This window comes from Electrophorus electricus, chromosome 1 (genome assembly GCF_041902795.1).
Source record: "Electrophorus electricus isolate QZ-2024a chromosome 1, ASM4190279v1, whole genome shotgun sequence".
In the NCBI taxonomy this organism is placed as follows: domain Eukaryota; kingdom Metazoa; phylum Chordata; class Actinopteri; order Gymnotiformes; family Gymnotidae; genus Electrophorus; species Electrophorus electricus.
In genome coordinates, this window is record NC_137497.1 from 40,960,595 (window position 1) to 41,032,683 (window position 72,089).

General features: G+C 38.1%; 2 protein-coding genes and 3 long non-coding RNA genes across 10 annotated transcripts; all 5 read right to left on the reverse strand.

Moving 5' to 3' along the window:
- Positions 1 to 15,684: 15,684 nt before the first annotated feature.
- Positions 15,685 to 26,306, reverse strand: LOC145659688 (myelin-associated glycoprotein-like). Its single transcript, XM_081722634.1, has 7 exons — positions 26,264 to 26,306; positions 20,128 to 20,466; positions 19,690 to 19,980; positions 18,147 to 18,422; positions 17,966 to 18,059; positions 17,067 to 17,126; positions 15,685 to 16,176 (listed from the first exon to the last, which is right to left on the reverse strand). The coding sequence occupies exons 1-7, from the start codon at positions 26,304 to 26,306 to the stop codon at positions 15,999 to 16,001; spliced, it is 1,281 nt and encodes a 426-aa protein (XP_081578760.1). The 3' UTR covers positions 15,685 to 15,998.
- A 197-nt stretch (positions 26,307 to 26,503) lies between these two features.
- On the reverse strand, positions 26,504 to 28,730 carry LOC145646480 (uncharacterized). Of its 2 annotated transcripts, XR_014116198.1 has the most exons (4): positions 28,638 to 28,730; positions 28,346 to 28,402; positions 27,456 to 27,598; positions 26,504 to 27,049 (listed from the first exon to the last, which is right to left on the reverse strand). It is a non-coding gene; the product is annotated as an uncharacterized LOC145646480 (long non-coding RNA). The 2 variants fall into 2 exon arrangements; XR_014116193.1 differs by lacking the exon at positions 28,638 to 28,730 and having other exon boundaries at positions 28,346 to 28,515.
- Positions 28,731 to 40,296: 11,566 nt separating this feature from the next.
- On the reverse strand, positions 40,297 to 43,608 carry LOC145646634 (uncharacterized). The gene is made up of 3 exons (XR_014116216.1): positions 42,207 to 43,608; positions 41,175 to 41,316; positions 40,297 to 40,673 (listed from the first exon to the last, which is right to left on the reverse strand). It is a non-coding gene; the product is annotated as an uncharacterized LOC145646634 (long non-coding RNA).
- Positions 43,609 to 55,434: 11,826 nt separating this feature from the next.
- On the reverse strand, positions 55,435 to 61,305 carry LOC145659083 (sialic acid-binding Ig-like lectin 12). 2 transcript variants are annotated; one of them, XM_081720030.1, is made up of 7 exons: positions 60,385 to 61,305; positions 59,947 to 60,237; positions 58,404 to 58,679; positions 58,223 to 58,316; positions 57,325 to 57,384; positions 56,301 to 56,442; positions 55,435 to 55,800 (listed from the first exon to the last, which is right to left on the reverse strand). In XM_081720030.1, the coding sequence occupies exons 1-7, from the start codon at positions 60,500 to 60,502 to the stop codon at positions 55,768 to 55,770; spliced, it is 1,014 nt and encodes a 337-aa protein (XP_081576156.1). In that variant the 5' UTR covers positions 60,503 to 61,305; the 3' UTR covers positions 55,435 to 55,767. The 2 variants fall into 2 exon arrangements, with proteins under 2 accessions (XP_081576156.1, XP_081576152.1); XM_081720026.1 differs by having other exon boundaries at positions 58,223 to 58,679.
- Positions 61,306 to 61,866: 561 nt separating this feature from the next.
- Positions 61,867 to 69,017, reverse strand: LOC145646736 (uncharacterized). Of its 4 annotated transcripts, XR_014116246.1 has the most exons (5): positions 68,877 to 69,017; positions 68,585 to 68,641; positions 67,693 to 67,837; positions 65,412 to 67,286; positions 64,694 to 65,253 (listed from the first exon to the last, which is right to left on the reverse strand). It is a non-coding gene; the product is annotated as an uncharacterized LOC145646736 (long non-coding RNA). The 4 variants fall into 4 exon arrangements; XR_014116233.1 differs by lacking the exons at positions 64,694 to 65,253; positions 68,877 to 69,017 and adding an exon at positions 61,867 to 61,913 and having other exon boundaries at positions 68,585 to 68,754; XR_014116227.1 differs by lacking the exon at positions 68,877 to 69,017 and having other exon boundaries at positions 68,585 to 68,754.
- Between the last annotated feature and the right edge of the window lie 3,072 nt (positions 69,018 to 72,089).

Here is a 72,089-nt window from a genome sequence, read left to right on the forward strand (position 1 = left end):
AAGGGCACATTGGAAAGGATCATTCGCTTATTTCGTTAGCAGTAGTTCTTTACCACAACTGTGGGATGTGGAAAGCCACGCTCACACGATAACTTGAGCTGCTGCTTTTCTAACAATATGGGAATTTAAAGAAACTTGTTAAAGAGAGGTGTTCATGAGACTCTGTGTGAATGGAAGTAAACAGGGTAAGTGCAATTATTATTATTATTATTATTTACATTTATATAGCACCTTTCTCATACTCAATTACTTTGCCTATTTTAGATTACATTAGCTAACTAACAGACTTTCGAAGCTTGGTGCCATACTAGGCTAAAACTACTGCATGTAGTTGTATTACGGAGATTTATAGAGTATCTTATGAATTTGAATTCAACAAAGATCGCTTTTACAGCAATAACAATAACTGAATGTTTGCGCTTAGATAGCTAGCTATTGTCATTAATAGCTAATTTTCTAATGAATTTCTAATGTTCATTATTTATCTAGTTAGCTGCATTTCCCATAATTAACCAGCATCTTTCCAAACACCCAAACACTTGTGTGGTTAACACTTCGTCAGTTTATTTCAGGGTTATGTTTTTTGTTTTTGTTTTTTTGTCAATGTATGGAGTTAGCACTAGACATTCACTGAAGTCAGCCATGCAAAAGAGAAGGAAATGATAATGCATGCATTTCAAGGCTGTTACATCTCAGTCTAGGCAGGAGTGTCCGAGCGACTGGTGCGTGATATGACAAACAAAACGGACAAAGTGAATACGGTGCACAGCAAATGTATTACAAAGTGTTGGAATAACATACAACTATACAGGGAACTAGTGTTACAACATCAGGAGGGACCAAGGCCAACAAAACAAACAAACAGAGCAGGCTAAAACTGTATATACAAGGCAGCCAACTATTAGAGGCATAACATTAACTCTAAAATCAGGGACAGAATACAAGGTCATATACAGATTTCTCAGTTAGTTGAAAGCAAACAAGCCCAACCCCACACAAGTCTCTTACCAGACATAACCCCCCACCCCCCATCTCTATCTGGTGAGCCGGGAAGTTGGCGATTGTTAATAGACAAGATTACATTTAGTAATAGTTTTTACTTTTAGAATTAGTTTTCAGAATAATGGCCAATATAAAGGTTTTTACCAGTTGGAATTCCCAGTTCTGTCTACTGGGTCAGGTTGTTCATTGCTCTCTGGAGTATCTTCTTCCATCTCTAGCTAAAATATAAATGGTTGAATTTCACTATTGATGATATTCAGTCCACCACATTGTCACTGCAGATTCATAATCTTCATCGAATTAAAAAAAATGTCTTCGGAATCTGAAGAACCAGCACTGGAAAATTCGCAGTCCAAGTCAGTCATAATGGTGTTTGTGCGCGGCTTTTTTCACTGATGTCCACCAATGACTTCACTCGGAAACGTTCTGGAATTTCCAGTGCAACATAGGGTTTTTCCGTCAAAATTTACTTGAATTTGTCATTTTTAAAGTGAACATATTTTCATTTTAATTCACATATGCATTTTTGCAGTAGCTAAGATAATGTGAAATCTTCAGGGAGGTCCATTTGGTACTTAGACTTTAAACAAGATCATACCCCTGGCAAAGAGAGAGCAGAAGGTGAGCATAACAGTTCCCCCTTACAAAGATGGGTGCCTGTTGGAGCCACACCAAACAATGCAATGAGAGATGATGGCTCTACTGCCTTATTAAATATCCTAGAAAAGGTCTCGAATATGGTTTGCCAGAATGTACTGAAATGATAATTGGGTACATTTACATTTTACAAACATCAGCTACAGCAATAGTTACCTGTGAAGGGGAAAAAAATTTATTTTGTCAGTGAGTTTTGTGATCTTCACACATGGTTTTATAACTTCAATTAAATGTCATATTTTGATAGAGGGAGGAATATTAGATTGTCAGTATTAGAGTCCCAAACTGTATTACAGTCCAGAACAGTTCATTAGTTGTGAACAGAAATCATGAAAAATAAAAGCTGATTCATCTTTGTTAGGGCCGTAAATACTGGTAAAAAAAGAAAAGTTTGGATAGTGATTGTGATTGTCGGGTTATGGATTACAATAGAACAATTCATGTTGTAATACTGATTTGGCAATATTGTAAGTGCTTATGGTCATGCCAGTAAAGCTAACTGAACTGAACTAAGGGGTCATCTTTACTAACTGCAAACTTGTAACCCCCCACCCCACCTTTAAATAATAGTTGTATAATAATAATAGTTGTCCTTTAAATATTCTGCAAATAGATAGGTCTTCAGTCTGCGTTTGAAGACTGCAAGGGATTCTGCTGTCCAGACAGCAAGCGGGAGTTCATTCCACCATCTTGGAGCCAGGACAGAAAATAGTCTCAATGCTTGTCGTCCATGAGACCTGAAGCAAGGTATTTCAAGCCTAGCCGTACTTGAGGTTCGAAGTACTCGAGGTACGGATCGGGCTTTGACCATTGACCTTGTGTATGAGGGGGCTGGTCCATTTTTGGCTTTGTAGGCAAACATCAAGGTTTTGAATCTGATACGTGCAGCTACAGGGAGCCAATGAAGGGAGCGCAGCAGTGGAGTAACATGTGTGAACTTTGGAAGATCGAAGACCAGATATTGGCTTTAAGCTTACTTAGGTGAGTGAATATTTTTGTTCTTATCAAGGTGAATGTAACATGTAGTCAATAAAATTGTTTAAAACCAAGTGCAATTGACAGTTTGGAAACCTTGTTATACCATTGTCAAAGACACATTTGATGCTTTTTGTTGTTCTGTTGTTTAGTATCAGTCAAGTTGGTTTGAACAAAGCCAATGGAGGAAATCTTATGACTGAGTAAAGACAGATTTCAGTGAGAACATTTGGCATCAGTCCCTACTTTGCTACAGTAAAGATAAACTGAAATGTATATGAGATCAGCCAGAGTTAGAGCTCAAAACTCAGACTCCAAAATAAAAAAAAGAATCATTTCTGAAGTTAATAGGAAATACAGGTTCCATAGATAGAAATCCAAATGCACAAAGATGGATCAGAGTTAAGATATTATACTGTTGTGGAATGGGAATTGTCAGTTTTCCTGCCACCTATTGCACTGTAGCAGTAGGACGCTGTATGGCCCTCTGGTGGCCGAAGGCATTTCAGCAGACGCTTTAAGAAAGCACTGCTCTACTATGGCACCAGTCAGATGGAACTCAGTATACTGAAGAGGTGATATGCAGTAGGATCGCCTAGTCACTAGGCCTAGAAGGTGCAATAAATCATGATCACTGATCATGACAGTGTGGAAGAACAGAGCACCTCAGACCTAACATAGTAGAGTATAAGTATGAACAGTGACTGGCACAAGAGGGGATTATTAGGACTCACGCTGTATAAAAATGGGCCTCATTGTGACTTATTTAGGACAAGCAGAATTTGCAGATTGGATTGTTGACAAGTTTAGGGTGACTTCCCTTCATTTAAAGGAATGACGGTACCAAGAGGCTTATTGTTACAATGCTAAGGCATTTATTCCTACATCTTATTTTGACAGACCTTGTGACAGATTGCAAGGTGGATCACAGAAAGACACAGATGGACAACTTCAGCTGTTTTTTTCTTCTTTTTGCACTGCGCTGAATATATATTTTATTTATTTTACATTTTGATTTATGTAGAAATATAAATATGCACAAAATCAAGAATTTTTTTTTATTTGAGAGAATGTTAACTTTATGTTTGCAGATTGCAGAATGTGCAGATACTCAGCTCTGACATGGAATATTAAAATCCCAGACATCAGTGAATGCAGAATATTTTGGTGTGAAGCATACTGAAGCTTAGCAATGGACATGCAAGGCCATCAAGTGTAACATTCATTCAGGTAGATACTTGCCATCTCATCCATGACTTACACCATCAGTATATCAACACAAAACCTGCATCATTACGAATACATTCAACTTTCCTTTTTTCCCCCCCCATTTGTTGTTGTTGTTTTTTTTGCTCTGAGGTGCCCAGAAATAGCCCACATTAATAAATAAACTGAACAGCTGTTATGAAATATTCACAAGACTCTTTAGGTATGATTGGTGATCACTGTAAACTATTATTTCTAGGTTCTAATCTCACTCCTCCATTTTGGACTGGCATCCTACCAGTACTAATATGTAAAATAGGTCTGTTCTTAATACACACTAGATAGACTTTATGAAGATTCAGACCATGAAAGGCCTAATAATTAGAAGATGAGTTTAGAAATCAGTTGGAGCGAAGACAGCATGGCCCATGGTCCAGCACTGGGACTGAGAAACAACTACATTAATAACTGTAGAGGCATTACTTTGTCTTTAGGGGGCAGTGTGCTGTTGCTACCTCGGGAGCCTGTGAAGTCACCATGGCGGTACTCCAAATATGCCCACCCGATACATCATTTGCATAGATGTTGTCATCCTTGTGCCATTCATAGGTCTTCTGCTGGACCTTGGTCTGGGTTCCATTTGACTCTATGTTCTGTCTAAACAAACAAAGCAGTTCCTTAGATGTGTCTTTAAAAACAAATCCATGACAGAACACATACTATAAAGCTCATTTAAATATACACAGATGAAAAATGTTAAAACATAATGCATCTGGATGAAGCACTTACTTGTATTTTTAATTTGAAAAACAATCCTAGATTAAATGAAAATGTTAATCATTCTGTAGTTGAGTGGTGGCTCATTATCATTTAAAGGAACAGGCACTCAAACAAATAGTTATGAACAGGGTTGTTTGGACAGACAGAGAAGCATGTTGTGCTGGATGATCCTGGTAGTATTTGGTCCAAAAAATATCAGACATTTCACTAAAACCCCAGGGAACTGTTTTCCTTATTGTAAAGGGCCCCCCTTCAACTGTCTGTACAGCATATGTGAAGAAATGTCATGATTTGGCAATATTGTAAAGGGGAAACACTGACGTAGCACACTCACACCTTCAAAATGGCTAATAGGAAAGCTGAGCATTTGATGACCATCGATGACCATTGATGATAATTGATGTCAAAATTACAGAAAACTATGAACACTAAAAAAAAAGCTTAGTTTTCCTTGTATGGGGTGATTCCCCTAGGTGGACAACACCCACCCCAGACCACCCATACACAGGACGCTAAACCTCTGGACATTTGCATTCAAATAAGCAGTGTGTTTCTGAACTCAACAGATATCCAAATTATTCAAGGAATAAAATATAGCCATAAAGTCTGTGTTCACGCTTTGTTTATTTCATGATAATAAAACATTTTTTTGCCTGACTGAAGTGCATGTTTTTTCCTTCCCCATTGTTCAAACGCATGTGCATCAGAATGTTTAATTTTCATTCTACAATCATTAAAATGATTGGTGAGGAACTTTTGGACTCACCTACACTGGCTTGTGTTCTCAGAACTTCTTGTATTTTTAGCTCCTCTCGAGTGTTCATGTCTGAAGTGAAAGCAGATTGAAGAGTCCTGTAAATATGTGAGAAAAAACTAATGCATAAGAGAACTTTTAAGCTTAATGAAAAAGGTCTGTTCCTCCCTTTTTAAATCTACTACTCTATTGAAGGTGCTGCTGGGTTTTAAGTTTAGCTCAGTACTAAGATACCAGATAAACGTAATTGTATGTAAGGTCAGTTCGAACCCAGCAAGGTGATGACATCGACAGCCTACTGGGAGAGCAATCATGCTCTAATGGTGGGCCCGTGTGCAGAACAGTTAGAACAGGTAAAGAAGAAAAGTAAAGTAAACAACCAAAGGGGGGAGTCGAACCCCAGCCGTTGTGTTGCGAGGTGAACGTGCACCTGCTAGACTGCGGCGGCCAAAAAACCACCTGCACGTATAATCGCTCTTCAAAGGAATGGAAGATGACAAATCTAGAAGGAAAGAAAAACTAAACACCATGCCGAGCGTGGGAAAAGGGAGAACCAAGGATGCCACGGGAAAGAGGGCAGCCCCGATACCAGAAAACAGGGAGAAACGGTAATGGCTAAGGGGAGCCTTAGGAGAGAGACAGATTTGAGGGGGAAAACTAGAGAGGGGAGGGAACATGTAAAAGCAGGTACACCCTCACAGCACAGAAGTGAGGTACAGCACAAGGGCTCACAGACCTCAATACCCAAAGTTACCAGCTAGGCACTTTGCTCAGAACTTTGGTGACTGAGTCACTGGGCTTATATAGGCCTAGCACAGCTGTTGGGCATTAAGCCTGATTAGTGGTGTACCTGACTCGTGGCCAGAGGGGGCCTCAGCATGGCACCGCCCCTTACATTGTGACTGAATAAACAAATCATGCAAAACTACCTCTTTTTCATTCTTCTGTGGACACCTAGCACAACAATTCCAAGGACAATTAAAACTATGGCCGCCAGAATGAAATAGTAAAATCCAACAGTGGCTGGAAAGAATGGAGGAAATGACTTAAGAACAAGCAGTAATGTCCTTCTGCGGTTTCCCCTACATACAAGTGAGAAGTATCCAGTACCTTGTGCCAGCTGTGGAAAGCCAGACATCTGGTAAGTGTCATTGCCCAAGTAGTTTGCTGCCTCACAAGTTACAAAGTGGCCCGGTGGCCCTGCCATCACTGACACTGTCGTCCTTCCCGCATAGTTATTTGTCATGTTGAAGTGAGGAAGGAGAGCACTTCTTCCATCAACAGTCCAGGAGATGCTGGCGTTTGGCTCCGCCTCCACCCAGCACATGCAGTGCAGAGATCCTTCCCTCTCCCAGCAGGCTGAGTCTGGCAGGATGGTGGGAGGGACTGAGACACGGAGACAAAGTCATCAGCAACACAATCACAAAATCTTACTGCTGTGGCACCCAACCCAATATCCCACGTTTAAAGGGGCAAGAGGCAGTGAAGGTTTGCATGACACACTGGTGTTATTACAACCACAGTCTGGCTCTAGAAGGACAAAGAATCATGGGGCCACAGCAAAATACTTGCAAGAGACTTTCATGTTTCCCTTGTCATCTCAAAGCAAAAAGTCCCTCACATATAGATTCTGTTTCTGGGGCATTAATTTTCAGATCTGTTTAGACGTGCATTGAGTGCATACAGCCAGTGGTTAAGGTACTTGACTTATAATTGGAAGGTTGCTGGTTCAAGCCCCATGACTGCCAAGTTGCCACTGTTGGGTCCCTGAGCAAAACCCTTAACCCTCAATTGCTCAGGTTGTACTCAGTCAGCTAAATGCCATAAATGTAAATGTCTATAGCAGCACGATTAAGTAACAAACTCTGTTACTATAAGACTGTATGAATATATTGTAACACCCAGTCCACTAACAAAGAGTTAAAGGGGCAGGAAGTACTGAAGCTTCTGGTATGACACAATAGTGACAGTACAGTCACAGAGAGTCTCTGGAGAGAGGTTAACAAAGACCACGGTCAACAAACAGTTCACTTGACCAAGAGTGACTCTTTTATGAATGCTTGATGGATTATGGACATGCACATCTTATCTCTCGAAGATATAAATCAACCCTCCCATGATTAAAACATGTGCAGTAATTCTAACACAGTATATGAGAGTAGATTGAGCAGGTCCATGTGTCCAATCATCTCTTACCATGAGTCATTCCAAAGTACGTAAAATAGTGTAATAATTCCCTGAGGCTGAGGTGTCAGACTACAATTCAGAACAGACACACATCAATTTAGGGATTTCTTCCCCATAACATACCTGATGTACAAAATAAAGGAATTGATATTGAGATTTTATTGAATCTATTGTGTTAAATAATCTAAAGAATATATCAGTGTAATAATGTGGCCTGTAAGAACTGTTGTTTGACAGCGTTTGCTCAACAGGTGTCAACTGTGATAGCAGCAAAGCATGTTGAAAAAGTAAATGCACCAGCTACTCACAATGGACATTCAGAGACAGTTGGTCTGATTCACCCAGTCCGATGGAGTTATGGGCAATGCAGGAGATTTTCATATCTCGTCTGACATCTTGAAGCAATAAACTTCTTGTCTTGTGGTTAATGTTGCTATTCATTTGGATGATGCGCCACTCATAGCTGGCCACTGGAGGGTTGCTGTCACTACTACATGTTAATGAGATGTTACTACCCTCAACCACAGGCGTTGTTCCACTGGTATGTATGTTCACATTTGTTGGGGCATCTGCAGAAATGAATTTAATATAAACTATATATATTCATAAAGCCTTATTTCATATAGTCCACAAACTAGATTATGCAAGGATACAATACAGAGTTTATCTCAATTAGAGTTTAGCAGTTCATTTGATGGTTTGAAATGCTCTGGCATTCTTTGTTGCATTTTTAATGTGGTTTTATTTTTAACGATGAATTAAATTTATTCTCATCAATCCCCCTACCACCCAACCTGATATTTAATTTACATTTTTCAAAACGTTTAGATAATGTAAAATGAGGAAAACATTAGCGTAGTCTTTACTCACATAAGATGTTAAGTGCATCACCAGTCGCAGTGTTTCCATCTGACATTCTCCTGCATGTGAGCCTTTTACCATGGTCTCGACGGCTGGCATTGAACTGAGCGTGTGCCACAGAAACCCACAAGCCACCCGAGTCCTGTGTAGTGGTCACCTCATTAGAAACAGAAGACAGGCCCAGCCATTCCAGCAGAGGTGGAAACACTGGACAGGATTGCCGGACTGTGCATTTGGCTGAGAAAAGCGTTCCCTCCACTTGTCTGCTTTTTACAGAAATGCGAGTCTCTCAAGGTGCCACTGTATGAAAAATACAAATGTTAAAATCAGTGGTCAATATGATTACCTGGGCCAAAGTCATAATTATTTTCATAATTATTTATTAAATTTACTTAATAAACTTGTCTGCGTGTAGGTTTTGAACATTGTTTCTCCTTGTGTACTCACAGACTTTTATCTCTGTGTAATCTCCATATATGTTGTGAGGATTGATCCATACATACACACTTATTCCTCCATCCTCTTGGCGAACATTGTCAATCTTTAGGCTACAGTTTCCCTGCATAGTATTTCCCAGGAGTGATGGGCTTTCTCTAAACTGATTTATTATATCTTTGGTGTCTTTAGAATATACTGGAGGGTATCCATAGCGCTGATACTTGTACCAAGTCGCATATGTGTGAGATGTGGTACTGCACGGCACAACCACACAGGTTCCTTTGATGGCTGTAACGGATTTTGGCACCCGCACCTTTGAGCATCGACATGAGCAGCTCAGGAGTGAAGCTGGGAGACAGGACAGAGTGTAGAGTTTATTCAGCTTCACTAGATCAGTGCAGATCTTTTGTGATGGATGGTCTTTGGCTTTCAGCTTTACAGAGGTTGGTTTCAAAGTGGATAAAGCTTAAATTCATGGTGACTTCACCTAGAGCACAGAGAATCAGTGCCACAGAATAAGAAGATAATGACCAACAAACACAAGACGAGAGGACAAGGTTTAAATAGGAACACTAACGAAGGACAAACGAGGAACAGCTGGAGCTAAAGGGGAGGAGACAGGACACCATAGTAACAGACGATAGTAGGAAAACAAGGAAGTGCTTTAGGTAGCCAGGGAAACGGGGTACACTCCGGCATGCAAGCATGACCATCACATTGACATAGTGTTCTGCAAATATTATGGGAACCTTTTGAGTTTTCTTCTAAAAACACCAGAAAAACTCCGCAAATACAGTAACATGTGTCAATGGAATGGCACTATTCAAAGATTCAACAAAAGTTGTTGTTTATTTTTATTGTCACAACACTTAGTTTTGAACTGCTCAGTTACACCAAAGTGTTAATGAATGTAAAGGACTGCATGTTCTGATAAATAAATGAATTAATAAATAATAAAGCCTTCCTTTATAAACTGTCATCCTTCACATATTTATTCAAACCTTACTGGAATATTACTGGAGCTTTACTACAAGAATATTCTACTGTAATTTGGCCCCATCTGCCACTCTCAAACCAATCATTAGGAAAAACATCTATTACTGTAGGTATTCCAGGACTATTTTGAAAAGAATAGTCATAATTGGACCACCCTGAGTAAGTTTTCCACCTGTCTCCCATGGGACGCTCATCATCACGTTCACAGACAGGTAAAATCATGGTCTGTTGATCTTTACCTGTTAGAAAGAGTTTAAGCACTCTGTCCATTACTGCGCACTGTAACCTAGAAAAGAGATGGAAAACAAACATGGTGGAAGTGCACTTGCTGCTGGTGATTTTCTCCCAAAGCCATTTTCAACCCAATTCAGTTTGCATCTCAGTGACATGGTGTGCTTGCTTTCATTCTGTAATGAAGCAACCACTAAAACAGTACTAAGCAATCTGAATTGAATAATCTGGCAGTTTATTTATTTTTTGGCAATTATGAGTTGACATGTAAATGACATACTAAAAATGTCTAAGGCCAGAACTATTTTATTTATGAAGCATCACACAAGTTAGACATTTTATCCTCTTATATTGACTTGTGCTTTTGAAAGCATTTATATACAGTGTATGCAAAAAGCTTTCAGACCCTTCCAAGTTATTCATTTTTTCTTGTTCCAGATTCATCTTCAAATGGATTTAACTCACTTTCATCTCTTCAATCTACACATTTCTGCAGTGCCCAAGAGCTTAGTAGGCTCAATCATACTCACATGTAACAAGCAATATTCTTCGGCGATTTGACAACCCAGCAATAAATGAGTTATTTGGGATAAATTGCCATCATCAGACAAATAATGAATTATCAATATAAATGAGATCTAGGGTTCCTTACAGAAGGACAACTATCAGTGCAGCACTCCACTAATTAGGACTTTTATGGCAGTGACCAGGCAGAAGCCACTCCTCACTAAAAAGCACATAAGAGGCTGCTTGGAGTTTATAAAAACGCAAAGATGAGTTAGGCCGGAGGGGAAGTCGGATGCAGAAAATATAGAGTGATCCTAGGTGAAAACCTTTTGCAAAATGCTCAAGATCTCAGGCTGGGGCGAAGGTTTATATTTTGGAAAAGACATCAACTGAAAACATTCCACCCAGAAAACCCAGGAGTGGCTTCAGGAAAGCTGTGAAATCCCTGGAGCGGCCCAGTCAGTGTCCAAACATCAACCCTATAGAGCGTCTCTGGAGAGCTGAAAATGGCTGTACACCAACAATTCTTGTTCTTTCTATGGAAGTGACAGTGACACAATCTAGTATAGATGTTGTGATCAATAAGCATAAGCATTTTTTATTTAGTAAAAATGTCATAGTGTATGTATAGAGTTCCAATTTTAAATAGTTATATATTTAAAAGACTTAACTGATGTTCTTAATAAAATTACATCAAAAATCAAATGATCCCTTATTGATCTGTGGTTTAAAGCTGTAAAATTATCTCTCAGTATTAAAGAGTTCATAAATGATTTCGAGTACTAAAATTGAAAAGGCATCAATATACTTCCACCAGTCCGTATGTCTAATCCTACATTAACACAATGCAGGTCCACTATACTAAATTTCTTGGTATATTCATTGATGAGAAACTATGCTAGGAAGGACATTTACTTAACCTATATTGTGTATTCATTTATACATACTTCTCATACTGTAATATTATATAGGCCAGTGCTTTCTACAGTAATATAAACTGTTTACATATTCTTCAGAAATGCTTTGTTAAAATTATCGATTAGCTAATTATATAAACTTTCACCAACTTTTTCAAAACCTCTGGCTGTAAATGTTTATGAACTTAACCCAATATTTCAGTTTATTTTCTCCTATTAACAGTCTTCTGGACTCCATTTCAAACAGGTTTCAGTACAGCTTGTGAAATCAGTTTATGTCTGGTTTATATATGTAATGTTTTAAAATTACTTCATTTTTAGATATATTGATAGATTCATTTTTATTATATTTTTGTTAATTCCATGGCTTTGCACAACTGCATAACTTCTGTAAAGCATTTAAGCTGCATTTTAGTGTATGAAATGAATTATTATTATTATTATTATTATTATTATAATTATTATTATTATGGTTTCTTACCTTCCTCTGCTGTAGACACCACACTCACTGGCAAGTAAAGAACTGTCCTTTAATCATTTTCTTTATATAAAAACACAACCAAAGATATTTTTGACATGCTGATTTGAACACACTCTCTCATAGTTCGGACTTCCTGTTTCCTTGAATTGAACTCTATTAGCATCTGTTATCTTCACACTTTACCACTGACACTTGATTGCCATAGTGTTGCCACTTTCTGTCATGCTGCAGTTATATGCACAGTGCATATAGCAAGTAGTTCTTAATACAAACTTCAAGACAATGGCAGTGTTACACAGGAAATAGATCAGTTCTCCTCTTTGCATTTAAACGTACTGGTGTTTGTGGTTTTGCAGGCATATATATTCACACCACTAAATTTATCACTGCCCTTTTATCTGGGCATTGCGATGTATAAAGCCCCCTCGGCTGAAACACCTCTGAAATAATTTTTTCCACAAAAATATCAAAATGTCACCAACTTTCCTTTCAACACATTATTTACAAGCAATTATGCTTGGTGACTTAGTGATCTAGAAATATTTATCATTAAGAAAACTCATTAAGAAAAAATGTTTTTGATCTCATATACTAATTTTGATCTTAGATTATATCATGAGATGATGATATAGAATTCCTGGGACTGAAATATATATATAACTACCTCACTCCAGTAAAGTTTGACTACTGCACATATCCAGAACACATGGAAATATTTCATTTTAAACATTCTGTGATGTGTTCTGTGAACAACATCATACTGTTTGTTTCATCATCTGTATGTTTGCATTATGTGCCAGAAAATATTAGTGAAAGTCTGAGTCCACCGAGGAATATCTATGTTCTTTGAAATGTCTAAATCCTATTCCTTGTGTGGAGTAGGTGTGGTATCATTGAGGGGGTAAATGCTTTTATGGATTTTGAAAGCAGATCCTTTTTTGGGCTGAGGGCGCTAATGGCTTGCGTTAAAGGTGGTGATAGTAAAGGGTTTTGTTTTATGCTAATCTTAGACTTAATGGCATCAGGTGAGGCGCAATGATCGGATCAGGTACAGTAGGGTCAGGTTCACGAACAGACTCAGAAACAGCCAAATCATCAGAAGGATTACACGCGAAAGTGTCTGAACATCACCTAACGTGCATGTCTGAGCACGGGTCAGCACTCAAGTCAGGCTCCGAGTCAACAGGGTTTTCCACCACTTCGGGTACAGGGAACGCGATACCACAAGCTATGCCGTTCCCAAGTATAAAGGAAACGCCATTCACTGGCAATTCAGGACGAACAGCAACTTTCTCTTCTGAAAATAGCAACACACTGATCAAAACAAAGGATACGATGGGGCTGGAGCACGACTGGATACTGTAACGCTTGGAGTTAGTGCTAAAAGGTCTCGAATATGGTTTGCCAGAATGTACTGAAATGATAATTGGGTACATTTACATTTTACAAACATCAGCTACAGCAATAGTTACCTGTGAAGGGGAAAAAAATTTATTTTGTCAGTGAGTTTTGTGATCTTCACACATGGTTTTATAACTTCAATTAAATGTCATATTTTGATAGAGGGAGGAATATTAGATTGTCAGTATTAGAGTCCCAAACTGTATTACAATCCAGAACAGTTCATTAGTTGTGAACAGAAATCATGAAAAATAAAAGCTGATTCATCTTTGTTAGGGCCGTAAATACTGGTAAAAAAAGAAAAGTTTGGATTGTGATTGTGATTGTCGGGTTATGGATTACAATAGAACAATTCATGTTGTAATACTGATTTGGCAATATTGTAAGTGCTTATGGTCATGCCAGTAAAGCTAACTGAACTGAACTAAGGGGTCATCTTTACTAACTGCAAACTTGTAACCCCCCACCCCACCTTTAAATAATAGTTGTATAATAATAATAGTTGTCCTTTAAATATTCTGCAAATAGATGGGTCTTCAGTCTGCGTTTGAAGACTGCAAGGGATTCTGCTGTCCAGACAGCAAGCGGGAGTTCATTCCACCATCTTGGAGCCAGGACAGAAAATAGTCTCAATGCTTGTCGTCCATGAGACCTGAAGCAAGGTATTTCAAGCCTAGCCGTACTTGAGGTTCGAAGTACTCGAGGTTCGGATCGGGCTTTGACCATTGACCTTGTGTATGAGGGGGCTGGCCCATTTTTGGCTTTGTAGGCAAACATCAAGGTTTTGAATCTGATACGTGCAGCTACAGGGAGCCAATGAAGGGAGCGCAGCAGTGGAGTAACATGTGTGAACTTTGGAAGATTGAAGACCAGATATTGGCTTTAAGCTTACTTAGGTGAGTGAATATTTTTGTTCTTATCAAGGTGAATGTAACATGTAGTCAATAAAATTGTTTAAAACCAAGTGCAATTGACAGTTTGGAAACCTTGTTATACCATTGTCAAAGACACATTTGATGTTTTTTGTTGTTCTGTTGTTTAGCATCAGTCAAGTTGGTTTGAACAAAGCCAATGGAGGAAATCTTATGACTGAGTAAAGACAGATTTCAGTGAGAACATTTGGCATCAGTCCCTACTTTGCTACAGTAAAGATAAACTGAAATGTATATGAGATCAGCCAGAGTTAGAGCTCAAAACTCAGACTCCAAAATAAAAAAAAGAATCATTTCTGAAGTTAATAGGAAATACAGGTTCCATAGATAGAAATCCAAATGCACAAAGATGGATCAGAGTTAAGATATTATACTGTTGTGGAATGGGAATTGTCAGTTTTCCTGCCACCTATTGCACTGTAGCAGTAGGACGCTGTATGGCCCTCTGGTGGCCGAAGGCATTTCAGCAGACGCTTTAAGAAAGCACTGCTCTACTATGGCACCAGTCAGATGGAACTCAGTATACTGAAGAGGTGATATGCAGTAGGATCGCCTAGTCACTAGGCCTAGAAGGTGCAATAAATCATGATCACTGATCATGACAGTGTGGAAGAACAGAGCATCTCAGACCTAACATAGTAGAGTATAAGTATGAACAGTGACTGGCACAAGAGGGGATTATTAGGGCTCACGCTGTATAAAAATGGGCCTCATTGTGACTTATTTAGGACAAGCAGAATTTGCAGATTGGATTGTTGACAAGTTTAGGGTGACTTCCCTTCATTTAAAGGAATGACGGTACCAAGAGGCTTATTGTTACAATGCTAAGGCATTTATTCCTACATCTTATTTTGACAGACCTTGTGACAGATTGCAAGGTGGATCACAGAAAGACACAGATGGACAACTTCAGTTGTTTTTTTCTTCTTTTTGCGCTGCGCTGAATATATATTTTATTTATTTTACATTTTGATTTATGTAGAAATATAAATATGCACAAAATCAAGATTTTTTTTTTATTTGAGAGAATGTTAACTTTATGTTTGCAGATTGCAGAATGTGCAGATACTCAGCTCTGACATGGAATATTAAAATCCCAGACATCAGTGAATGCAGAATATTTTGGTGTGAAGCATACTGAAGCTTAGCAATGGACATGCGAGGCCATCAAGAGTATCATTCATTCAGGTAGATACTTGCCATCTCATCCTACCAAAAAAAAACAAAAAACAAAAAAAAAACACCATGACTTACACCATCAGTATATCAACACAAAACCTGCATCATTACGAATACATTCAATTTTCCTTTTTTCCCCCATTTGTTGTTTTTTTTTTTTGCTCTGAGGTGCCCAGAAATAGCCCACATTAATAAATAAACTGAACAGCTGTTATGAAATATTCACAAGACTCTTTAGGTATGATTGGTGATCACTGTAAACTATTATTTCTAGGTTCTAATCTCACTCCTCCATTTTGGACTGGCATCCTACCAGTACTAATATGTAAAATAGGTCTGTTCTTAATACACACTAGATAGACTTTATGAAGATTCAGACTATGAAAGGCCTAATAATTAGAAGAAGAGTTTAGAAATCAGTTGGAGCGAAAAGAGCATGGCCCATGGTCCAGCACTGGGACTGAGAAACAACTACATTACTAACTGTAGAGGCATTACTTTGTCTTTAGGGGGCAGTGTGCTGTTGCTACCTCGGGAGCCTGTGAAGTCACCATGGCGGTACTCCAAATATGCCCACCCGATACATCATTTGCATAGATGTTGTCATCCTTGTGCCATTCATAGGTCTTCTGCCGGACCTTGGTCTGGGTTCCATTTGACTCTATGTTCTGTCTAAACAAACAAAGCAGTTCCTTAGAAGTGTCTTTAAAAACAAATCCATGACAGAACACACACTATAAAGCTCATTTAAATATACACAGATGAAAAATGTTAAAACATAATGCATCTGGATGAAGCACTTACTTGTATTTTTAATTTGAAAAACAATCCTAGATTAAATGAAAATGTTAATCATTCTGTAGTTGAGTGGTGGCTCATTATCATTTAAAGGAACAGGCACTCAAACAAATAGTTATGAACAGGGTTGTTTGGACAGACAGAGAAGCATGTTGTGCTGGATGATCCTGGTAGTATTTGGTCCAAAAAATATCAGACATTTCACTAAGACCCCAGGGAACTGTTTTCCTTATTGTAAAGGGCCCCCCTTCAACTGTCTGTACAGCATATGTGAAGAAATGTCATGATTTGGCAATATTGTAAAGGGGAAACACTGACGTAGCACACTCACACCTTCAAAATGGCTAATAGGAAAGCTGAGCATTTGATGACCATCGATGACCATTGATGATAATTGATGTCAAAATTACAGAAAACTATGAACACTAAAAAAAAAAAGCTTAGTTTTCCTTGTATGGGGTGATTCCCCTAGGTGGACAACACCCATCCCAGACCACCCATACACATGACCCTAAACCTCTGGACATTTGCATTCAAATAAGTAGTGTGTTTCTGAACTCAACAGATATCCAAATTATTCAAGGAATAAAATATAGCCATAAAGTCTGTGTTCACGCTTTGTTTATTTCATGATAATAAAACATTTTTTGCCTGACTGAAGTGCATGTTTTTTCCTTCCCCATTGTTCAAACGCATGTGCATCAGAATGTTTAATTTTCATTCTACAATCATTAAAATGATTGGTGAGGAACTTTTGGACTCACCTACACTGGCTTGTGTTCTCGGAACCTCTTGTATTTTTAGCTCCTCTCGAGTGTTCATGTCTGAAATGAAAGCAGATTGAAGAGTCCTGTAAATATGTGAGAGAAAACTGTAATGCATAAGAGAACTTTTAAGCTTAATGAAAAAGGTCTGTTCCTCCCTTTTTAAATCTACTACTCTATTGAAGGTGCTGCTGGGTATTAAGTTTAGCTCAGTGCTAAGATACCAGATAAACGTAATTGTATGTAAGGTCGGTTCGAACCCAGCAAGTAGGCAGCCTACTGGGAGAGCAATCATGCTCTAATGGTAGGCCCATGTGGAAAAGTAAAGTAAACAACCAAAGGGGGGAGTCGAACCCCGGCTGTTGTGTTGCGAGGTGAACGCACACCTGCTAGACTGCGGTGGCCAAAAAACCACCTGCACGTATAATCGCTCTTCAAAGGAATGGAAGATGACAAATCTAGAAGGAAAACAAAACTAAACACTATGCCGAGCGTGGAAAAAGGGAGAACCAAGGATGCCACGGGAAGGAGGGCAGAATCGATACCAGAAAACAGGGAGGAACGGTAATGGCGAAGGGGAGTCTTAGGAGAGAGACAGATTTGAGGGGGAAAACTGGAGAGGAGAGGGAACATGTAAAAGCAGGTACACCCTCACAGCACAGAAGTGAGGTATAGCACAAGGGCTCACAGACCTCAATACCCAAAGTTACCAGCTAGGCACTTTGCTCAGAACTTTGGTGACTGAGTCACTGGGCTTATATAGGCCTAGCCCAGCTGTTGGGCATTATGCCTGATTAGTGGTGTACCTGACTCGAGACCTCCCTCTGGTGGCCAGAGGGGGCCTCGGCATGGCACCGACCCTTACATTGTGGCTGAATAAATAAATCATGTAAAACTACCTCTTTTTCATTCTTCTGTGGACACCTACCACAACTATTCCAAGGACAATTAAAACTATGGCCGCCAGAATGAAATAGGTCAATCCATCAGTGCCTGGAAAGAATGGAGGAAATGACTTAAGAACAAGCAGCAATGTCCTTCTGCGGTTTCCCCTACACACAAGTGAGAAGTATCCAGTACCTTGTGCCAGCTGTGGAAAGCCAGACATCTGGTAAGTGTCATTGCCCAAGTAGTTTGCTGCCTCACAAGTTACAAAGTGGCCCGTTGGCCCTGTCATCACTGACACTGTCGTCATTCCCGTATAGTTATTTGTCATGTTGAAGTGAGGAAGGAGAGCACTTCTTCCATCAACAGTCCAGGAGATGCTGGCGTTTGGCTCCGCCTCCACCCAACACATGCAGTGTAGAGATCCTTCCCTCTCCCAGCAGGCTGAGTCTGGCAGGATGGTGGGAGGGACTGAGACACGGAGACAAAGTCATCAGCAACACAATCACAAAATCTTACTGCTGTGGCACCCAACCCAATATCCCACGTTTAAAGGGGCAAGAGGCAGTGAAGGTTTGCATGACACACTGGTGTTATTACAGCCACAGTCTGGCTCTAGAAGGACAAAGAATCATGGGGCCACAGCAAAATACTTGCAAGAGACTTTCATGTTTCCTTTGTCATCTCAAAGTGAGAAAAAGAAAAACCAACAAACAGGTTTTGTTTCTGGCACATTCATTTTCAGATCTGTTTAGAAGTGCATTGAGTGCATAAGTCACATTTGACTGTGGTCTGTCTGATCATGTCTCTAGAGAGAATTTAACAAAGGCCAAGGTAACCAATCATTAAGGCAGCACAGTAGATCACTTGACCAAGAGTGACTCTCTTTTGAATGCTTGATGGATTATGGACATGCACATCTTATCTCTCGAAGACGTAAATCAACCCTCCCAGGATTAAATCATGTGCAGTAATTCTAACACAGTATATGAGAGTAGATTGAGCAGGTCCATGTGTCCAATCATCTCTCACTGTGAGTCACTCCAAAGTACATAAAATACAGTAATAATTCCCTAAGACTGAGGTGTCAGACTCCAATTTATAATAGACATACAATACAATAACAGTATAAATGATACCACAATAAAATAAGAATACAATAACAGTATCAATTAAATTATGCTATCCTAGCTATACATCTTCATTTAGTTTTAATGACACTCCAAACTACAGTTGGGTTAACTTGAATAAGATCTATTCTACAAAGTACACCTTAATTCATATTTACTGGAGTTACTGATACAGAGAAACTGGGGTCCCACAATGAAAAGAAGATACAGAGCTACATGGGCCTGGAATTCTGGAGCAGGATGAAGGCCACTCGTAGTTGGCCACTAGGGGATTGCTGTCACTACTGCATGTTAATGAGATGTTACCACCCTCAACCACAGGCCTTGTTCAACTGATATTTATGGTTGCATGTGCTGGGGCATCTGCAGAAATGAATTTAATATAAACTATATATTCATAAATAGTCTACCAACTAGATTATGTAACTGTATACAACACAGAGTTCATCACAATTGCTTTGAAATTCTCTTGTATTCTTGTATGGACTAATACAATGAACTAATCTCATGATTCCCCCCTGCAACCCAACCTGATATTTAATTTACATTTTTAAAATATGTTTGATGGTATAACATGAGGAAAGCACAATTGTATAGTAAACACTCACATAAGATGTGAATTGCATCACTAATTGCAGTGTTTCCATCTGACATTCTCCTGCATGTGAGCCTTTTACCATGGTCTCGACGGCTGGCATTGAACTGAGCGTGTGCCACAGAAACCCACAAGCCACCCGAGTCCTGTGTAGTGGTCACCTCATTAGAAACAGAAGACAGGCCCAGCCATTCCAGCAGAGGTGGAGACACTGGACAGGAGTGCCGGACTGTGCATTTGGCTGAGAAAAGCGTTCCTTCCACTTGTGTGCTTTCTACAGAAATGCGAGTCTCTGAAGGTGCCACTGTATGAAAAATACAAATGTTAAAATCAGTGGTCAATATGATTACCTGGGCCAAAGTCATAATTCTTTTCATAATTATTTATTAAATTTACTTAATAAACTTGTCTGCGTGTAGGTTTTGAACATTGTTTCTCCTTGTGTACTCACAGACTTTTATCTCTGTGTAATCTCCATATATGTTGTGAGGATTGATCCATACATACACACTTATTCCTCCATCCTCTTGGCGAACATTGTCAATCTTTAGGCTACAGTTTCCCTGCATAGCATTTCCCAGGAGTGATGTCCTTCCTCTAAACTGATTTATTATATCTTTGGTGTCTTTAGAATACACTGGAGGGTATCCATAGTGCTGATACTTGTACCAAGTCGCATATGTGTGAGATGTGGTACTGCACGGCACCACCACACAGGTTCCTTTGATGGCTGTAACAAATTTTGGCACCCGCACCTTCGAGCATCGACATGAGCAGCTCAGGAGTGAAGCTGGGAGACAGGACAGAGTGTAGAGTTTATTCAGTTTCACTAGATCAGTGCAGATCTTTTGTGATGGATGGACTTTGGCTTTCAGCTTTACAGAGGTTGGTTTCAAAGTGGATGTAAAATGAGTTTAGCTGATCCTTTTATGCAAAGCTACTCACAATTATTACTGAATACAACTTGAGCAATTGAAGGTTAAGGGCCTTGCTCAGGGGCCCAACTATTACATTTTGGCAGCACTGGGTAACCTTCTGAATACTTGTCAAGTATCTTAGCCACCAAGCTAAACCCTGTATGTGTAACATTATAGCAGGGACAAGGTGAGAGGCAGAATGCACGAGCTTTTTACTAAACTGAAACAAAACTAAGAATTAAGCTACAGCTACAACTAACTGACCACAGGGGAAACCAAACACAGGGCTTAAATAACCAAAACAATCGAGCACTAACCAGACACAGGTAACCATATGAACAGGGAGAACCAAAACAAAGACTGGAATTGAGGAACAGACGAGGGGCAGAGAAAACGAAACCAAGAAAAGGAACAAACAGGAAACAAAGGAAAACAGACACGGCAGGGAAACCACAGTAGCAGGGACGTCAGGAGGGTGGCCAATCGTGACAGTGACATGCTCCCATGAAATTGCACTATTCAAAGATTAAACAAAGGTTTTTGATAAAGCCAAAAAGCAGCTTAAAAATTGTTTTAAAAAAACGATAGTTTGATCTGCTCTATCAGTTGCACCAATGAGATAATGGAAGTGCAAACCTGCATGTTCTGCTTTTTAGAATGTGCCCTATAAATAATGACATTCAAATGAATTAATAAATAATAAAGCCTTCCTTTATAAGTTGTCATCCTTCACATATTTATTCAAACCTTACTGGAATATTACTGGAGCTTTTCTACAGGAATGCTGCAGTGTATTTTTGCCCCATCTGCAAGTATCAAACCAATCATTTGGCAAAACATGTATTACTGTAGGTATCCCAGGACAATTATAAAAGAATACTTATAACTGGACCACTGTTGAATATATCAAGAACCTACAGTGAACATCCTAAGTTTTCTACCCTGTGGGGCGTAACATGAGACATTCATCATCACTTTCACAATCAGGTAAAATCATGGTCTGTTGATCTTTACCTGTTAGAAAGAGTTTAAGCACTCTGTCCATTACTGCACACTTCAACCTAGAAAACAGATGGAAAAACATAGAGGAAGTTGAAACAAACTGAGTTCAGTTGCAGCTGGTGAGTTTCTTTCTAAGCCATTCCCAACCCAATTCAGTTTGCATCTCAGTGACATGGAGTGCTTGCGTTTATTTTTAAGTATATTCTATAGGACACTGTAATGCAGGTGAAAACCAAACTTCTTCCAAGTTGGTACAGAAGTAACCACTAAAGCAGTACTAAGCAATCTAAGTTGAATTATCTCTATCTACAGAACAAGTAGGAAGATGGCAGTTTATTTATTGTTCCTAATTGTGAGTTGACATGTAAATCACATAATAATGTTAAAAATTAGCATTATTTTACTTAGGAAGTATCAAAGTTAAACATTTTATTCTGTTTAGGTAGACTTGTGACTTTTAAAGCCTTTACATAAAGTGCATACAGAAGCTTTTCAGACCCTTTCAAGTTAGTGACTTTTTCTTATGTACCAGACACATCTTAAAATGGATTCAGCAATTTTTGTCTCATCAATGTGCACACAATGCTCCACAATGACAAAGCAATAAAAAAGGTTTTGGAATGTTTCATAAATAAATAAAAAATTTAAAAAATATTGCAATTACTTAATTTGCAGACTTGTTGTTCAAACAGTTGCAGATGAGCATTGTTGTATCCTACTTCTTACAGTGATCCTTGAAATACTGCTACAAATTCAGTGGTGTCTACCTGTGTCTATATGACTGCCTACACCTCTTGGCAGAGTCTACACCTGTGCGTATACCTGTAGGTAACTATATAAGATCTCTCAGTTGATGGTGCATGTTAGATTGAAAACCAAGATAGAGTAAAATGTGCATAGACCTGCAACACAGGACTGCATCAAATCACGGATCTGCAATGCAGCAATGAAAGTGCCTCCATCTTGCTCAAATGGAAAACATTTGGAACCATCAACATTCTTTGTAGATTTGGCAACCCAGCCACAAATGAGTAATTAGGGATGAAGGGCTTTTATCATACAATTAACCAAGCACCCAACGGTCAGTATAAATGAGATCTAGAGTTCCTTTGTGGAGATGGCATAACCTTACAGAAGGTTAACTCTTAGTGCACCACTCCACTAATTAGGACTTTTATGGGAGACTGACAAGCTAGAAGGCATTCCTTACTAAAAAGAACATTAGTATATGATTGGAGATTAAAAAAGGGATCTAAACAACTCTCAGATCAGTAAAAGTAAGATCCTCTGGTTTGATTAAACAAAGATTGAACTATTTTTCCACAATTCCCTGTGATATGTATGGAGGAAACCAGATAGAGTATCATCTCATTAACACCTTCTCTACAGTCCAACACGGTGATGGCAGCATCCTGCTGTGGGGTGTTTTTCTGCAACAGCGACTGGAACACGAGTCAAGACAGAAGGAAAAAATAGATGCAGAAAATATAGAGCATCTTAGGTGAAAACTTTTTGCAAAATGCCTGAGACCTCAGGCTGAGGTGAAGGTTTAGATTTTGAAAAAGACTGGAGATATTCCACCCAGCAAACCGAGGAGTGGCTTCAGGAAAGCTATAGAGGTGAGAGACCTGTTTTTTGTTAAAAATCACATACCTTTTCTAAAGTGCCATAATACAATAGAGATGCTAGCTAACAAAGCAGAGCTAGTGATCAATGAGCTAAAGATTTTTTAAATTTGGTAAAAATGTTGTATTTTGTTGTATTTGCAGACTTCCAATTTCAAACAGTTAAACATTAAATATATTAACTGATATTCCTAATAAGATTACACAGGAAAAATCTAATTATTCCTTATTGATAACTCATTTAAACCTGAGAGATTACGCTTCACAAGAGTTAATGCAAGCAGAATAAATGAAAAAGCCATTTGTACACTCCCCCCAGTCCATATGTCTAATCATACATCAGTATGTTCAATAATGAGAAACTATGTTAGGAAGGGCACATATATTAGGAAAAACAAAACACAAAAAAATAGACAAAAAGACAAAAAATGAAAATATTGCTCATAAGAAGAGTTAAATTCCACTAGTTAAAAGAATATTACTTAACCTGTAACCTGTATGCATTGATTTATCCATACTTTTCTTACTATAATATTATCTAGGCCAGTACTTTCAAAAGTAATATAAGCTGTTTGAATATATAAGCATATTCAGAAATGCTTTGTTAGAATGAACTCTTTATCTCATTTTTATGTCAACTTTCATGCACTTTTTCAGATCTTCTGATAATACATTTTTATGAAATTAACCATTTATTTCAGTTTATTTTTTCCTTTTTCTGGACTCCCTTGTAAACCGATTTCAGTACAGTTTGTCTTTATTTCACAAGATATTCTGATAAGCTCTACAAATGTTTCTTTAGAACTTCAGATTACTCTTTCTTATAGAGGAACTCCAGTCTGGATCAATTTACCAACACATCTAAAAAGCTGAAATCATCTCTTCAGGTTCAACAGAAGATCAAAACTCATTTCCTCTTAACCTAAAGTAGATCATCTGTATATCAATTTAATGTGGCTTTTGTGTGTCTTTTTTCTTATTCCTTACAGTTTAATTTTTCTCACTTTTTTCTTTCTTTCTTTAAAGTGTTTTATTGTTGTATTTTTTCAACACAATGTATTGGTTGCTAGTTGTATTTTCCCTCATATATATATATATATATATATATATATATATATATACACACACACACACACACACAGTACACATATTAAATAAATACATTTCCAACAGAAAGCTGCACTGAGTTTGTGGGGTAATTACCAAAACAAAGATCTGAGGCTGTCACTGCTGCACAAGGTGCTTTAACCAAGTGCTAAGGATAGGGACTGAATACTTATGCTAAATAGATATTTGTTTTTATTTGAAAATAAAGTTATAAAACATCCAAGAACTTGTTTTTGCATTGTGACTTTGGACTTTGTGTCTAGATTTATGAGCAAAAAAATTGTGTTGAAATAATTTAAAGATGAATGCGAAACATACCAATATTAGTAACTATGGTGTGTTCCCTTGCCCAGTACAGAACAGCTGTAAAAGCTCACTTGCATAAAATCTAAATGAATCTTGCCTTGAGTTTCTTATTTGCCTAGTGTGGTTTTCATGTTCCTGTTTTGGGGGATTAGCATCAGTCAACAGCATTAGCTTAGACTAGGTTTTAGGAATTCCTCATTACTGTTGGTTTTTAGTTACCTTTTAGTTATGTTAGCTGAGCCATGTGGGCTTCTGTTTTTGTTGTTTTTCTGTTAATAAGCAGAATCCCCCTGCTATAGTGTCCACAGAAAATCTCATCAGATCCTTTATCACATATGCAGGGAAATTGCTTTTTGTAGCTCTAAATAGTAAAACCAGTTTTTGGTTTATATATAGATATATATACTTGCACAAATGCACTACTTCTGCATTTTAATGTATGAAATATCATTCTTCTTATTAGTATTTTTATATTATTATTATTATTATTGTAGTGTTTTTTGTTGTGTTGATGTTTCTTACCTTCCTTCATGTAGACACCACACGCGCTGGCAAATAAATACCAGTCCTTTGGTCATGTTCTTTATAGAAAACACTAAAGAAAGCCATTTCTGACTTCCTGATTTGAACACACTCTCATATTTCTGACTTCCTCTTTCCTTCAATTAAACATTATCACCTCAGGAGACTTCATTTTATCTTTGACATTTAATCTCTGCATGACCATATTAGTGCCAGTTTCTGTCATGCTGCAATTCATTTTTTTTAATGTAAAAATGTCTTACATCAAAAAATATTCACAGAAAATCTGTTTTGAGACACCAGTGTCCAGCTGTCCATAGCAGAAAACAATAGAACACTGAAGCCATGTGATAAAAGCACAGAAAAGATGAGCCAGTAAGTATCGGAAGTCTTAAAGCAGTGGAAAAGGTCTACAAAGATGATCTCACGAAAGAGAAACTTCTGCCTTACAGTAACTCTGCCTTTTTGGAAAGGAGTTTCCTGTCATTCAGGAAGAACTCAGTCAGAAAGGATTACATCACAGCACAGCCAGAGTGAGTTGTATAGCCCCATATAAAATTTAAAAGATTATCCAAGATGAAATTTAGTTAAGTTGTATTCTTGCCAGGATATGGAGCTGTGGTTTAGATTTGATGGTATGGGGTAGTGTAACCAGGAAAACAGAAACATATTTGGCACCACAATTTAAGAGAAACACTAGTACCAAGGAGACATTTCAGACAAGGTACTCTGAACAGCATCAGTTTCAAACTAGCAAGACATAATTCAACAGTCCAGTCAACATTGTATCATTGGTACAGAAGAAGGGCCACAGAATGCCATTTCTGCTCAAAACAGCAACTGTCTGATGTGAACACTATAAAAAAAAAAGCAGAAATGAAATTGAACTGCTCATTTTAAGAACAAATGGAAAATGAAGGGGGAGACCAAAATGACACACGACGAAGGCAACACATCTAAGCAAACTAAGAAAAAAGACAAACTGCTGAAATCAAACATACCATATACAAATTCACCATTTTCAAATATTTACCACAATTAAATTTTTAACTAAATAAGGACTGAAGAGAGAAACATGGCAGTCCATGCTGTGCACATCTCCACTCACCCCCGGGTCTACTGCCCAAGTCCATGTCAGGTGCGACATACATAGTTTCAAGTTTTCAAGTTTCAAGTTTGTCACATACATAGTCATACACAGTATAACTCGCAGTGAAATGGTTTGAGAGTGCTCTGTCCAAACTGAGGAAAAAGAAAACAGGGGTGTATTGGGAAATTTTTATATATATATATATATATATATATATATATATATATATATATATATATATACACATACATACACACACACGCTTTTCCAATATTGTTCAATTTCCAGCTTTGGTGGGTCTGTTCTTAGGCTCTTAGCCTGCCACAGAGAGTACACTTGGCTTGTGGGAGAAGCTGTTTATTCTCCTGGCTTTTACTTTTCTCTACCTCTTCAGGTGGGCAGCCAGAGCTGGTAATATTTGCTTGGCAGTCTCCAAGGCCTTATTTATGGACAGCTTGTTATACCTCTCAGGTAGCTTCAAGTATCTTACACCTTTCTGCAGTTCTGATAGCTGGCTAACATCCCTCTGTGTTGCACTCATCTTTCCAACAACCTTCTCCAAGGGAGATACAGAAAGAGAAAAAAGACCAGAAGTTTGCCATCCATCCTAACCTTGCAACAGTAAAGTTCAACAGAAATTGATGTAAGATCAGGCAGAGTTAGAGCTCAAAATTGCCAGAGTCAAAAAACCTCAATTCTATTTCTGAACATTTTGGGTTGAAGAGTACTGAAGAAATGGACAGCTGAGGCCATCAAGATATTTGCAGAGTATCATTCGTTCAGGTAGATATTGGACATGTCATCCTAAGAAACAAACAATCAAACAAAAAACATCATGACTCTGTTCTTAATACATACAAGATAAACTTAATAGTAAACTTAAAATTAATAGATGCATCTGATAAGGGTCAACTGTAAACTACACAGTGCTTTTACTCTCCAGGGTTGAATGTGAGGAACACTAATTTCTTCATTACTAGAGTTCATCAGTTCCAGATATGGGGGGCACCCTGCTCTGAATGTGTGTATTTTCTCTGCCCCAGCCCACCTGATTCAGACTATGAAAGGCCTAATAATTAGATGATGAGTTTAGAAATCAGTTGGAGCAGAGAGAACATGGCAGATGGCCCAGCACTGGAACTGAGAAACCACTACATTACTAACTGTAATAACATTGCATTGTCTTTATTGGGCAGTGTGCTGTTGCTACCTCAGGAGCCTGTGAAGTCACCATGGAGTTATTGTAAATATTCCCACCACATGCAGTATTTGCATAGATAATATCAAAGTTGTACAAATTATTGCTCATCATCTGTTGGGTATTGGTCTGGGTTCCACTTGACGATGTTCTGCCTAAATAAACAAAACAGTGTTCCTTAGAAAAAAACATCTACAACATATTAAAATTAAGTATTGTAATAACTTAAAATATATGTACTGTTATTGTACATATACAGTTGAAAAATGTTAGAACAAAACATTTGCATGAAGCAATTACTTCTTACGTTATTCATTTGCAAATCAAATCGAGGTTAAATGAAAATGTTAATATTCTCTAGTTGAATTAATTTGAAAAGTAAAAAGATTAATTTATTTTTTGTGTACAGTCTAACTGGAATTAGAGTCTAAAGTGGGCAGGCCAGTGGAGGACTGAGGCCTAGTAGTAGACGATGGAGCAGTAGTGAAGCATCTGAATACATTCAGCAGATTAATCAAGAGACAATTAATTTAACTGTTTAAATAAGATTTGTTTATAATCTGATGAATTCGATTGTTTTTCACATTATTTAGAGTGTCTAAATTCATATTTGTAGATTTTTTCATGATCAAAATGACAGAAAACTATGAACGTTCAGAAAAGTTTTCCTTGAAGGGGCAGATTCCTCTGGGTGTTTTTGTATTGTTTCTGAATTCAACAAATATTCAGATTATACAAGGAAAAAAATATGGCCATAAAGATTGTGTCCACACTATTTCTAGGTAATAAGACTTTTGTGTGACTGAAGTGCATATTTTCCTTTGCTACAGTTCAACCCAGAATGAGTCATTTCCATATTAAAATGATTACAAACATGACTGCAGAGGAGCTTTTGGACTTACCTACACTGGGTTGGGTTCTCTGAACTTGTATTTTTAGCTCCTCCTGAGTTTTCATGTCTGAAATTAAATCAGTATGTACAGATTGAAGAGCAAACAGACTATAAATATGTGAGACAGAAATCTGGTCTATTAAAAAAGAAAAAAGGTAACAATAGACCTTAAAAGGTTTATTGTTCCTTTCTCCTTATATCTACTGTTCCATTAAGGGATGCTGCTGGTTTTAAATTTATCCCAGTACTAAGACACCAGATAAATGTAATTGTGACTGTATAAATGAATCATACAAAACTACCTCTTTTTCAGTCTTCTGTGGACAACTATAACAATTCCAAGGAAGATGAAAACTATGGCCGCCAGAATGAAATAGTAAAATCCAACAGTGCCTGGAAAGAATGGAGGAAATGACTTAAGAACAAGCAGCAATGTCCTTCTGCGGTTTCCCCTACACACAAGTGAGAAGTATCCAGTACCTTGTGCCAGATGTGGAAAGCCAGACATCTGGTAAGTGTCATTGCCCAAGTAGTTTGCTGCCTCACAAGTTACAAAGTGGCCCGGTGGCCCTGTCATCACTGACACTGTGGTCCTTCCCGTACAGTTATTTGTCATGTTGAAGTGAGGAAGGAGAGCACTTCTTCCATCAACAGTCCAGGAGATGCTGGCGTTTGGCTCCGCCTCCACCCAGCACATGCAGTGCAGAGATCCTTCCCTCTCCCAGCAGGCTGAGTCTGGCAGGATGGTGGGAGGGACTGAGACACGGAGACAAAGTCATCAGCAACACAATCGCAAAATCTTAACAAAGACCACGGTCAACAAACAGTTCACTTGACCAAGAGTGACTTTTTTATGAATGCTTGATTGATTATGGACATGCACATCTTATCTCTCGAAGATATAAATCAACCCTCCCATGATTAAAACATGTGCAGTAATTCTAACACAGTATATGAGAGTAGATTGAGCAGGTCCATGTGTATAATCATCTCTTACCATGAGTCATTCCAAAGTACGTAAAATAGAGTAATAATTCCCTGAGGCTGAGGTGTCAGACTACAATTCAGAACAGACACACATCAATTTAGGGATTTCTTCCCCATAACATACCTGATGTACAAAATAAAGGAATTGATATTGAGATTTTATTGAATCTATTGTGTTAAATAATCTAAAGAATATATCAGTGTAATAATGTGGCCTGTAAGAACTGTTGTTTGACAGCCTTTGCTCAACAGGTAAATGCACCAGCTACTCACAATGGACATTCAGAGACAGTTGGTCTGATTCACCCAGTCCGATGGAGTTATGGGCAATGCAGGAGATTTTCATATCTCGTCTGACATCTTGAAGCAATAAACTTCTTGTCTTGTGCTTAATGGTGCTATTCATTTGGATGATGCGCCACTCATAGCTAGCCACTGGAGGGTTGCTGTCACTACTACATGTTAATGAGATGTTACCACCCTCAACCACAGGCTTTGTTCCACTGGTATGCATGTTCACATTTGTTGGGGCATCTGCAGAAATGAATTTAATATAAACTATATATATTCATAAAGCCTTATTTCATATAGTCCACAAACTAGATTATGCAAGGATACAATACAGAGTTTATCTCAATTAGAGTTTAGCAGTTCATTTGATGGTTTGAAATGCTCTGGCATTCTTTGTTGCATTTTTAATGTGGTTTTATTTTTAACGATGAATTAAATTTATTCTCATCTATCCCCCTACCACCCAACCTGATATTTAATTTACATTTTTCAAAACGTTTAGATAATATAAAATGAGGAAAACATTAGCGTAGTCTTTACTCACATAAGATGTTAAGTGCATCACCAGTCGCAGTGTTTCCATCTGACATTCTCCTGCATGTGAGCCTTTTACCATGGTCTCGACGGCTGGCATTGAACTGAGCGTGTGCCACAGAAACCCACAAGCCACCCAAGTCCTGTGTAGTGGTCACCTCATTAGAAACAGAAGGAGTGCCGGACTGTGCATTTGGCTGAGAAAAGCGTTCCTTCCACTTGTGTGCTTTCTACAGAAATGCGAGTCTTTGAAGGTGCCACTGTATGAAAAATACAAATGTTAAAATCAGTGGTCAATATGATTACCTGGGCCAAAGTCATAATTATTTTCATAATTATTTATTAAATTTACTTAATAGGTTTTGAACATTGTTTCTCTTTGTGTACTCACAGACTTTTATCTCTGTGTAATCTCCATATATGTTGTGAGGATTGATCCATACATACACACTTATTCCTCCATCCTCTTGGCGAACATTGTCAATCTTTAGGCTACAGTTTCCCTGCGTAGCATTTCCCAGGAGTGATGTCCTTCCTCTAAACTGATTTATTATATCTTTGGTGTCATTAGAATACATTGGAGGGTATCCAGAGTGCTGATACTTGTACCAAGTCGCATATGTGTGAGATGTGGTATTGCACGGCACCACCACACAGGTTCCATTGATGGCTGTAACGGATTTTGGCACCTGCACCTTCGAGCATCGACATGAGCAGCTCAGGAGTGAAGCTGGGAGACAGGACAGAGTGTAGAGTTTATTCAGCTTCACTAGATCAGTGCAGATCTTTTGTGATGGATGGTCTTTGGCTTTCAGCTTTACAGAGGTTGGTTTCAAAGTGGATGAAGCTTAAATTCATGATGACTTAGCATAGAGCACAGAGAATCAGTGCCACAGAATAATTAGATAATGACCAACAAGGTTTAAATAGGAACACTAACGAAGGACAAACGAGGAACAGCTGGAGCTAAAGGGGAGGAGACAGGACACCATAGTAACAGACGATAGTAGGAAAACAAGGAAGTGCTTTAGGTAGCCAGGGAAACGGGGGACACTCCGACATGCGAGCATGACCATCACCTTGACATAGTGTTCTGCAAATATTATGGGAACCTTTTGAGTTTTCTTCTAAAAACACCAGAAAAACTCCGCAAATACAGTAACGTGTCAATGGAATGGCACTATTCAAAGATTCAACAAAAGTTGTTGTTTTTTTATAGTCACAACACTTAGTTTTGAACTGCTCAGTTACACCAAAGTGATAATGAATGTAAAGGACTGCATGTTCTGATAAATAAATATATTAATAAATAATAAAGCCTTCCTTTATAAACTGTCATCCTTCACATATTTATTCAAACCTTACTGGAATATTACTACAAGAATATTCTACTGTAATTTGGCCCCATCTGCCACTCTCAAACCAATCATTAGGAAAAACATCTATTACTGTAGGTACTCCAGGACTATTTTGAAAAGAATAGTCATAATTGGACCACCCTGAGTAAGTTTTCCACCTGTCTCCCATGGGACGCTCATCATCACGTTCACAGACAGGTAAAATCATGGTCTGTTGATCTTTACCTGTTAGAAAGAGTTTAAGCACTCTGTCCATTACTGCGCACTGTAACCTAGAAAAGAGATGGAAAACAAACATGGTAGAAGTGCACTTGCTGCTGGTGATTTTCTCCCAAAGCCATTTTCAACCCAATTCAGTTTGCATCTCAGTGACATGGTGTGCTTGCTTTCATTCTGTAATGAAGCAACCACTAAAACAGTACTAAGCAATCTGAATTGAATAATCTGGCAGTTTATTTATTTTTTTGCAATTATGAGTTGACATGTAAATGACATACTGATAATGTCTAAGGCCAGAACTATTTTACTTATGAAGCATCACACAAGTTAGACATTTTATCCTCTTATTTTGACTTGTGCTTTTGAAAGCATTTATATACAGTGTATGCAAAAAGCTTTCAGACCCTTCCAAGTTATTCATTTTTTCTTGTTCCAGATTCATCTTCAAATGGATTTAACTCACTTTCATCTCATCAATCTACACACAATACTCAACAATGACAAAGCAACGACACACATGAAAGTGACACACAAGCACAGATCTGGGGAAGGATACAGGAACATTTCTGCAGTGCCCAAGAGCTTGGTAGGCTCAATCATACTCACATGTAACAAGCAATATTCTTTGGCGATTTGACAACCCAGCAATAAATGAGTTATTTGGGATAAATTGCCATCATCAGACAAATAATGAATTATCAATATAAATGAGATCTAGGGTTCCTTACAGAAGGACAACTATCAGTGCAGAACTCCACTAATTAGGACTTTTATGGCAGTGACCAGGCAGAAGCCACTCCTCACTAAAAAGCACATAAGAGGCTGCTTGGAGTTTATAAAAACGCAAAGATGAGTTAGGCCGGAGGGGAAGTCGGATGCAGAAAATATAGAGTGATCCAAGGTGAAAACCTTTTGCAAAATGCTCAAGATCTCAGGCTGGGGCGAAGGTTTATATTTTGGAAAAGACATCAACTGAAAACATTCCACCCAGAAAACCCAGGAGTGGCTTCAGGAAAGCTGTGAAATCCCTGGAGCGGCCCAGTCAGTGTCCAAACATCAACCCTATAGAGCGTCTCTGGAGAGCTGCAAATGGCTGTACACCAACAATTCTTGTTCTTTCTATGGAAGTGACAGTGACACAATCTAGTATAGGTGTTGTGATCAATAAGCATAATCATATTTTATTTAGTAAAAATGTCATAGTGTATGTATAGAGTTCCAATTTTAAATAGTTATATATTTAAAAGACTTAACTGATGTTCTTAATAAAATTACATAGGAAAAATCAAATGATCCCTTATTGATCTGTGGTTTGAAGCTGTTAAATTATCTCTCAATATTAAAGAGTTCATAAATGATTTTGAGTACTAAAATTGAAACGGCATCGATATACTTCCACCAGTCCGTATGTCTAATCCTACATTAACACAATGCAGGTCCACTATACTAAATTTCTTGGTATATTCATTGATGAGAAACTATGCTAGGAAGGGCACATTTACTTAATATCAGAGAAAATAGAAAATATTAGTGTTATGGTAAGAGATAAATTCCTCTTGTTAAAACATTTACTTAACCGATATTGTGTATTCATTTATACATACTTCTCATACTGTAATATTATATATGCTTTCTACAGTAATATAAACTGTTTACATATTCTTCAGAAATGCTTTGTTAAAATTATCGATTAGCTAATTATATAAACTTTCACCAACTTTTTCAAAACCTCTGGCTGTAAATGTTTATGAACTTAACCCAATATTTCAGTTTATTTTCTCCTATTAACAGTCTTCTGGACTCCATTTCAAACAGGGTTCAGTACAGCTTGTGAAATCAGTTTATGTCTGGTTTATATATGTAATGTTTTAAAATTACTTCATTGTTAGATATATTGATAGATTCATTTTTATTATATTTTTGGTAATTCCATGGCTTTGCACAACTGCATAACTTCTGTAAAGCATTTAAGATGTATTTTAGTGTATGAAATGAATTATTATTATTATTATTATTATGGTTTCTTACCTTCCTCTGCTGTAGACATCACACTCACTGGCAAGTAAAGAACTGTCCTTTAATCATTTTCTTTATATAAACACACAACCAAAGATATTTTTGACATCCTGATTTGAACACACTCTCTCATAGTTCTCGCTTCCTGTTTCCTTGAATTGAACTCCATTAGCATCTGTTATCTTCACACTTTACCACTGACACTTGATTGCCATACTGTTGCCACTTTCTGTCATTCTGCAGTTATATGCACAGTGCATATAGCAAGTAGTTCTTAATACAAACTTCAAGACAATGGCAGTGTTACACAGGAAATAGATCAGTTCTCCTCTTTGCATTTAAAGGTACTGGTGTTTGTGGTTTTGCAGGCATATATATCCACACCACTTAATTTATCACTGCCCTTTTATCTGGGCATTGCGATGTATAAAGCCTACTCGGCTAAAACACCTCTGAAATAATCTTTTCCACAAAAATATCAAAATGTCACCAAATTTCCTTTCAACACATTATTTACAAGCAATTTTGCTTGGTGAATTAGTGATCTAGAAATATTTATCATTAAGAAAAAATGTTTTTGATCTTATATACTAATTTTGATCTTAGATTATATCATGAGATGATGATATAGAATTCCTTGGACTGAAATATATATATAACTACCTCACTCCAGTAAAGTTTGACTACTGCACATATCCAGAACACATGAAAATATTTCATTTTAAACATCTTATATTCTGTGATGTGTTCTGTGAATAACATCATACTGTTTGTTTCATCATCTGTATGGTATCATCTGTATGTCTGCATTATGTGCCAGAAAATATTAGTGAAAGTCTGAGTCCACCGAGGAATATCTATGTTCTTTGAAATGTCTAAATCCTATTCCTTGTGTGGAGTAGGTGTGGTATCATTGAGTGGGTAAATGTTTTTATGGATTTTGAAAGCAGATCCTTTTTTGGGCTGAGGGCGCTAATGGCTTGCGTTCAAGGTGGTGATGGTAAAGGGTTTTGTTTTATGCTAATCTTGGACTTAATGGCATCAGGTTAGGCGAAATGATCGGATCAGGTACACGAACAGACTCAGAAACAGCCAAATCATCAGAAGGATTACACGCGAAAGTGTCTGAACATCACCTAACGTGCATGTCTGAGCACGGGTCAGCACACAAGTCAGGCTCCGAGTCAACAGGGGTTTCCACCACTTCGGGTACAGGGAACGCGATACCACAAGCTATGCCGTTCCCAAGTATAAAGGAAACGCCACTCAATGGCAATTCAGAACGAACAGCAACTTTCTCTTCTGAAAATAGCAACACACTGATCAAAACAAGGGATACGATGGGGCTGGAGCACGAGGGATACTGTAACTCTTGGAGTTAGTGCTATTTAAGTTACACTCCACCCCAGATGAGCAGAGCTTTGGGACCGGTATAGAGAAGCCTGTGAAACATGCGGTGTAGACGTGAGCCACACTCACTCAGTTTTGTAGTAATCTTGCTGGTTTATTCGCCACGCCACCTAGGCTCGCTCTTGGAGTTTTGTAAACAGCTCATACATGAGTTGTGGAAACGTCCAAAGATCATAACGCGTTACTAAAGAAGTAAATAATGACAAAAGAAGAGCTGGGTCCAGTAATGCCCGTCATGTATAGTACCAACCAAAAACTCCTCTGCGTGGGCTACATGCACACGCCTTTTACGTAAACGTAACTTAAGGAGACGGTACGCAAATTACTGGCCGTTACAATGCGCATATTGGAGGAGCTGCCAACTGTTATGAACCTCCGTCTAGGCTTGGAGGCCGTACCAGGGAAAAGCAACGATAAACGCCTAACGGAATGGAGAATGCCCCTGGTAAAGAATAACAAAAAGAAACGGAAGCACAAATGGTAGTCTCTTCTTTGGTGTACTAGTGTGTAGTACAGAGGTTAATATTTAGAAACAAGTAAACAAACTGCTGTAACTGGTTCGGAAGTGACCCAGACCAAAACAACAAACGAGACCCACACGAATGAAAAAAATAAACACACACTATATAATCCTAACAAAAAAGAAACATACAAACGACTACCCTCACTACCTACACATAAACAGAAGCAAAAACCCTCACCCAACAAAAATGGGAGCCAATTCCTACTACCAGTAACCAACACCAAAGTACCATACACAAAACAAACGATATTGTATAGAATAAAAGAAATATAAATTAAACTTCCTGGAAGACCCTCTGACGGTGTATCTGATCTCCAATTTGAAATGGCAGATGACGTCCCTGACACAGTGGCTGTATCTGGGTGGAGTAGAATCTTTCCATTTAATGGCTAAACACCAGCTGATATGAAAGTGTATAACACATAACTGCAGCGAAAGCTGAGTATCTAACTTGTGATTATCGATAGTTAGAAAACTTTTTTTTTTTTTTTTTTTTTTTTTACAAATTCAAGGAATACGGCCTAAAAAATGTTGTTTTTCAGATTCTGTCATAAATGTCATCCGTGTGATGGTGGACAGCAACTCAAGAAACTCGAGTTCAATTATAGGTGATACAAAATGACAAAAGGCTGTGTTGTCTTTGGCTGCAAAAATTCAATGTATAGTGGGAATCCCGTGCACTAATAGTCCAAAGATCCAAAAATATTTTAAAAATGGACAAAGTTTGTCCAAGTTAAAAGGGCACATTGGAAAGGATCATTCGCTTACTTCGTTAGCAGTAGTTCTTTACCACAACTGTGGGATGTGGAAAGCCACGCTCACACGATAACTTGAGCTGCTGCTTTTCTAACAATATGGGAATTTAAAGAAACTTGTTAAAGAGAGGTGTTCATGAGACTCTTTGTGAATGGAAGTAAACAGGGTAAGTGCAATTATTATTATTATTATTATTATTATTATTATTATTATTATTATTATTATTATTATTTACATTTATATAGCACCTTTCTCATACTCAATTACTTTGCCTATTTTAGATTATATTAGCTAACTAACAGACTTTCGAAGCTTGGTACCATACTAGGCTAAAACTACTGCATGTAGTTGTATTACGGAGATTTATAGAGTATCTTATGAATTTGAATGCAACACAGATCGCTTTTACAGCAATAACAATAACTGAATGTTTGCGCTTAGACAGCTAGCTATTGTCATTAATAGCTAATTTTCTAATGAATTTCTAATGTTCATTATTTAGTTAATTAGCTACATTACCCATAATTAACCAGCATCTTTCCAAACACCCAAACACTTGTGTGGTTAACATTTCGTCAGTTTATTTCAGGGTTATGTTTTTTTATTTTGTTTTTTTGTCAATGTATGGAGTTAGCACTAGACATTCACTGAAGTCAGCCATGCAAAAGAGAAGGCAATGATAATGCATGCATTTCAAGGCTGTTACATCTCAGTCTAGGCAGGATTGTCCGAGCGACTGGTGCGTGATATGACAAACAAAACAGACAAAGTGAATACGGTGCAGAGCAAATGTATTACAAAGTGTTGGAATAACATACAACTATACAGGGAACTAGTGTTACAACATCAGAAGGGACCAAGGCCAACAAAACAAACAAACAGAGCAGGCTAAAACTGTATATACAAGGCAGCCAACTATTAGAGGCATAACATTAACTCTAAAATCAGGGACAGAATACAAGGTCATACACAGATTTCTCAGTTAGTTGAAAGCAAACAAGCCCAACACCACACAAGTCTCTTACCAGACACAACCCCCCACCCCCCATCTCTATCTGGTGAGTCGGGAAGTTGGCGATTGTTAATAGACAAGATTACATTTAGTAATAGTTTTTACTTTTAGAATCAGTTTTCAGAATAATGGCCAATATAAAGGTTTTTACCAGTTGGAATTCCCAGTTCTCTCTACTGGGTTAGGTTGTTCATTGCTCTCTGGAGTATCTTCTTCCATCTCTAGCTAAAATATAAATGGTTGAATTTCACTATTGATGATATTCAGTCCACCACATTGTCACTGCAGATTCATGATCTTCATCGAATTAAAAAAATGTCTTCGGAATCTGAAGAACCAGCACTGGAAAATTCGCAGTCCAAGTCAGTCATAATAGTGTTTGTGCGCGGCTTTTTTCCCTGATGTCCACCAATGACTTCACTCGGAAACGTTCTGGAATTTCCAGTGCAACATCGGGTTTTTCCGTCAAAATTTACTTGAATTTGTCATTTTTAAAGTGAACATATTTTCATTTTAATTCACATATACATTTTTGCAGTAGCTAAGATAATGTGAAATCTTCAGGGAGGTCCATTTGGTACTTAGACTTTAAACAAGATCATACCCCTGGCAAAGAGAGAGCAGAAGGTGAGCATAACAGTTCCCCCTTACAAAGATGGGTGCCTGTTGGAGCCACACCAAACAATGCAATGAGAGATGATGGCTCTACTGCCTTATGAAATATCCTAGAAAAGGTCTCGAATATGGTTTGCCAGAATGTACTGAAATGATAATTGGGTACATTTACATTTTACAAACATCAGCTACAGCAATAGTTACCTGTGAGGGGAAAAAAAATTTTGTCAGTGAGTTTTGTGATCTTGACACATGGTTTTATAACTTCAATTAAATGTCATATTTTGATAGAGGGAGGAATATTAGATTGTCACTATTAGAGTCCCAAACTGTATTACAATCCAGAACAGTTCATTAGTTGTGAACAGAAATCATGAAAAAAAAAGCTGATTCATCTTTATTAGGGCCATAAATACTGGTAAAAAAAAAAAAAGTTTTTGATTGTTGTATTATTAATAACAAACAATGACCCTCTGGGTCTGTGATTGTCGGGTTATGGATTACAATAGAACAATTCATGTTGTAATACTGATTTGGCAATATTGTAACTCCCCCCCCCCCCCCCCCCCCACACACACCTTTAAATAAAATAAAAAAAACTATAATTTTTTTTTAAGAGTTAAAGGATGCAATTTTTTTTTTTCAAATTTTGAAGTTCAAAGTCTGTGAGATGTTTTACATTTATAGCATTTAGCAGACGCTCTTATCCAGAGCGACTTACAAAAGTGCTTTGTCATTTACTCATAGAATATATCCAAGTACATTATTAATTATTATTATTAGAATTAAACATACCAATGAACTAGAATACTGTAGAATACAGGGATGAATGCTGATACCTAGAAGTGCAAAATAGATAAGGTCTATCTTAAACAATGATAAGTGCTATAAACAATAAGTGCTAGAGTTTGTTAAAATACATAAACAGTGCCCTACAATAATTACTAAATTAGTCAGTCAATAAGGGAGCAGTTTCAGTTGTCCTTTAAATATTCTGCAAATAGATGGGTCTTCAGTCTGCGTTTGAAGACTGCAAGGGATTCTGCTGTCCAGACAGCAAGCGGGAGTTCATTCCACCATCTTGGAGCCAGGACAGAAAATAGTCTCAATGCTTGTCGTCCATGAGACCTGAAGCAAGGTATTTCAAGCCTAGCCGTACTTGAGGTTCGAAGTACTCGAGGTTCGGATCGGGCTTTGACCATTGACCTTGTGTATGAGGGGGCTGGCCCATTTTTGGCTTTGTAGGCAAACATCAAGGTTTTGAATCTGATACGTGCAGCTACAGGGAGCCAATGAAGGGAGCGCAGCAGTGGAGTAACATGTGTGAACTTTGGAAGATTGAAGACCAGATATTGGCTTTAAGCTTACTTAGGTGAGTGAATATTTTTGTTCTTATCAAGGTGAATGTAACATGTAGTCAATAAAATTGTTTAAAACCAAGTGCAATTGACAGTTTGGAAACCTTGTTATACCATTGTCAAAGACACATTTGATGTTTTTTGTTGTTCTGTTGTTTAGCATCAGTCAAGTTGGTTTGAACAAAGCCAATGGAGGAAATCTTATGACTGAGTAAAGACAGATTTCAGTGAGAACATTTGGCATCAGTCCCTACTTTGCTACAGTAAAGATAAACTGAAATGTATATGAGATCAGCCAGAGTTAGAGCTCAAAACTCAGACTCCAAAATAAAAAAAAGAATCATTTCTGAAGTTAATAGGAAATACAGGTTCCATAGATAGAAATCCAAATGCACAAAGATGGATCAGAGTTAAGATATTATACTGTTGTGGAATGGGAATTGTCAGTTTTCCTGCCACCTATTGCACTGTAGCAGTAGGACGCTGTATGGCCCTCTGGTGGCCGAAGGCATTTCAGCAGACGCTTTAAGAAAGCACTGCTCTACTATGGCACCAGTCAGATGGAACTCAGTATACTGAAGAGGTGATATGCAGTAGGATCGCCTAGTCACTAGGCCTAGAAGGTGCAATAAATCATGATCACTGATCATGACAGTGTGGAAGAACAGAGCATCTCAGACCTAACATAGTAGAGTATAAGTATGAACAGTGACTGGCACAAGAGGGGATTATTAGGGCTCACGCTGTATAAAAATGGGCCTCATTGTGACTTATTTAGGACAAGCAGAATTTGCAGATTGGATTGTTGACAAGTTTAGGGTGACTTCCCTTCATTTAAAGGAATGACGGTACCAAGAGGCTTATTGTTACAATGCTAAGGCATTTATTCCTACATCTTATTTTGACAGACCTTGTGACAGATTGCAAGGTGGATCACAGAAAGACACAGATGGACAACTTCAGTTGTTTTTTTCTTCTTTTTGCGCTGCGCTGAATATATATTTTATTTATTTTACATTTTGATTTATGTAGAAATATAAATATGCACAAAATCAAGATTTTTTTTTTATTTGAGAGAATGTTAACTTTATGTTTGCAGATTGCAGAATGTGCAGATACTCAGCTCTGACATGGAATATTAAAATCCCAGACATCAGTGAATGCAGAATATTTTGGTGTGAAGCATACTGAAGCTTAGCAATGGACATGCGAGACCATCAAGAGTATCATTCATTCAGGTAGATACTTGCCATCTCATCCTACCAAAAAAAACAAAAAACAAAAAAAAAACCACCATGACTTACACCATCAGTATATCAACACAAAACCTGCATCATTACGAATACATTCAACTTTCCTTTTTTCCCCCATTTGTTGTTTTTTTTTTTTTGCTCTGAGGTGCCCAGAAATAGCCCACATTAATAAATAAACTGAACAGCTGTTATGAAATATTCACAAGACTCTTTAGGTATGATTGGTGATCACTGTAAACTATTATTTCTAGGTTCTAATCTCACTCCTCCATTTTGGACTGGCATCCTACCAGTACTAATATGTAAAATAGGTCTGTTCTTAATACACACTAGATAGACTTTATGAAGATTCAGACTATGAAAGGCCTAATAATTAGAAGAAGAGTTTAGAAATCAGTTGGAGCGAAAAGAGCATGGCCCATGGTCCAGCACTGGGACTGAGAAACAACTACATTACTAACTGTAGAGGCATTACTTTGTCTTTAGGGGGCAGTGTGCTGTTGCTACCTCGGGAGCCTGTGAAGTCACCATGGCGGTACTCCAAATATGCCCACCCGATACATCATTTGCATAGATGTTGTCATCCTTGTGCCATTCATAGGTCTTCTGCCGGACCTTGGTCTGGGTTCCATTTGACTCTATGTTCTGTCTAAACAAACAAAGCAGTTCCTTAGAAGTGTCTTTAAAAACAAATCCATGACAGAACACATACTATAAAGCTCATTTAAATTTACACAGATGAAAAATGTTAAAACATAATGCATCTGGATGAAGCACTTACTTGTATTTTTAATTTGAAAAACAATCCTAGATTAAATGAAAATGTTAATCATTCTGTAGTTGAGTGGTGGCTCATTATCATTTAAAGGAACAGGCACTCAAACAAATAGTTATGAACAGGGTTGTTTGGACAGACAGAGAAGCATGTTGTGCTGGATGATCCTGGTAGTATTTGGTCCAAAAAATATCAGACATTTCACTAAGACCCCAGGGAACTGTTTTCCTTATTGTAAAGGGCCCCCCTTCAACTGTCTGTACAGCATATGTGAAGAAATGTCATGATTTGGCAATATTGTAAAGGGGAAACACTGACGTAGCACACTCACACCTTCAAAATGGCTAATAGGAAAGCAGAGCATTTGATGACCATCGATGACCATTGATGATAATTGATGTCAAAATTACAGAAAACTATGAACACTAAAAAAAAAAAGCTTAGTTTTCCTTGTATGGGGTGATTCCCCTAGGTGGACAACACCCATCCCAGACCACCCATACACATGACCCTAAACCTCTGGACATTTGCATTCAAATAAGTAGTGTGTTTCTGAACTCAACAGATATCCAAATTATTCAAGGAATAAAATATAGCCATAAAGTCTGTGTTCACGCTTTGTTTATTTCATGATAATAAAACATTTTTTGCCTGACTGAAGTGCATGTTTTTTCCTTCCCCATTGTTCAAACGCATGTGCATCAGAATGTTTAATTTTCATTCTACAATCATTAAAATGATTGGTGAGGAACTTTTGGACTCACCTACACTGGCTTGTGTTCTCGGAACCTCTTGTATTTTTAGCTCCTCTCGAGTGTTCATGTCTGAAATGAAAGCAGATTGAAGAGTCCTGTAAATATGTGAGAGAAAACTGTAATGCATAAGAGAACTTTTAAGCTTAATGAAAAAGGTCTGTTCCTCCCTTTTTAAATCTACTACTCTATTGAAGGTGCTGCTGGGTTTTAAGTTTAGCTCAGTGCTAAGATACCAGATAAACGTAATTGTATGTAAGGTCGGTTCGAACCCAGCAAGTAGGCAGCCTACTGGGAGAGCAATCATGCTCTAATGGTAGGCCCATGTGGAAAAGTAAAGTAAACAACCAAAGGGGGGAGTCGAACCCCGGCTGTTGTGTTGCGAGGTGAACGCACACCTGCTAGACTGCGGTGGCCAAAAAACCACCTGCACGTATAATCGCTCTTCAAAGGAATGGAAGATGACAAATCTAGAAGGAAAACAAAACTAAACACCAGGCCGAGCGTGGAAAAAGGGAGAACCAAGGATGCCACGGGAAGGAGGGCAGAATCGATACCAGAAAACAGGGAGGAACGGTAATGGCGAAGGGGAGTCTTAGGAGAGAGACAGATTTGAGGGGGAAAACTGGAGAGGGGAGGGAACATGTAAAAGCAGGTACACCCTCACAGCACAGAAGTGAGGTATAGCACAAGGGCTCACAGACCTCAATACCCAAAGTTACCAGCTAGGCACTTTGCTCAGAACTTTGGTGACTGAGTCACTGGGCTTATATAGGCCTAGCCCAGCTGTTGGGCATTATGCCTGATTAGTGGTGTACCTGACTCGAGACCTCCCTCTGGTGGCCAGAGGGGGCCTCGGCATGGCACCGACCCTTACATTGTGGCTGAATAAATAAATCATGTAAAACTACTTCTTTTTCATTCTTCTGTGGACACCTACCACAACAATTCCAACCACAATTAAAACTATGGCCACCAGAATGAAATAGGTCAATCCAACAGTGGCTGGAAAGAATGGAGGAAATGACTTAAGAACAAGCAGCAATGTCCTTCTGCGGTTTCCCCTACACACAAGTGAGAAGTATCCAGTACCTTGTGCCAGCTGTGGAAAGCCAGACATCTGGTAAGTGTCATTGCCAAAGTAGTTTGCTGCCTCACAAGTTACAAAGTGGCCCGGTGGCCCTGTCATCACTGACACTGTGGTCCTTCCCGTATAGTTATTTGTCATGTTGAAGTGAGGAAGGAGAGCACTTCTTCCATCAACAGTCCAGGAGATGCTGGCGTTTGGCTCCGCCTCCACCCAGCACATGCAGTGCAGAGATCCTTCCCTCTCCCAGCAGGCTGAGTCTGGCAGGATGGTGGGAGGGACTGAGACACGGAGACAAAGTCATCAGCAACACAATCACAAAATCTTACTGCTGTGGCACCTAACCCAATATCCCACGTTTAAAGGGGCAAGAGGCAGTGAAGGTTTGCATGACACACTGGTGTTATTACAGCCACAGTCTGGCTCTAGAAGGACAAAGAATCATGGGGCCACAGCAAAATACTTGCAAGAGACTTTCATGTTTCCCTTGTCATCTCAAAGCGAAATGTCCCTCACATATAGATTCTGTTTCTGGGGCATTCATTTTCAGATCTGTTTAGACGTGCATTGAGTGCATACAGCCAGTGATTAAGGTACTTGACTTATAATTGGAAGGTTGCTGTTTCAAGCCCCATGACTGCCAAGTTGCCACTGTTGGGTCCCTGAGCAAAACCCTTAACCCTCAATTGCTCAGGTTGTACTCAGTCAGCTAAATGCTATAAATGTAAATGTCTATAGCAGCACAATTAAATAACAAACTCTGTTACTATAAGACTGTATGAATATATTGTAACACCCAGTCCACTAACAAAGAGTTAAAGGGGCAGGAAGTACTGAAGCTTCTGGTATGACACAATAGTGACAGTACAGTCACAGAGAGTCTCTGGAGAGAGGTTAACAAAGACCACGGTCAACAAACAGTTCACTTGACCAAGAGTGACTCTTGTATGAATGCTTGATGGATTATGGACATGCACATCTTATCTCTCGAAGATATAAATCAACCCTCCCATGATTAAAACATGTGCAGTAATTCTAACACAGTATATGAGAGTAGATTGAGCAGGTCCATGTATCCAATCATCTCTTACCATGAGTCATTCCAAAGTACGTAAAATAGACTAATAATTCCCTGAGCCTGAGGTGTCAGACTACAATTCAGAACAGACGCACATCAATTTAGGGATTTCTTCCCCATAACATACCTGATGTACAAAATAAAGGAATTGATATTGAGATTTTATTGAATCTATTGTGTTAAATAATCTAAAGAATATATCAGTGTAATAATGTGGCCTGTAAGAACTGTTGTTTGACAGCCTTTGCTCAACAGGTGTCAACTGTGATAGCAGCAAAGCATGTTGAAAAAGTAAATGCACCAGCTACTCACAATGGACATTCAGAGACAGTTGGTCTGATTCACCCAGTCCGATGGAGTTATGGGCAATGCAGGAGATTTTCATATCTCGTCTGACCTCTTGAAGCAATAAACTTCTTGTCTTGTGCTTAATGGTGCTATTCATTTGGATGATGCGCCACTCATAGCTAGCCACTGGAGGGTTGCTGTCACTACTACATGTTAATGAGATGTTACCACCCTCAACCACAGGCGTTGTTCCACTGGTATTTATGTTCACATTTGTTGGGGCATCTGCAGAAATGAATTTAATATAAACTATATATATTCATAAAGCCTTATTTCATATAGTCCACAAACTAGATTATGCAAGGATACAATACAGAGTTTATCTCAATTAGAGTTTAGCAGTTCATTTGATGGTTTGAAATGCTCTGACATTCTTTGTTGCATTTTTAATGTGGTTTTATTTTTAAGGATGAATTAAATTTAATCTCATCTATCCCTCTACCACCCAACCTGATTTTTAATTTACATTTTTCAAAATGTTTAGATAATATAAAATGAGGAAATCATTAGCGTAGTCTTTACTCACATAAGATGTTAAGTGCATCACCAGTCGCAGTGTTTCCATCTGACATTCTCCTGCATGTGAGCCTTTTACCATGGTCTCGACGGCTGGCATTGAACTGAGCGTGTGCCACAGAAACCCACAAGCCACCCGAGTCCTGTGTAGTGGTCACCTCATTAGAAACAGAAGACAGGCCCAGCCATTCCAGCAGAGGTGGAGACACTGGACAGGAGTGCCGGACTGTGCATTTGGCTGAGAAAAGCGTTCCTTCCACTTGTGTGCTTTCTACAGAAATGCGAGTCTCTGAAGGTGCCGCTGTATGAAAAATACAAATGTTAAAATCAGTGGTCAATATGATTACCTGGGCCAAAGTCATAATTATTTTCATAATTACTTATTCAATTTACTTAATAAACTTGTCTGCGTGCAGGTTTTGAACATTGTTTCTCCTTGTGTACTCACAGACTTTTATCTCTGTGTAATCTCCATATATGCTGTGAGGATTGATCCATACATACAAACTTATTCCTCCATCCTCTTGGCGAACATTGTCAATCTTTAGGCTACAGTTTCCCTGCATAGCATTTCCCAGGAGTGATGTCCTTCCTCTAAACTGATTTATTATATCTTTGGTGTCTTTAGAATACACTGGAGGGTATCCAGAGCGCTGATACTTGTACCAAGTCGCATATGTGTGAGATGTGGTACTGCACGGCACCACCACACAGGTTCCTTTGATGGCTGTAACGGATTTTGGCACCCGCACCTTCGAGCATCGACATGAGCAGCTCAGGAGTGAAGCTGGGAGACAGGACAGAGTGTAGAGTTTATTGAGCTTCACTAGATCAGTGCAAATATTTTGTGATGGATGGACTTTGGCTTTCAGCTTTACAGAGGTTGGTTTCAAAGTGGATGAAGCTTAAATTCATGGTGACTTAGCCTAGAGCACAGAGAGTCAGTGCCACAGAATAAGAAGATAATGACCAACAAACACAAGAGGAGAGGACAAGGTTTAAATAGGAACACTAACGAAGGACAAACGAGGAACAGCTGGAGCTAAAGGGGAGGAGACAGGAAACCATAGAAATAGACGATAGTAGGAAAACAAGGAAGTGCTTTAGGTAGCCAGGGAAATGGGGGACACTCCGGCATGCGAGCATGACCATCACATTGACAGTGTTCTGCAAATATTATGGGAACCTTTTGAGTTTTCTTCTAAAAACACCAGAAAAACTCCGCAAATACAGTAACATGTGTCAATGGAATGGCACTATTCAAAGATTCAACAAAAGTTGTTGTTTTTTTATAGTCACAACACTTAGTTTTGAACTGCTCAGTTACACCAAAGTGTTAATGAATGTAAAGGACTGCATGTTCTGATAAATAAATGAATTAATAAATAATAAAGCCTTCCTTTATAAACTGTTATCCTTCACATATTTATTCAAACCTTACTGGAATATTACTACAAGAATATTCTAGTGTAATTTGGCCCCATCTGCCACTGTCAAACCAATCATTAGGAAAAACATCTATTACTGTAGGTATTCCAGGACTATTTTGAAAAGAATAGTCATAATTGGACCACCCTGAGTAAATTTTCCACCTGTCTCATCATCACGTTCACAGACAGGTAAAATCATGGTCTGTTGATCACTGTAACCTAGAAAAGAGATGGAAAACAAACATGGTGGAAGTGCACTTGCTGCTGGTGATTTTCTCCCAAAGCCATTTTCAACCCAATTCAGTTTGCATCTCAGTGACATGGTGTGCTTGTTTTCATTCTGTAATGAAGCAACCACTAAAACAGTACTAAGCAATCTGAATTGAATAATCTGGCAGTTTATTTATTTTTTTGCAATTATGAGTTGACATGTAAATGACATACTGATAATGTCTAAGGCCAGAACTATTTTACTTATGAAGCATCACAGAAGTTAGACATTTTATCCTCTTATTTTGACTTGTGCTTTTGAAAGCATTTATATACAGTGTATGCAAAAAGCTTTCAGACCCTTTCAAGTTATTCATTTTTTCTTGTTCCAGATTCATCTTCAAATGGATTTAACTCACTTTCATCTCTTCAATCTACACATAATACTCAACAATGACAAAGCAACGACACACATGAAAGTGACACACAAGCACAGATCTGGGGAAGGATACAGGAACATTTCTGCAGTGCCCAAGAGCTTGGTAGGCTCAATCATACTCACATGTAACAAGCAATATTCTTCAGCGATTTGACAACCCAGCAATAAATGAGTTATTAGGGATAAATTGCCATCATCAGACAAATAATGAATTATCAATATAAATGAGATCTAGGGTTCCTTACAGAAGGACAACTATCAGTGCAGCACTCCACTAATTAGGACTTTTATGGCAGAGTGACCAGGCAGAAGCCACTCCTCAGTAAAAAGCACATAAGAGGCTGCTTGGCGTTTATAAAAACACAAAGATGAGTTAGGCCGGAGGGGAAGTCATATGCAGAAAATATAGAGCTATACTAGGTGAAAACCTTTTGCAAAATGCTCAAGATCTCAGGCTGGGGCGAAGGTTTATATTTTGGAAAAGACATCAACTGAAAACATTCCACCCAGAAAACCCAGGAGTGGCTTCAGGAAAGCTGTGAAATCCCTGGAGCGGCCCAGTCAGTGTCCAAACATCAACCCTATAGAGCGTCTCTGGAGAGAGCTGAAAATGACTGTACACCAACAATTCTTGTTCTTTCTATGGAAGTCACAGTGACACAATCTAGTATAGATGTTGTGATCAATAAGCATAAGCATTTTTTATTTAATAAAAATGTCATAGTGTATGTATAGAGTTCCATTTTTAAATAATTATATGTTTAAAAGACTTAATCGATGTTCTTAATAAAATTACATAGGAAAAATCAAATGATCCCTTATTGATCTGTGGTTTAAAGCTGTAAAATTATCTCTCAATAGTAAAGAGTTCATAAATGATTTCGAGTACTAAAATTGAAAAGGCATCGATATACTTCCACCAGTCCGTATGTCTAATCCTACATTAACACAATGCAGGTCCACTATACTAAATTTCTTGGTATATTCATTGATGAGAAACTATGCTAGGAAGGGCACATTTACTTAATATCAGAGAAAATAGAAAATATTAGTGTTATGGTAAGAGATCAATTCCTCTTGTTAAAACATTTACTTAACCTATATTGTGTATTCATTTATACATACTTCTCATACTGTAATATTATATAGGCCAGTGCTTTCTACAGTAATATAAACTGTTTACATATTCTTCAGAAATGCTTTGTTAAAATTATCGATTAGCTAATTATGTAAACTTTCACCAACTTTTTCAAAACCTCTGGCTGTAAATGTTTATTAACTTAACCCAATATTTCAGTTTATTTTCTCCTATTAATAGTCTTCTAGACTCCATTTCAAACAGGTTTCAGTACAGCTTGTGAAATCAGTTTATGTCTGGTTTATATATGTAATGTTTTAAAATTACTTCATTGTTAGATATATAGATAGATTCATTTTTATTATATTTTTGGTAATTCCATTGCTTTGCACAACTGCATAACTTCTGTAAAGCATTTAAGCTGCATTTTAGTGTATGAAATGAATTATTATTATTATGGTTTCTTACCTTCCTCTGCTGTAGACACCACACTCACTGGCAAGTAAAGAACTGTCCTTTAATCATTTTCTTTATATAAAAACACAACCAAAGATATTTTTGACATCCTGATTTGAACACACACTCTCATAGTTCTGGCTTCCTGTTTCCTTGAATTGAACTCTATTAGCATCTGTTATCTTCACACTTGACACCACTGACACTTGATTGCCATAGTGTTGCCACTTTCTGTCATGCTGCAGTTATATGCACTGTGCATAAAGCAAGTAGTTCTTAATACAAACTTCAAGACAATGGCAGTGTTACACAGGAAATAGATCAGTTCGCCTCTTTGCATTTAAAGGTACTGGTGTTTGTGGTTTTGCAGGCATATATATCCACACCACTTAATTTATCACTGCCCTTTTATCTGGGCATTGCGATGTATAAAGCCCCCTCGGCTAAAACACCTCTGAAATAATTTTTTCCACAAAAATATCAAAATGTCACCAACTTTCCTTTCAACACATTATTTACAAGCAATTATGCTTGGTGACTTAGTGATCTAGAAATATTTATCATTAAGAATATTCATTAAGAAAAAATGTTTTTGATCTCATATACTAATTTTGATCTTAGATTATATCATGAGATGATGATATAGAATTCCTGGGACTGAAATATATATATAACTACCTCACTCCAGTAAAGTTTGACTACTGCACATATCCAGAACACATGAAAATATTTCATTTTAAACATCTTATATTCTGTGATGTGTTCTGTGAACAACATCATACTGTTTGTTTCATCATCTGTATGTTTGCATTATGTGCCAGAAAATATTAGTGAAAGTCTGAGTCCAACGAGGAATATCTATGTTCGTTGAAATGTCTAAATCCTATTCCTTGTGTGGAGTAGGTGTGGTATCATTGAGTGGGTAAATGTTTTTGTGGATTTTGAAAGCAGATCCTTTTTTGGGCTGAGGGCGCTAATGGCTTGCGTTCAAGGTGGTGATAGCAAAGGGTTTTGTTTTATGATAATCTTAGACTTAATGGCATCAGGTTAGGCGAAATGATCGGATCAGGTACAGTAGGGTCAGGTTCACGAACAGACTCAGAAACAGCCAAATCATCAGAAGGATTACACGCGAAAGTGTCTGAACATCACCTAACGTGCATGTCTGAGCACGGGTCAGCACACAAGTCAGGCTCCGAGTCAACAGGGTTTTCCACCACTTCGGGTACAGGGAACGCGATACCACAAGCTATGCCGTTACCAAGTACAAAGGAAACGCCACTCAATGGCAATTCAGGACGAACAGCAACTTTCTCTTCTGAAAATAGCAACACACTGATCAAAACAAGGGATACGATGGGGCTGGAGCACGACTGGATACTGTAACTCTTGGAGTTAGTGCTATTTAAGTTACACTCCACCCCAGATGAGCAGAGCTTTGGGACCGGTATAGAGAAGCCTGTGAAGCATGCGGTGTAGACGTGAGCCACACTCACTCAGTTTTGTAGTAATCTTGCTGGTTTATTCGCCACGCCACCTAGGCTCGCTCTTGGAGTTTTGTAAACAGCTCATACATGAGTTGTGGAAACGTCCAAAGATCATAACGCGTTAATAAAGAAGTAAATAATGACAAAAGAAGAGCTGGGTCCAGTAATGCCCGTCATGTATAGTACCAACCAAAAACTCCTCTGCGTGGGCTACATGCACACGCCTTTTACGTAAACGTAACTTAAGGAGACGGTACGCAAATTACTGGCCATTACAATGCGCGTATTGGAGGAGCTGCCAACTGTTATGAACCTCTGTCTGGGCTTGGAGGCCGTACCAGGGAAAAGCAACGATAAATGGCTAACGGAATGGAGAATGCCCCTGGTAAAGAATAACAAAAAGAAACGGAAGCACAAATGGTAGTCTCTTCTTTGGTGTACTAGTGTGTAGTACAGAGGTTAATATTTAGAAACAAGTAAACAAACTGCTGTAACTGGTTCGGAAGTGACCCAGACCAAAACAACAAACGAGACCCACACGAATGAAAAAAATAAACACACTATATAATCCTAACAAAAAAGAAACATACAAACGACTACCCTCACTACCTACACATAAACTGAAGCAAAAACCCTCACCCAACAAAAATGGCAGCCAATTCCTACTACCAGTAACCAACACCAAAGTACCATACACAAAACAAAACGATATTGTATAGAATAAAAGAAATATAAATTAAACTTCCTGGAAGACCCTCTGACGGTGTATCTGATCTCCAATTTGAAATGGCAGATGACGTCCCTGACACAGTGGCTGTATCTGGGTGGAGTAGAATCTTTCCATTTAATGGCTAAACACCAGCTGATATGAAAGTGTATAACACATAACTGCAGCGAAAGCTGAGTATCTAACTTGTGATTATCGATAGTTAGAAAACTTTTTTTTTTTTTTTTTTTTTTACAAATTCAAGGAATACGGCCTAAAAAATGTTGTTTTTCAGATTCTGTCATAAATGTCATCCGTGTGATGGTGGACAGCAACTCAAGAAACTCGAGTTCAATTATAGGTGATACAAAATGACAAAAGGCTGTGTTGTCTTTGGCTGCAAAAATTCAATGTATAGTGGGAATCCCGTGCACTAATAGTCCAAAGATCCAAAAATATTTTAAAAATGGACAAAGTTTGTCCAAGTTAAAAGGGCACATTGGAAAGGATCATTCGCTTACTTCGTTAGCAGTAGTTCTTTACCACAACTGTGGGATGTGGAAAGCCACGCTCACACGATAACTTGAGCTACTGCTTTTCTAACAATATGGGAATTTAAAGAAACTTGTTAAAGAGAGGTGTTCATGAGACTCTGTGTGAATGGAAGTAAACAGGGTAAGTGCAATTATTATTATTATTATTATTATTATTATTATTATTATTATTATTATTATTTACATTTATATAGCACCTTTCTCATACTCAATTACTTTGCCTATTTTAGATTATATTAGCTAACTAACAGACTTTCGAAGCTTGGTACCATACTAGGCTAAAACTACTGCATGTAGTTGTATTACGGAGATTTATAGAGTATCTTATGAATTTGAATGCAACACAGATCGCTTTTACAGCAATAACAATAACTGAATGTTTGCGCTTAGACAGCTAGCTATTGTCATTAATAGCTAATTTTCTAATGAATTTCTAATGTTCATTATTTAGTTAATTAGCTACATTACCCATAATTAACCAGCATCTTTCCAAACACCCAAACACTTGTGTGGTTAACATTTCGTCAGTTTATTTCAGGGTTATGTTTTTTTATTTTGTTTTTTTGTCAATGTATGGAGTTAGCACTAGACATTCACTGAAGTCAGCCATGCAAAAGAGAAGGCAATGATAATGCATGCATTTCAAGGCTGTTACATCTCAGTCTAGGCAGGATTGTCCGAGCGACTGGTGCGTGATATGACAAACAAAACAGACAAAGTGAATACGGTGCAGAGCAAATGTATTACAAAGTGTTGGAATAACATACAACTATACAGGGAACTAGTGTTACAACATCAGAAGGGACCAAGGCCAACAAAACAAACAAACAGAGCAGGCTAAAACTGTATATACAAGGCAGCCAACTATTAGAGGCATAACATTAACTCTAAAATCAGGGACAGAATACAAGTTCATACACAGATTTCTCAGTTAGTTGAAAGCAAACAAGCCCAACACCACACAAGTCTCTTACCAGACACAACCCCCCACCCCCCATCTCTATCTGGTGAGCCGGGAAGTTGGCGATTGTTAATAGACAAGATTACATTTAGTAATAGTTTTTACTTTTAGAATCAGTTTTCAGAATAATGGCCAATATAAAGGTTTTTACCAGTTGGAATTCCCAGTTCTCTCTACTGGGTTAGGTTGTTCATTGCTCTCTGGAGTATCTTCTTCCATCTCTAGCTAAAATATAAATGGTTGAATTTCACTATTGATGATATTCAGTCCACCACATTGTCACTGCAGATTCATGATCTTCATCGAATTAAAAAAATGTCTTCGGAATCTGAAGAACCAGCACTGGAAAATTCGCAGTCCAAGTCAGTCATAATAGTGTTTGTGCGCGGCTTTTTTCCCTGATGTCCACCAATGACTTCACTCGGAAACGTTCTGGAATTTCCAGTGCAACATCGGGTTTTTCCGTCAAAATTTACTTGAATTTGTCATTTTTAAAGTGAACATATTTTCATTTTAATTCACATATACATTTTTGCAGTAGCTAAGATAATGTGAAATCTTCAGGGAGGTCCATTTGGTACTTAGACTTTAAACAAGATCATACCCCTGGCAAAGAGAGAGCAGAAGGTGAGCATAACAGTTCCCCCTTACAAAGATGGGTGCCTGTTGGAGCCACACCAAACAATGCAATGAGAGATGATGGCTCTACTGCCTTATGAAATATCCTAGAAAAGGTCTCGAATATGGTTTGCCAGAATGTACTGAAATGATAATTGGGTACATTTACATTTTACAAACATCAGCTACAGCAATAGTTACCTGTGAGGGGAAAAAAAATTATTTTGTCAGTGAGTTTTGTGATCTTCACACATGGTTTTATAACTTCAATTAAATGTCATATTTTGATAGAGGGAGGAATATTAGATTGTCACTATTAGAGTCCCAAACTGTATTACAATCCAGAACAGTTCATTAGTTGTGAACAGAAATCATGAAAAAAAAAGCTGATTCATCTTTGTTAGGGCCATAAATACTGGTAAAAAAAAAAAAAAAGTTTTTGATTGTTGTATTATTAATAACAAACAATGACCCTCTGGGTCTGTGATTGTCGGGTTATGGATTACAATAGAACAATTCATGTTGTAATACTGATTTGGCAATATTCTAACTCCCCCCCCCCCCCCCCCACACACACACCTTTAAATAAAATTTAAAAAACTATAATTTTTTTTTAAGAGTTAAAGGATGCAAAGGAAATTATTTTTTCAAATTTTGAAGTTCAAAGTCTGTGAGATGTTTTACATTTATAGCATTTAGCAGACGCTCTTATCCAGAGCGACTTACAAAAGTGCTTTGTCATTTACGCATAGAATATATCCAAGTACATTATTAATTATTATTATTAGAATTAAACATACCAGTGAACTAGAATACTGTAGAATACAGGGATGAATGCTGATACCTAGAAGTGCAAAATAGATAAGGTCTATCTTAAACAATGATAAGTGCTATAAACAATAAGTGCTAGAGTTTGTTAAAATACATAAACAGTGCCCTACAATAATTACTAAATTAGTCAGTCAATAAGGGAGCAGTTTCAGTTGTCCTTTAAATATTCTGCAAATAGATGGGTCTTCAGTCTGCGTTTGAAGACTGCAAGGGATTCTGCTGTCCAGACAGCAAGCGGGAGTTCATTCCACCATCTTGGAGCCAGGACAGAAAATAGTCTCAATGCTTGTCGTCCATGAGACCTGAAGCAAGGTATTTCAAGCCTAGCCGTACTTGAGGTTCGAAGTACTCGAGGTTCGAAGTACTCGAGGTACGGATCGGGCTTTGACCGATGACCTTGTGTATGAGGGGGCTGGCCCATTTTTGGCTTTGTAGGCAAACATCAAGGTTTTGAATCTGACACGTGCAGCTACAGGGAGCCAATGAAGGGAGCGCAGCAGTGGAGTAACGTGTGAACTTTGGAAGATTGAAGACCAGATATTGGCTTTAAGCTTACTTAGGTGAGTGAATATTTTTGTTCTTATCAAGGTGAATGTAACATGTAGTCAATAAAATTGTTTAAAACCAAGTGCAATTGACAGTTTGGAAACCTTGTTATACCATTGTCAAAGACACATTTGATGTTTTTTGTTGTTCTGTTGTTTAGCATCAGTCAAGTTGGTTTGAACAAAGCCAATGGAGGAAATCTTATGACTGAGTAAAGACAGATTTCAGTGAGAACATTTGGCATCAGTCCCTACTTTGCTACAGTAAAGATAAACTGAAATGTATATGAGATCAGCCAGAGTTAGAGCTCAAAACTCAGACTCCAAAATAAAAAAAAAGAATCATTTCTGAAGTTAATAGGAAATACAGGTTCCATAGATAGAAATCCAAATGCACAAAGATGGATCAGAGTTAAGATATTATACTGTTGTGGAATGGGAATTGTCAGTTTTCCTGCCACCTATTGCACTGTAGCAGTAGGACGCTGTATGGCCCTCTGGTGGCCGAAGGCATTTCAGCAGACGCTTTAAGAAAGCACTGCTCTACTATGGCACCAGTCAGATGGAACTCAGTATACTGAAGAGGTGATATGCAGTAGGATCGCCTAGTCACTAGGCCTAGAAGGTGCAATAAATCATGATCACTGATCATGACAGTGTGGAAGAACAGAGCATCTCAGACCTAACATAGTAGAGTATAAGTATGAACAGTGACTGGCACAAGAGGGGATTATTAGGGCTCACGCTGTATAAAAATGGGCCTCATTGTGACTTATTTAGGACAAGCAGAATTTGCAGATTGGATTGTTGACAAGTTTAGGGTGACTTCCCTTCATTTAAAGGAATGACGGTACCAAGAGGCTTATTGTTACAATGCTAAGGCATTTATTCCTACATCTTATTTTGACAGACCTTGTGACAGATTGCAAGGTGGATCACAGAAAGACACAGATGGACAACTTCAGTTGTTTTTTTCTTCTTTTTGCGCTGCGCTGAATATATATTTTTATTTATTTTACATTTTGATTTATGTAGAAATATAAATATGCACAAAATCAAGATTTTTTTTTTATTTGAGAGAATGTTAACTTTATGTTTGCAGATTGCAGAATGTGCAGATACTCAGCTCTGACATGGAATATTAAAATCCCAGACATCAGTGAATGCAGAATATTTTGGTGTGAAGCATACTGAAGCTTAGCAATGGACATGCGAGGCCATCAAGAGTATCATTCATTCAGGTAGATACTTGCCATCTCATCCTACCAAAAAAAACAAAAAACAAAAAAAAAACCACCATGACTTACACCATCAGTATATCAACACAAAACCTGCATCATTACGAATACATTCAACTTTCCTTTTTTCCCCCATTTGTTGTTTTTTTTTTTTTGCTCTGAGATGCCCAGAAATAGCCCACATTAATAAATAAACTGAACAGCTGTTATGAAATATTCACAAGACTCTTTAGGTATGATTGGTGATCACTGTAAACTATTATTTCTAGGTTCTAATCTCACTCCTCCATTTTGGACTGGCATCCTACCAGTACTAATATGTAAAATAGGTCTGTTCTTAATACACACTAGATAGACTTTATGAAGATTCAGACTATGAAAGGCCTAATAATTAGAAGAAGAGTTTAGAAATCAGTTGGAGCGAAAAGAGCATGGCCCATGGTCCAGCACTGGGACTGAGAACAACTACATTACTAACTGTAGAGGCATTACTTTGTCTTTAGGGGGCAGTGTGCTGTTGCTACCTCGGGAGCCTGTGAAGTCACCATGGCGGTACTCCAAATATGCCCACCCGATACATCATTTGCATAGATGTTGTCATCCTTGTGCCATTCATAGGTCTTCTGCCGGACCTTGGTCTGGGTTCCATTTGACTCTATGTTCTGTCTAAACAAACAAAGCAGTTCCTTAGAAGTGTCTTTAAAAACAAATCCATGACAGAACACATACTATAAAGCTCATTTAAATTTACACAGATGAAAAATGTTAAAACATAATGCATCTGGATGAAGCACTTACTTGTATTTTTAATTTGAAAAACAATCCTAGATTAAATGAAAATGTTAATCATTCTGTAGTTGAGTGGTGGCTCATTATCATTTAAAGGAACAGGCACTCAAACAAATAGTTATGAACAGGGTTGTTTGGACAGACAGAGAAGCATGTTGTGCTGGATGATCCTGGTAGTATTTGGTCCAAAAAATATCAGACATTTCACTAAGACCCCAGGGAACTGTTTTCCTTATTGTAAAGGGCCCCCCTTCAACTGTCTGTACAGCATATGTGAAGAAATGTCATGATTTGGCAATATTGTAAAGGGGAAACACTGACGTAGCACACTCACACCTTCAAAATGGCTAATAGGAAAGCAGAGCATTTGATGACCATCGATGACCATTGATGATAATTGATGTCAAAATTACAGAAAACTATGAACACTAAAAAAAAAAAGCTTAGTTTTCCTTGTATGGGGTGATTCCCCTAGGTGGACAACACCCATCCCAGACCACCCATACACATGACCCTAAACCTCTGGACATTTGCATTCAAATAAGTAGTGTGTTTCTGAACTCAACAGATATCCAAATTATTCAAGGAATAAAATATAGTCTGTGTTCACGCTTTGTTTATTTCATGATAATAAAACATTTTTTGCCTGACTGAAGTGCATGTTTTTTCCTTCCCCATTGTTCAAACGCATGTGCATCAGAATGTTTAATTTTCATTCTACAATCATTAAAATGATTGGTGAGGAACTTTTGGACTCACCTACACTGGCTTGTGTTCTCGGAACCTCTTGTATTTTTAGCTCCTCTCGAGTGTTCATGTCTGAAATGAAAGCAGATTGAAGAGTCCTGTAAATATGTGAGAGAAAACTGTAATGCATAAGAGAACTTTTAAGCTTAATGAAAAAGGTCTGTTCCTCCCTTTTAAATCTACTACTCTATTGCAGGTGCTGCTGGGTTTTAAGTTTAGCTCAGTGCTAAGATACCAGATAAACGTAATTGTATGTAAGGTCGGTTCGAACCCAGCAAGTAGGCAGCCTACTGGGAGAGCAATCATGCTCTAATGGTAGGCCCATGTGGAAAAGTAAAGTAAACAACCAAAGGGGGGAGTCGAACCCCGGCTGTTGTGTTGCGAGGTGAACGCACACCTGCTAGACTGCGGTGGCCAAAAAACCACCTGCACGTATAATCGCTCTTCAAAGGAATGGAAGATGACAAATCTAGAAGGAAAACAAAACTAAACACCATGCCGAGCGTGGAAAAAGGGAGAACCAAGGATGCCACGGGAAGGAGGGCAGAATCGATACCAGAAAACAGGGAGGAACGGTAATGGCGAAGGGGAGTCTTAGGAGAGAGACAGATTTGAGGGGGAAAACTGGAGAGGGGAGGGAACATGTAAAAGCAGGTACACCCCCACAGCACAGAAGTGAGGTATAGCACAAGGGCTCACAGACCTCAATACCCAAAGTTACCAGCTAGGCACTTTGCTCAGAACTTTGGTGACTGAGTCACTGGGCTTATATAGGCCTAGCCCAGCTGTTGGGCATTATGCCTGATTAGTGGTGTACCTGACTCGAGACCTCCCTCTGGTGGCCAGAGGGGGCCTCGGCATGGCACCGACCCTTACATTGTGGCTGAATAAATAAATCATGTAAAACTACCTCTTTTTCATTCTTCTGTGGACACCTAGCACAACAATTCCAAGGACAATTAAAACTATGGCCGCCAGAATGAAATAGGTCAATCCATCAGTGCCTGGAAAGAATGGAGGAAATGACTTAAGAACAAGCAGCAATGTCCTTCTGCGGTTTCCCCTACACACAAGTGAGAAGTATCCAGTACCTTGTGCCAGCTGTGGAAAGCCAGACATCTGGTAAGTGTCATTGCCCAAGTAGTTTGCTGCCTCACAAGTTACAAAGTGGCCCGGTGGCCCTGTCATCACTGACACTGTCGTCATTCCCGTATAGTTATTTGTCATGTTGAAGTGAGGAAGGAGAGCACTTCTTCCATCAACAGTCCAGGAGATGCTGGCGTTTGGCTCCGCCTCCACCCAGCACATGCAGTGCAGAGATCCTTCCCTCTCCCAGCAGGCTGAGTCTGGCAGGATGGTGGGAGGGACTGAGACACGGAGACAAAGTCATCAGCAACACAATCACAAAATCTTACTGCTGTGGCACCCAACCCAATATCCCACGTTTAAAGGGGCAAGAGGCAGTGAAGGTTTGCATGACACACTGGTGTTATTACAGCCACAGTCTGGCTCTAGAAGGACAAAGAATCATGGGGCCACAGCAAAATACTTGCAAGAGACTTTCATGTTTCCTTTGTCATCTCAAAGTGAGAAAAAGAAAAACCAACAAACAGGTTTTGTTTCTGGCACATTCATTTTCAGATCTGTTTAGAAGTGCATTGAGTGCATAAGTCACATTTGACTGTGGTCTGTCTGATCATGTCTCTAGAGAGAATTTAACAAAGGCCAAGGTAACCAATCATTAAGGCAGCACAGTAGATCACTTGACCAAGAGTGACTCTCTTTTGAATGCTTGATGGATTATGGACATGCACATCTTATCTCTCGAAGACGTAAATCAACCCTCCCAGGATTAAATCATGTGCAGTAATTCTAAGACAGTATATGAGAGTAGATTGAGCAGGTCCATGTGTCCAATCATCTCTCACTGTGAGTCACTCCAAAGTACATAAAATACAGTAATAATTCCCTAAGGCTGAGGTGTCAGACTCCAATTTATAATAGACATACAATACAATAACAGTATAAATGATACCACAATAAAATAAGAATACAATAACAGTATCAATTAAATTATGCTATCCTAGCTATACATCTTCATTTAGTTTTAATGACACTCCAAACTACAGTTGGGTTAACTTGAATAAGATCTATTCTACAAAGTACACCTTAATTCATATTTACTGGAGTTACTGATACAGAGAAACCGGGGTCCCACAATGAAAAGAAGATACAGAGCTACATGGGCCTGGAATTCTGGAGCAGGATGAAGGCCACTCGTAGTTGGCCACTAGGGGATTGCTGTCACTACTGCATGTTAATGAGATGTTACCACCCTCAACCACAGGCCTTGTTCAACTGATATTTATGGTTGCATGTGCTGGGGCATCTGCAGAAATGAATTTAATATAAACTATATATTCATAAATAGTCTACCAACTAAATTATGTAACTGTATACAACACAGAGTTCATCACAATTGCTTTGAAATTCTCTTGTATTCTTGTATGGACTAATACAATGAACTAATCTCATTATTCCCCCCTGCAACCCAACCTGATATTTAATTTACATTTTTAAAATATGTTTGATGGTATAACATGAGGAAAGCACATTTGTATAGTCAACACTCACATAAGATGTGAATTGCATCACTAATTGCAGTGTTTCCATCTGACATTCTCCTGCATGTGAGCCTTTTACCATGGTCTCGATGGCTGGCATTGAACTGAGCGTGTGCCACAGAAACCCACAAGCCACCCGAGTCCTGTGTAGTGGTCACCTCATTAGAAACAGAAGACAGGCCCAGCCATTCCAGCAGAGGTGGAGACACTGGACAGGAGTGCCGGACTGTGCATTTGGCTGAGAAAAGCGTTCCTTCCACTTGTGTGCTTTCTACAGAAATGCGAGTCTCTGAAGGTGCCGCTGTATGAAAAATACAAATGTTAAAATCAGTGGTCAATATGATTACCTGGGCCAAAGTCATAATTATTTTCATAATTATTTATTAAATTTACTTAATAAACTTGTCTGCGTGTAGGTTTTGAACATTGTTTCTCCTTGTGTACTCACAGACTTTTATCTCTGTGTATTCTCCATATATGTTGTGAGGATTGATCCATACATACACACTTATTCCTCCATCCTCTTGGCGAACATTGTCAATCTTTAGGCTACAGTTTCCCTGCATAGCATTTCCCAGGAGTGATGTCCTTCCTCTAAACTGATTTATTATATCTTTGGTGTCTTTAGAATACACTGGAGGGTATCCAGAGCGCTGATACTTGTACCAAGTCGCATATGTGTGAGATGTGGTACTGCACGGCACCACCACACAGGTTCCTTTGATGGCTGTAATGGATTTTGGCACCTGCACCTTCGAGCATCGACATGAGCAGCTCAGGAGTGAAGCTGGGAGACAGGACAGAGTGTAGAGTTTATTCAGCTTCACTAGATCAGTGCAGATCTTTTGTGATGGATGGACTTTGGCTTTCAGCTTTACAGAGGTTGGTTTCAAAGTGGATGTAAAATGAGTTTAGCTGATCCTTTTATGCAAAGCTACTCACAATTATTACTGAATACAACTTGAGCAATTGAGGGTTAAGGGCCTTGCTCAGGGGCCCAACCATTACATTTTGGCAGCACCGGGTAACCTTCTGAATACTAGTCAAGTATCTTAGCCACCAAGCTAAACCCTGTATGTGTAACATTATAGCAGGGACAAGGTGAGAGGCAGAATGCACGAGCTTTTTACTAAACTGAAACAAAACTAAGAATTAAGCTACAGCTACAACTAACTGACCACAGGGGAAACCAAACACAGGGCTTAAATAACCAAAACAATCAAGCACTAACCAGACACAGGTAACCATATGAACAGAGAGAACCAAATCAAAGACTGGAATTGAGGAACAGACGAGGCGCAGAGAAAAAACGAAACCAAGAAATGGAACAAACAGGAAACAAAGGAAAACAGACACGGCAGGGAAACCACAGTAGCAGGGACGTCAGCAGGGTGGCCAATCGTGACAGTGACATGCTCCCATGAAATTGCACTATTCAAAGATTAAGCAAAGGTTTTTGATAAAGCCAAAAAGCAGCTTAAAAATTGTTTTAAAAAACCGATAGTTTGATCTGCTCTGTCAGTTGCACCAATGAGATAATGGAAGTGCAAACCTGCATGTTCTGCTTTTTAGAATGTGCCCTATAAATAATGACATTCAAATGAATTAATAAATAATGAAGCTTTCCTTTATAAGTTCTCATCCTTCACATATTTATTCAAACCTTACTGGAATATTACTGGAGCTTTTCTACAGGAATGCTCGAGTGTATTTTTGCCCCATCTGCAACTATCAAACCAATTATTTGGCAAAACATGTATTACTGCAGGTATCCCAGGACAATTATAAAAGAATACTTATAACTGGACGACTGTTGAATATATCAAGAACCTACAGTGAACATCCTAAGTTTTCTACCCTGTGGGGCGTAACATGGGACATTCATCATCACTTTCACAATCAGGTAAAATCATGGTCTTTTGATCTTTACCTGTTAGAAAGAGTTTAAGCACTCTGTCCATTACTGCACACTTCAACCTAGGAAATAGATGGAAAAACATAGAGGAAGTTGAAACAAACTGAGTTCAGTCGCAGCTGGTGAGTTTCATTCTAAGCCATTCCCAACCCAATTCAGTTTGCATCTCAGTGACATGGAGTGCTTGCTTTTATTTTTAAGTATATTCTATAGGACACTGTAATGCAGGTGAAAACCAAACTTCTTCCAAGTTGGTACAGAAGCAACCACCAAAGCAGTACTAAGCAATCTAAGTTGAATTATCTCTATCTACAGAACAAATAGGAAGATGGCAGTTTATTTATTGTTCCTAATTGTGAGTTGACATATAAATCACATAATAATGTTAAAGACTAGCATTATTTTACTTAGGAAGTATCAAAGTTAAACATTTTATTCTGTTTAGGTAGACTTGTGACTTTTAAAGCCTTTACATAAAGTGCATACAGAAGGTTTTCAGACCCTTTCAAGTTAGTGACTTTTTCTTATGTACCAGACACATCTTAAAATGGATTCAGCAATTTTTTGTCTCATCAATGTGCACACAATGCTCCACAATGACAAAGCAAAAAAAAAGGTTTTGGAATGTTTCATAAATAAATTAAAAATTAAAAAAAATATTGCAATTACTTAATTTGCAGACTCGTTGTTCAAACAGTTGCAGATGAGCATTGTTGTATCCTACTTCTTACAGTGATCCTTGAAATACTGCTACAAATTCAGTGGTGTCTACCTGTGTCTATATGCCTTCACCTCTTGGCAGAGTCTACACCTGTGCGTATACCTGTAGGTAACTATATACGATCTCTCAGTTGATGGTGCATGTTAGATTGAAAACCAAGATAGAGTAAAATGTGCATAGACCTGCAACACAGGACTGCATCAAATCACGGATCTGCAATGCAGCAATGAAAGTGCCTCGATCTTGCTCAAATGCAAAACATTTGGAATCATCAACATTCTTTGTAGATTTGGCAACCCAGCCACAAATGAGTAATTACGGATGAAGGGCTTTTATCATACAATTAACCAAGCACCCAACGGTCAGTATAAATGAGATCTAGAGTTCCTTTGTGGAGATGGCATAACCTTACAGAAAGTTAACTCTTAGTGCACCACTCCACTAATTAGGACTTTTATGGGAGACTGACAAGCTAGAAGGCATTCCTTACTAAAAAGAACATTAGTATATGATTGGAGATTAAAAAAGGGATCTAAAGAACTCTCAGATCAGTAAAAGTAAGATCCTCTGGTTTGATTAAACAAAGATTGAACTATTTTTCCACAATTCCCTGTGATGTGTATGGAGGAAATCAGATAGAGCATCATCTCATTAACACCTTCTCTACAGTCCAACACGGTGATGGCAGCATCCTGCTGTGGGGTGTTTTTCTGCAACAGCGACTGGAACACGAGTTAAGACAGAAGGAAAAAATAGATGCAGAAAATATAGAGCATCTTAGGTGAAAACTTTTTGCAAAATGCCTGAGACCTCAGGCTGAGGTGAAGGTTTAGATTTTGAAAAAGACTGGAGATATTCCACCCAGCAAACCGAGGAGTGGCTTCAGGAAAGCTATAGAAGTGAGAGACCTGTTTTTTGTTAAAAATCACATACCTTTTCTAAAGTGCCATAATACAATAGAGATGCTAGCTAACAAAGCAGAGCTAGTGATCAATGAGCTAAAGATTTTTTAAATTTGGTAAAAATGTTGTATTTTGTTGTATTTGCAGACTTCCAATTTCAAACAGTTAAACATTAAATATATTAACTGATATTCCTAATAAGATTACACAGGAAAAATCTAATTATTCCTTATTGATAACTCATTTAAACCTGAGAGATTACGCTTCACAAGAGTTAATGCAAGCAGAATAAATGAAAAAGCCATTTGTACACTCCCCCCAGTCCATATGTCTAATCATACATCAGTATGTTCAATAATGAGAAACTATGTTAGGAAGGGCACATATATTAGGAAAAACAAAAGACAAAAAAATAGACAAAAAGACAAAAAATGAAAATATTGCTCATAAGAAGAGTTAAATTCCACTAGTTAAAAGAATATTACTTAACCTGTAACCTGTATGCATTGATTTATCCATACTTTTCTTACTATAATATTATCTAGGCCAGTACTTTCAAAAGTAATATAAGCTGTTTGAATATATAAGCATATTCAGAAATGCTTTGTTAGAATGAACTCTTTATCTCATTTTTATGTCAACTTTCATGCACTTTTTCAGATCTTCTGATAATACATTTTTATGAAATTAACCATTTATTTCAGTTTATTTTTTCCTTTTTCTGGACTCCCTTGTAAACCGATTTCAGTACAGTTTGTCTTTATTTCACAAGATATTCTGATAAGCTCTACAAATGTTTCTTTAGAACTTCAGATTACTCTTTCTTATAGAGGAACTCCAGTCTGGATCATTTTACCAACACATCTAAAAAGCTGAAATCATCTCTTCAGGTTCAACAGAAGATCAAAACTCATTTCCTCTTAACCTAAAGTAGATCATCTGTATATCAATTTAATGTGGCTTTTGTGTGTCTTTTTTCTTATTCCTTACAGTTTAATTTTTCTCACTTTTTTCTTTCTTTCTTTAAAGTGTTTTATTGTTGTATTTTTTCAACACAATGTATTGGTTGCTAGTTGTATTTTCCCTCATATATATATATATATATATATATATATATATATATATATATACACACACACACACACAGTACACATATTAAATAAATACATTTCCAACAGAAAGCTGCACTGAGTTTGTGGGGTAATTACCAAAACAAAGATCTGAGGCTGTCACTGCTGCACAAGGTGCTTTAACCAAGTGCTAAGGATAGGGACTGAATACTTATGCTAAATAGATATTTGTTTTTATTTGAAAATAAAGTTATAAAACATCCAAGAACTTGTTTTTGCATTGTGACTTTGGACTTTGTGTCTAGATTTATGAGCAAAAAAATTGTGTTGAAATAATTTAAAGATGAATGCGAAACATACCAATATTAGTAACTATGGTGTGTTCCCTTGCCCAGTACAGAACAGCTGTAAAAGCTCACTTGCATAAAATCTAAATGAATCTTGCCTTGAGTTTCTTATTTGCCTAGTGTGGTTTTCATGTTCCTGTTTTGGGGGATTAGCATCAGTCAACAGCATTAGCTTAGACTAGGTTTTAGGAATTCCTCATTACTGTTGGTTTTTAGTTACCTTTTAGTTATGTTAGCTGAGCCATGTGGGCTTCTGTTTTTGTTGTTTTTCTGTTAATAAGCAGAATCCCCCTGCTATAGTGTCCACAGAAAATCTCATCAGATCCTTTATCACATATGCAGGGAAATTGCTTTTTGTAGCTCTAAATAGTAAAACCAGTTTTTGGTTTATATATAGATATATATACTTGCACAAATGCACTACTTCTGCATTTTAATGTATGAAATATCATTCTTCTTATTAGTATTTTTATATTATTATTATTATAGTAGTGTTTTTTGTTGTGTTGATGTTTCTTACCTTCCTTCCTGTAGACACCACACGCGCTGGCAAATAAATACCAGTCCTTTGGTCATGTTCTTTATAGAAAACACTAACGAAAGCCATTTCTGACTTCCTGATTTGAACACACTCTCATATTTCTGACTTCCTCTTTCCTTCAATTAAACATTATCACCTCAGGAGACTTCATTTTATCTTTGACATTTAATCTCTGCATGACCATATTAGTGCCAGTTTCTGTCATGCTGCAATTCATTTTTTTTAATGTAAAAATGTCTTACATCAAAAAAATATTCACAGAAAATCTGTTTTGAGACACCAGTGTCCAGCTGTCCATAGCAGAAAACAATAGAACACTGAAGCCATGTGATAAAAGCACAGAAAAGATGAGCCAGTAAGTATCGGAAGTCTTAAAGCAGTGGAAAAGGTCTACAACGATGATCTCACGAAAGAGAAACTTCTGCCTTACAGTAACTCTGCCTTTTTGGAAAGGAGTTTCCTGTCATTCAGGAAGAACTCAGTCAGAAAGGATTACATCACAGCACAGCCAGAGTGAGTTGTATAGCCCCATATAAAATTTAAAAGATTATCCAAGATGAAATTTAGTTAAGTTGTATTCTTGCCAGGATATGGAGCTGTGGTTTAGATTTGATGGTATGGGGTAGTGTAACCAGGAAAACAGAAACATATTTGGCACCACAATTTAAGAGAAACACTAGTACCAAGGAGACATTTCAGACAAGGTACTCTGAACAGCATCAGTTTCAAACTAGCAAGACATAATTCAACAGTCCAGTCAACATTGTATCATTGGTACAGAAGAAGGGCCACAGAATGCCATTTCTGCTCAAAACAGCAACTGTCTGATGTGAACACTATAAAAAAAAAAGCAGAAATGAAATTGAACTGCTCATTTTAAGAACAAATGGAAAATGAAGGGGGAGACCAAAATGACACACGACGAAGGCAACACATCTAAGCAAACTAAGAAAAAAGACAAACTGCTGAAATCAAACATACCATATACAAATTCACCATTTTCAAATATTTACCACAATTAAATTTTTAACTAAATAAGGACTGAAGAGAGAAACATGGCAGTCCATGCTGTGCACATCTCCACTCACCCCCGGGTCTACTGCCCAAGTCCATGTCAGGTGCGACATACATAGTTTCAAGTTTTCAAGTTTCAAGTTTGTCACATACATAGTCATACACAGTATAACTCGCAGTGAAATGGTTTGAGAGTGCTCTGTCCAAACTGAGGAAAAAGAAAACAGGGGTGTATTGGGAAATTTTTTTATATATATATATACACACACACACACACACACATACATACACACACACGCTTTTCCAATATTGTTCAATTTCCAGCTTTGGTGGGTCTGTTCTTAGGCTCTTAGCCTGCCACAGAGAGTACACTTGGCTTGTGGGAGAAGCTGTTTATTCTCCTGGCTTTTACTTTTCTCTACCTCTTCAGGTGGGCAGCCAGAGCTGGTAATATTTGCTTGGCAGTCTCCAAGGCCTTATTTATGGACAGCTTGTTATACCTCTCAGGTAGCTTCAAGTATCTTACACCTTTCTGCAGTTCTGATAGCTGGCTAACATCCCTCTGTGTTGCACTCATCTTTCCAACAACCTTCTCCAAGGGAGATACAGAAAGAGAAAAAAGACCAGAAGTTTGCCATCCATCCTAACCTTGCAACAGTAAAGTTCAACAGAAATTGATGTAAGATCAGGCAGAGTTAGAGCTCAAAATTGCCAGAGTCAAAAAACCTCAATTCTATTTCTGAACATTTTGGGTTGAAGAGTACTGAAGAAATGGACAGCTGAGGCCATCAAGATATTTGCAGAGTATCATTCGTTCAGGTAGATATTGGACATGTCATCCTAAGAAACAAACAATCAAACAAAAAACATCATGACTCTGTTCTTAATACATACAAGATAAACTTAATAGTAAACTTAAAATTAATAGATGCATCTGATAAGGGTCAACTGTAAACTACACAGTGCTTTTACTCTCCAGGGTTGAATGTGAGGAACACTAATTTCTTCATTACTAGAGTTCATCAGTTCCAGATATGGGGGGCACCCTGCTCTGAATGTGTGTATTTTCTCTGCCCCAGCCCACCTGATTCAGACTATGAAAGGGCTAATAATTAGATGATGAGTTTAGAAATCAGTTGGAGCAGAGAGAACATGGCAGATGGCCCAGCACTGGAACTGAGAAACCACTACATTACTAACTGTACTAACATTGCATTGTCTTTATTGGACAGTGTGCTGTTGCTACCTCAGGAGCCTGTGAAGTCACCATGGAGTTATTGTAAATATTCCCACCACATGCAGTATTTGCATAGATAATATCAAAGTTGTACAAATGATTGCTCATCATCTGTTGGGTGTTGGTCTGGGTTCCACTTGTCTCTATGTTCTGCCTAAATAAACAAAACAGTGTTCCTTAGAAAAAAACATCAACATATTAAGTATTGTAATAACTTAAAATATATGTACTGTACATATACACAGTTGAAAGATGTTAGAACAATACTTTTGCATGAAGCAATTACTTCTTACATTATTCATTTGCAAATCAAATCGAGGTTAAATGAAAATGTTAATATTCTCTAGTTAAATTAATTTGAAAAGTAAATAGATTAATTCATTTTTGTGTACAGTCTAACTGGAATTAGAGTCTAAAGTGGGCAGGTCAGTGGAGGACTGAGGCCTAGTAGTAGACGATGGAGCAGTAGTGAAGCATCTGAATACATTCAGTAGATTAATCAAGAGACAATTAATTTAACTGTTTAAATAAGATTTGTTTATAATCTGATGAATTCGGTTGTTTTTCACATTATTTACAGTGTCTAAGTTCATATTTGTAGATTTTTTAATGATCAAAATGACAGAAAACTATGAATATTCAGAAAAGTTTTCCTTGAAGGGGCAGATTCCTCTGGGTGTTTTTGTATTCAAATATACAACTTGTTTCTGAATTCAACAAATATTCAGATTATTCAAGGAAAAAAATATGGCCATAAAGATTGTATCCACACTATTTCTAGGTAATAAGACTTTTGTCTGACTGAAGTGCATATTTTCCTTTGCTACAGTTCAACCCAGAATGAGTCATTTCCATATTAAAATGATTACAAACATGACTGCAGAGGAGCTTTTGGACTTACCTACACTGGGTTGGGTTCTCTGAACTTGTATTTTTAGCTCCTCCTGAGTTTTCATGTCTGAAATTAAATCAGTATGTACAGATTGAAGAGCAAACAGACTATAAATATGTGAGACAGAAATCTGGTCTATTAAAAAAGAAAAAAGGTAACAATAGACCTTAAAAGGTTTATTGTTCCTTTCTCCTTATATCTACTGTTCCATTAAGGGATGCTGCTGGTTTTAAATTTATCCCAGTACTAAGACACCAGATAAATGTAATTGTGACTGTATAAATGAATCATACAAAACTACCTCTTTTTCAGTCTTCTGTGGACAACTATAACAATTCCAAGGAAGATGAAAACTATGGCAGCCAGAATGAAATAGTAAAATCCAACAGTGCCTGGAAAGAATGGAGGAAATGACTTAAGAACAAGCAGCAATGTCCTTCTGCGGTTTCCCCTACACACAAGTGAGAAGTATCCAGGACCTTGTGCCAGCTGTGGAAAGCCAGACATCTGGTAAGTGTCATTGCCCAAGTAGTTTGCTGCCTCACAAGTTACAAAGTGGCCCGGTGGCCCTGTCATCACTGACACTGTGGTCCTTCCCGTACAGTTATTTGTCATGTTGAAGTGAGGAAGGAGAGCACTTCTTCCATCAACAGTCCAGGAGATGCTGGCGTTTGGCTCCGCCTCCACCCAGCACATGCAGTGCAGAGATCCTTCCCTCTCCCAGCAGGCTGAGTCTGGCAGGACGGTGGGAGGGACTGAGACACGGAGACAAAGTCATCAGCAACACAATCGCAAAATCTTAACAAAGATCACGGTCAACAAACAGTTCACTTGACCAAGACTGACTTTTTTATGAATGCTTGATTGATTATGGACATGCACATCTTATCTCTCGAAGATATAAATCAACCCTCCCATGATTAAAACATGTGCAGTAATTCTAACACAGTATATGAGAGTAGATTGAGCAGGTCCATGTGTATAATCATCTCTTACCATGAGTCATTCCAAAGTACGTAAAATAGAGCAATAATTCCCTGAGACTGAGGTGTCAGACTACAATTCAGAACAGACACATCAATTTAGGGATTTCTTCCCCATAACATACCTGATGTACAAAATAAAGGAATTGATATTGAGATTTTATTGAATCTATTGTGTTAAATAATCTAAAGAATATATCAGTGTAATAATGTGGCCTGTAAGAACTGTTGTTTGACAGCCTTTGCTCAACAGGTAAATGCACCAGCTACTCACAATGGACATTCAGAGACAGTTGGTCTGATTCACCCAGTCCGATGGAGTTATGGGCAATGCAGGAGATTTTCATATCTCGTCTGACATCTTGAAGCAATAAACTTCTTGTCTTGTGCTTAATGGTGCTATTCATTTGGATGATGCGCCACTCATAGCTAGTCACTACTACATGTTAATGAGATGTTACCACCCTCAACCACAGGCTTTGTTCCACTGGTATTTATGTTCACATTTGTTGGGGCATCTGCAGAAATGAATTTAATATAAACTATATATATTCATAAAGCCTTATTTCATATAGTCCACAAACTAGATTATGCAAGGATACAATACAGAGTTTCTCTCAATTAGAGTTTAGCAGTTCATTTGATGGTTTGAAATGCTCTGGCATTCTTTGTTGCATTTTTAATGTGGTTTTATTTTTAACGATGAATTAAATTTATTCTCATCTATCCCCCTACCACCAAACCTGATATTTAATTTACATTTTTCAAAACGTTTAGATAATATAAAATGAGGAAAACATTAGCGTAGTCTTTACTCACATAAGATGTTAAGTGCATCACCAGTCGCAGTGTTTCCATCTGACATTCTCCTGCATGTGAGCCTTTTACCATGGTCTCGACGGCTGGCATTGAACTGAGCGTGTGCCACAGAAACCCACAAGCCGCCCGAGTCCTGTGTAGTGGTCACCTCATTAGAAACAGAAGGAGTGCCGGACTGTGCATTTGGCTGAGAAAAGCGTTCCTTCCACTTGTGTGCTTTCTACAGAAATGCGAGTCTCTGAAGGTGCCACTGTATGAAAAACACAAATGTTAAAATCAGTGGTCAATATGATTACCTGGGCCAAAGTCATAATTATTTTCATAATTATTTATTAAATTTACTTAATAGGTTTTGAATATTGTTTCTCTTTGTGTACTCACAGACTTTTATCTCTGTGTAGTCTCCATATATGTTGTGAGGATTGATCCATACATACACACTTATTTCTCCATCCTCTTGGCGAACATTGTCAATCTTTAGGCTACAGTTTCCTTGCGTAGCATTTCCCAGGAGTGATGTCCTTCCTCTAAACTGATTTATTATATCTTTGGTGTCATTAGAATACATTGGAGGGTATCCAGAGTGCTGATACTTGTACCAAGTCGCATATGTGTGAGATGTGGTATTGCACGGCACCACCACACAGGTTCCATTGATGGCTGTAACGGATTTTGGCACCTGCACCTTCGAGCATCGACATGAGCAGCTCAGGAGTGAAGCTGGGAGCGAGGACAGAGTGTAGAGTTTATTCAGCTTCACTAGATCAGTGCAGATCTTTTGTGATGGATGGTCTTTGGCTTTCAGCTTTACAGAGGTTGGTTTCAAAGTGGATGAAGCTTAAATTCATGATGACTTAGCATAGAGCACAGAGAATCAGTGCCACAGAATAATTAGATAATGACCAACAAGGTTTAAATAGGAACACTAACGAAGGACAAACAAGGAACAGCTGGAGCTAAAGGGGAGGAGACAGGACACCATAGTAACAGACGATAGTAGGAAAACAAGGAAGTGCTTTAGGTAGCCAGGGAAACGGGGGACACTCCGGCATGCGAGCATGACCATCACATTGACATAGTGTTCTGCAAATATTATGGGAACCTTTTGAGTTTTCTTCTAAAAACACCAGAAAAACTCCGCAAATACAGTAACGTGTCAATGGAATGGCACTATTCAAAGATTCAACAAAAGTTGTTGTTTTTTTATAGTCACAACACTTAGTTTTGAACTGCTCAGTTACACCAAAGTGATAATGAATGTAAAGGACTGCATGTTCTGATAAATAAATATATTAATAAATAATAAAGCCTTCCTTTATAAACTGTCATCCTTCACATATTTATTCAAACCTTACTGGAATATTACTACAAGAATATTCTACTGTAATTTGGCCCCATCTGCCACTCTCAAACCAATCATTAGGAAAAACATCTATTACTGTAGGTACTCCAGGACTATTTTGAAAAGAATAGTCATAATTGGACCACCCTGAGTAAGTTTTCCACCTGTCTCCCATGGGACGCTCATCATCACGTTCACAGACAGGTAAAATCATGGTCTGTTGATCTTTACCTGTTAGAAAGAGTTTAAGCACTCTGTCCATTACTGCGCACTGTAACCTAGAAAAGAGATGGAAAACAAACATGGTGGAAGTGCACTTGCTGCTGGTGATTTTCTCCCAAAGCCATTTTCAACCCAATTCAGTTTGCAT

What these genes read in the sequence shown, in the direction of transcription:
- LOC145659688 (XM_081722634.1), bottom strand. Translation starts at nt 26,306, where the DNA reads ATGTATGTCGCACCTGACATGGACTTGGGCAGTAGACCCGGGG. An exon ending in TGATGCAATTCACATCTTAT is followed by an intron (nt 18,423 to 19,689) that starts GTGAGTGTTTAC and finishes TCCGTGTCTCAG; the next exon opens with TCCCTCCCACCATCCTGCCA. An exon ending in CACAGAAGAATGAAAAAGAG is followed by an intron (nt 17,127 to 17,965) that starts GTAGTTTTACAT and finishes CTTTCATTTCAG; the next exon opens with ACATGAACACTCGAGAGGAG.
- LOC145659083 (XM_081720026.1), bottom strand. Translation starts at nt 60,502, where the DNA reads ATGCAGGGAAACTGTAGCCTAAAGATTGACAATGTTCGCCAAGAGGAT. An exon ending in ATACACAGAGATAAAAGTCT is followed by an intron (nt 60,238 to 60,384) that starts GTGAGTACACAA and finishes TTTTTCATACAG; the next exon opens with CGGCACCTTCAGAGACTCGC. An exon ending in TGATGCAATTCACATCTTAT is followed by an intron (nt 58,680 to 59,946) that starts GTGAGTGTTGAC and finishes TCCGTGTCTCAG; the next exon opens with TCCCTCCCACCATCCTGCCA.